Source organism: Tachypleus tridentatus, chromosome 1, assembly GCF_004210375.1.
Source record: "Tachypleus tridentatus isolate NWPU-2018 chromosome 1, ASM421037v1, whole genome shotgun sequence".
Classification (NCBI taxonomy): Eukaryota; Metazoa; Arthropoda; class Merostomata; order Xiphosura; family Limulidae; genus Tachypleus; species Tachypleus tridentatus.
Window position 1 is genome coordinate 19217136 of NC_134825.1, and position 72089 is coordinate 19289224.

At 34.3% G+C, this 72089-nt stretch overlaps 1 protein-coding gene across 1 annotated transcript; it reads right to left on the reverse strand.

Moving 5' to 3' along the window:
- Positions 1-417: 417 nt before the first annotated feature.
- LOC143244152 (allatotropins-like) lies at positions 418-36906 on the reverse strand. Its single transcript, XM_076488324.1, has 4 exons — positions 36786-36906; positions 5119-5328; positions 3874-3962; positions 418-692 (listed from the first exon to the last, which is right to left on the reverse strand). Exons 2-4 carry the CDS (start codon positions 5295-5297, stop codon positions 649-651), a joined length of 312 nt encoding a protein of 103 aa, XP_076344439.1. The 5' UTR covers positions 5298-5328; positions 36786-36906; the 3' UTR covers positions 418-648.
- Positions 36907-72089: the final 35183 nt, after the last annotated feature.

A 72089-nucleotide genomic window follows, 5' to 3' on the forward strand; every position in this document is an offset into this window, starting at 1 on the left:
TTGACCGAACATCATGAAATATTATTGGGATAACGACCTAAAATGACGTTAGCAGCGAGGTTACAAACATGATAAATTATTATAAATGTTTGTTTTACGACATAGCATACTCCTAGTTATAATGATATACTAAATAATAAACATTATTTCGTGAAGTAACTTTTAGATTTCTGATACCTACGGTTAGGTTATTTTTAACAAACGTTATTTATAATGAATGTGCCTGTGAAGTGGTGTATTCGTTCAAAACTAATTATTGTAAAAGTTATCTGATTTCTGTGTTCATTATCACATTATTGTGCAAAATCATGAAATACTCAGTGTGATTCTTAAATTAGTTATTTCAATCAGTCGCATATAAATTAATGATTGTTGTCCGATGAAAGCTACGGTAAGAGGGTAGAAAGTTCGAAAATAAAAATCTTTCAATTCCTCAGCTACTATTGACTTTATTACGAACAAAATATAACTTAGCAACGAAAAGTTATCTCTTTAATGCCATATTTGGGCATTCCTGCTGTTTAGATGTATGTACATCGATAAAAATTATTAGATAATTGAAGGAAATCACGTTATCTTGGTTGAAACACAAGAGTCAAGTGGAAAGCTGAATCTACTGTTGTAACACAAAAACTTGGCGTGACGTCATCAAACGACTTTGTACAGCTCGTCACGGGAAAGAAATCCGTCACCTAAAATAGAAAAAAAATTCTATTCGAAATTAAGTCTTAGAAATTGTTTTGCTTGAATTATAAAAAACAAAAGATGATTGATTCAAATACCAAATAGAATAGCTGTGGTTGCTTTACTTGATTATTTATTCTATTCCAAAATACTTTATAGAATATATTTTAGTTCTATGTTGTAGCTTTAAAATGACTTAGATAAAACAATCAAAATGAATATTACAATAGATATTTTTATCGGTTGTGTTAAGACAGCTTCAAAAGGTACCTTAATAAAAATTAAAACGTCGTTTGGATAAACTTAAAATTAAATTGGTTTACAATCATAATTATATGTCATTACGTATCGAATGTATCACTTTTAATACGATGAAGTATTCTAAAAGTATGTATCGAGTGACATGGTTGTCTCGTTAATTTATCTGATAAAACTCCTGTTAATTACAAACGATTTTCAACAACGAAAAATAACTAAGCAACTAAATTAAAAATTAAAACTGGTTTATTAAACTATGTAACATAATTTGTACTTTTTCTTGTTCCTGGACAGAAAGTGTTATTTCCCAATTGCTTATGCCTAAAGTTAATGGAAAAGACCTATTTTTCTCTTCAAACTTTACTTTTGTGACCTGGGAGCGTATAACGAAAACATTATGCGAGACTACATTTGGGGGCTGATACATGAAAATGATTTACATTACAGTCGCAAATCTCGAAAAACTACTCACTTTTAAACATTTTTGTATAACTTTAGTATAAATACATGTAAATCTTGATTCATATGTTGTTTTATTCAGACCTTATGTAAATGAAAATGTGCAAATTTGACAGTTTTTACATAGAAAATAGATTAATTTCTAAATTTCATTATTCAGGTCACAAAAGCAAAGTTTGAAGGGAATAATGACCATTTTCTGTACTTTTACATCATAAGCAATTAAAAAATAACAAATACTATCCAGGAGCAGCAGTTTGTTACATAGCGTTATTGGATATACAGAATATAATATTCATGTTATAACTTTGTTGTATTTGATGATCCCAGGTTAACCTCGTGAAACATTTATGGTATCTCTTCATAGATAATCATCAAAAGAAACTGTTTCGTCAGAATTGTAGACCGTGCTTGAATTACTTAAGTTCATGTGAGTAACATTTCTTAGAGTTTTGTAGAAATTTCATAAACACAACTATAACACTTATTATAACGATAGTGTTTATTCTTAAAATAATACGTTAATATGTTTGTGTTTTCAGGTGTTTTTATTCGTACAGTAAGTTTTATAAACAGGTAGGAATTTCAAATATATGTAGTGTCTATGTTACTAACTTATTAATGCGAATTATTTGTTCATAACAGCTGTTGAAGTACTGAAAATAATTATGAAACTCAGCTTATTGTTCAAGTTATCCCTCGCCGTTATGTTATATCGGTTTCGGGGAATTCTATTCCTCATCAGTAGCCCTGAACGTGAGATGTTATTTTCTAATTTCTTTCTTAACTCAATAATGGTTTAAAATGAAATGATAGGACATCACAACGATGTTTTTTTTTTTACGTTTTTAGTAAGTGATAGTTGTTATTTTCTAATTTCTTTCGTAACTAAGTATTGAAAATTATGAAACTCTCAAAGACTTACCTTTACTTTAAAAGCATTACACTTGTAGTATATAGTTACCATTACTTTAAGGCCCGGCATGGCCAAGCGTGTTAAGGCGTGCGATTCGTCATCTGAGGGTCGCGGGTTCGCATCCCCATCGCGCCAAACATGCTCGCCCTTTCATCCGTGGGGGCATTATAATTTTACGGTCAATCCCACTATTCGTTGGTAAAAGAGTAGCCCAAGAGTTGGCGGTGGGTGGTGATGACTAACAGTTACACTGTTAAATTAGGGACGGCTAGCACAGATAGCTCTTAAGTAGCTTTGTGCGAAATTCAAAAACAAACAAACAAACCTTTACTTTAAAAGCACTACAACTGCAGTACAGATAAGTTATTAATTTCAAAACTGAAATATTTATCTAAAAACTGAAAGCTTCATAGCACATCTCACAAATATTCATTTTAAATGCAAGAAAGAAACCTGTTTTTACATATTAGAGTAACCTGGAGATAAAGAATTAGAAAAATACCAAAGTAATCTCAAGCTTTTTCATGAACTGGTTCCGGTAGATCTAGATATACGTGTTTTTATCTCGATGAACTGCCTTAAGTAAATCCCAAAACACGTGCTCATTTCTTGGTGACTTGACGTAAGTAGTCCTAGAAACACGTGTTTTTTCCGGTGATCTGGCTTAAGCTGTTTAACAGTCCTTCTATCTTTAACGAAATGTTATTGTAGTGACTGTACTTTGGCCATGTAGATAACGTCTTATAATTCGTGTGAGGTCTGAATGATAACAGTTAGCTTTAAGATTGCATCAAGTATGAGTAATTTTGTTATCTACTTAGATCATATATAATAAGGAAATAAACGAAGAAGCAGGAAGTTAGACACACCACTTCACAATTCTTAACAGCTTACCTTGTTCAGCGGATTCTATTAGATTATTTGTTAAAAATAATAAAAATTTATGTCCATTGAATGTTAACGAAAGCGTGTTATTTATTCGACTATCGGTTTTACAAGTTAGTTTAACTAATGTTAAATGGTTTGTTTGTTTTTGTTTGAATTTCGTGCAAAGCTACACGAGGGCTATCTGCGCTAACCGTTCCTAATTTAGCAGTGTAAGATTAGAGGGAAGGTAGCTAGTCATCACCACCCACCACCAACTCTTGGACTACTCTTTTATCAACGAATAGTGGGATTGACCGTCACATTATAGCGCCCCCACGGCTGAAAGGGCGAGCATGTTTGCTGTGACGAGAATTCGAACCCCCGACTCTCAGATTACGAGACGAACGCCTTAACCTACTTGGCCGTGCGGGGCCATGTCCAATGGTATAACCAAGTTTAATACCACTGTTTTACTTACTAACTAATTCTCTCGTATCTCTGTTCATTTGTGAAAACATGGTTACATTACTCACACCATTAACAAACTGACTAAATAATATTTCGATACCTCAGACAAATTGTAACTTATCAACAATAAAAAAGTCCTGAGCAGGCTCACAAAACAGTGATGATGTACTCTAGCCTTTATCGAGTCTTATGCAACTGAAATAGTCTACAACAACACCTACCGTTTAAATCCACAATCTTTTCAGCCACAAGTCTAGCGAGGATGGGGTTTCTGTTCAGTTGATCAACAAACCAATCCAGAGGAATAGACCTGCAAGTTAAGGTCGATATTTATATTACACAAGCTATAATCTCCTTCCGTTTGTACTTTCTATTAATTGAAATATATTTTATGCATGCTACTTAGTAAGTTACACTTTGTCTAACTTTAACGAAGTTCTTATGCAACCTAAAATCGTTAATATTTTGGGGCATACATATTACGGTTTTGTTCACTATGTAACATTCTGCTTTACAAAGTTTGTTGCTTTGTGCTTGTAACTGCAGGCTTAGGTAGTAACATTTGACAATGTGAGGTAAATATTAATGTTCCAACTTGTTTGTATTAAGCACAAAACTAACCACTGTGCTATTAATGTTATGCCCACCACTGATATTGAACCCCAAACATTAGGGTTGTAAACTCATAAATTTACCAATGACCTGCCGGATGGCAAATGTTTTATACCTCTAAAATGGGCTAGAGTTTTATCTAAATGTTTGAACTGAATTTAAATGATAGGTAATAAAATAACAGAGGATAAACTGGGGTTTATCAGTTAGATAAGGTTTATATTTCTTATATTTAAATTTAAACATTATTCATTATTCCTTGTACTGTATTTATATAGAATATATTATTGATAAAATATAATATAAATGGATGCGATTCGTCAAAGGAAACAGTAAATTTAATCCAAATACTAAGTTTTCAAATGAACCATCTCAGATTTGCTCATGTTAAGACTAAAGTGAAACATCAGTTTAAAGATTTGATTTGTAACGCAAATTTATGTCTTCAGAAACAGAAATAACTTTCAATGCTTCAGAAATGTCAAGCAAAATCCGCTTTGTAAGGAAAAAATATAAATTGACCAAAAAAGAATCTGATATTATCTCAATACTTATGGACCCAGGTATTATTCTGTACTAAGTACGATAAAATTACAATGTTACACTTTAGAAATGCCTAACTTAGTTTAAAAGGGGTGGACGGAAAAATGAATGAGTGTAGAAATGTTTATACACTTAATAAGATGCACACTAGAACATTGTGTTTTTAAATACCAAGAATGATAAGTACAAGTACTTTGGATCTCAAAATTGTTATGGGGGGGCATCCACCCCTTTGTGGGGTGGCATCAAAGACCTATATTACACTTCTTTTTGGGGGTTTGTGACTGAACGTTTATATGGACGTTAAATACCCATCAAAGCCATTGTCCTCAGAATGCTGGAATGTCCGTTTGCCAAATCCCCTTGCAGTTGATAGAGCAGCATTGCGAAATCCTCTTTCTTGACGCGAGAGGGCGCCAGTAGGTAAAGCATCAGCAGTAACGGTCAAAAAACAAGCGATCACCACTACGTAAATCTTTAGAGAGAACATTATGCTTTCTTAGGCTTGGTTTGGCCGAAATCTGAAAAAAAAAAGAGAAAATAAACAAAAATAAATATTATTTATTAAAAGTCATTTGAGAATGAAATCTACTATGTAATCCACTGTAACTAATGTAAGTATAGTCTATACCTAAAGACATCAATAATTTTAATGCATAAGGTAATGAAACAAGAGGATATAATGGAAATCCTTATTCTAAAGGAGAAGCAGACTCAATAACACTGTATTTTCTTTCATCATGTGCAAAGAAATGTCATCGCATCGCTGCGTTTCATGTTGTCACTTCCATTCATGCTCTAATTAACAAATATGAACTTTGGCAATAGCTTTGTAACCATAGCTTCCGTTTGCAAAATAAACCTTTATAAGGTTTTCTTGTACAAAGCACACCACTCTTCTCTGGAGGCTTTGCCGTCAGTGCACGTTTCGGATTGCATAAGCACTCCATATGGTGACTTGGTCGAAACGGCTTTGTATAGAAGAGCATAAGATTAGCACTCTTTTTTTTTTTCACTCTACAGCTGCTTAAAGTGTGCAACGTTTGAACAGATATTTCTTGGAAGTAACTTGTGTTCACGTGATTTATGTTGCTTTTCCAGACATCTTGATTATGTTGCTGGTAAGAAGTGGATAGATTTTGTGAATGATCTGTGTCTTTATGGATTCTAGATTTTGTGAATGATCTGTGTCTTTATGGATTCTAGATTTTGTGAATGATCTGTGTCTTTATGGATTCTAGATTTTGTGAATGATCTGTGTCTTTATGGATTCTAGATTTTGTGAATGATCTGTGTCTTTATGGATTCTAGATTTTGTGAATGATCTGTGTCTTTATGGATTCTAGATTTTGTGAATGATCTGTGTCTTTATGGATTCTAGATTTTGTGAATGATCTGTGTCTTTATGGATTCTAGATTTTGTGAATGATCTGTGTCTTTATGGATTCTAGATTTTGTGAATGATCTGTGTCTTTATGGATTCTAGATTTTGTGAATGATCTGTGTCTTATGGATTCTAGATTTTGTGAATGATCTGTGTCTTTATGGATTCTAGATTTTGTGAATGATCTGTGTCTTTATGGATTCTAGATTTTGTGAATGATCTGTGTCTTTATGGATTCTAGATTTTGTGAATGATCTGTGTCTTTATGGATTCTAGCCTGTTTCAAGAACCCTTCTCAGCATGATTGGTGTATGATTTATTATATGCCTCTTTACAGACAGTACTGGTTCACCAAAATCCGTAATTTTTTGTTTTACAATGTCATTTTATTGCATACAACTTCTAAGTCTCAGATATGTACACATTCTTAGGACTTGTTTTATAAATATTTGTTTTAAAAACGTATATTACATATCCTTCTCAAAAGTGCTCAATTTTCGATGGTATCACGCCATATTCAAAAGACAAACCAAGTTAAAACGCGGGTTTAAGAACTTTAATTGAATACACCCTCCGTTTAGGTTTCAGGACTGAAATAAGAGCTCAGTGCAGAACCGAAAGTGTGAAGCTTATTACATTCACGAGGGAGCTGCAGTCTATCGAAGTTCTCAAACTCTGTCTAGATGTAGTTCTGATACATTCCGTTTCACCTAGACTTTATGTCGACTGTGTTTATCATTGTGACTTCCTCATTTAAATATTCAAAATTGTTTTAATATAACATGCTTAGTCTTCTGTACGTTTCTCTACTTCGTATTTTGTCCGTTTTAGAGTTAAATTAGACAATATAAAATATACACTGAAATGGAATCCTGGATTTTACCATTGTAAATCAGTGAAGTAGCAGCTGATTCATGATGGATTTTGGTAATTTGTTCAGACGCTCAGAAAGAGGAACTCACAACATAAAACGAGTTCTAATCATGAGCTTGAATACTGAGAGAGAAAAGCAAAACCAGTTCACAATCTTTGTAACAGATGAGTTCCGCTGCCATAGAAAATAACCAAACAAAGAGAGTGGAGAGACAAATATGTTTCCCAATATTTAGTTTTTGCTGTATAGTCATAATGAAAGATGAAATGTGTGATAGGCTGGGCAGAATGAGAACTTGTTTTCAAAGTAATATATGCAAATGTAACAATATTTCAACCATAATATACATAAGTATAATAACATCAGATTTTTGTTGTTGTTCTTTAATTTCGCGCAAAGCTACACAAGGGCTATCTGCGCTAGCCGTCCCTAATTTAGCAGTGCAAGACTGGAGGGAAGGCAGCTAGTCATCACCACCCGCCGCCAACTCTTGGGCTACTTTTTTCCCAACGAATAGTGGGATTTACCATCACATTATAACGTCCCCACGGCTGAAAGGGTGAGCATGTATGGTGCGACGTGGATTCTAACCACCGACCCTCAGGTTACGAATCGAACGCCTTAACACACCTGGCCATGCCGGGCCATACATTTAAATTACATCCTGTAATAGTATTAAATAGAAAAAAAAATGTTATTAAAATGTTCATTGTATAAGTAATGCTATTGAATGTGAAGAGAAAAATTAAAGGTTTTTGAGGCTGAAACAATAAAAATTGGCTATACTTTGGCTATGTAATGCTTTATAATTCATGTGAGCTCTAAATTAAAGAGAAAAGTGGATTGATGCATTCATTGTCATCAGTGTGTGTTTTCTTATAGTAAAGCCACATCGGGCTATCTGCTCAGTCCACCGAGGGGAATCGAACCACTGGTTTTAGCGTTGTGAATCCGTAGACTCATTATCATTAGTAATTTCTTTGAATGTAAAGAGAAAATTAAAGGTTCTTTAGTTAAGATACGAACAAGGTTTCATTTTAGTAAATTTTACACTAATCTTTCTATTGGTAAAATTAAAAAGATTTTCATTAGTCATTTAAAGATACTTCAATAATTCTGATAGATCAAAAACGTAAACGTAGATGTTCGTCAGTTTCACTCACAACACACTTCCACTTGTTAATATTAACAGACTTCTTGCAGACCGTGTATTCTTGCTTAACAGCAACAATAGGCCAGTGTTGTTTAGGCCATTTGGCTAGCATGTTTCCCAACGAAAAAAAGTAATTTTTAGGAAGGCATTTCACTCCACAAGGTGCTGATTTATATTTATTCGAACTTGAATCTTCATACTTAACAAATCAAGCCCCACACCTCACCTCATCCCCACCCTCCACCCCTCATTTGCTCAGCAGTAAGCTTCAGGTTTATGATTTCGATACTTGTGGTAGACGTAGCACAAATGACCTATTATAGAATTCTATGGTTAAATACAGACAAAGAGAGTCAGTTTTAATCGGAAATAAAGATCATAATACAGTCTTTCAAATCAGTTTCATTTATAGATCTACAACAATACTTTTCTTGCAACTAATCGCTAAATTTTTCTTGACATAGCCGAAGAAATTTGCTCACCGCAACTGAATACGCCCTTTGTAATTAGGCCTTTTTCACCAACCAAATAAGGTCTGACATAGCACGACAGTTAAGGCTCTCGACTTGCAATTCCCATCACCAAGTATACTTCATCCTTTCCAACTTGAATTGTTACAACGTTACGGTCAATCCCACTATTCGTCAGTAGAAGGGTAACCCAAAATTTGGCGGTTGATAGTGTTTGACTGGTTGCCCTCACTCTAATCTATCATTCATAAGTTACGGACGGTTAGCGCAGATAGCTTGCAAAATTGCGCGAGACTGAAAACTAAAGAAAATGCACAAAATATGGATTTAATTATCAACACTATTATTCAAGCTCAAAGTTTTTAATAAGACCGACTATTTAAATGTTGGTTTATTTTGTAAACATAATAATTCCAAACAAGTCGCGTGAATTTTCTGCTACTCACAATTCAATAAAGTTAAATACAATAGGCTTTACAAGACTTTTTGGACAGAGTTATAAAGCAAAATTTGGGGGGTTGCCTTTAGGTCCGGCATGGCTAGGTGGTTAAGGCACTTGACTCGTAATCCGATGGTCGGGGGTTCGAATTCCTCTTACACCAGACATGCTCACTCCTTCAGCCGTAAGGGCGTTATAATGTGACGATCAATCCCACTATTCGTTGGTAAAAGATTAAGCTAAGAGTCGCTTGTGGGTAGTGATGACTAGCTGCCTTCCCTCTAGTCTTACAGTGCTAAATTAGGGACAGCTAGCTGAGAGAGACCTCCTGTAGGTTTGCGAGAAATTCAAAACAATGTGAACCAATTAGTACTGAATACTTTCATGGACGTTGGTTTTGACTGTACTGTTCTACGTGATCGAAAGTAATACGTGTTTTAGTAACTTATCTCAGATGTCAGGCTTCTCTTAAGTTAAATTCTTGAAGCCGTTTAATGGAATTTCATTGGCCATAAAACATTTTTGGAAACGTTGGTGTCGAGTGTTCTTTATTCTATGACGTACTGATATTAAGTTGTTAACAGAACAACGAACCTATGACAGTACGTAAAGCTACCGATTAGTATTTGTGTGCAACCTTTTAAAGCGAGAAATCGGGTTTTGATATCTGTCGTGTGCAAAGAACAGATTGCCTGTTGTGTATCTTTGTGACCAAACATCGTGACGTACTATTAGGTTTACGGCCGAAAATACCATTAATGGTGAATATGCCTAACTGTTAAAAAAAGGCATTCTTTTATTTCTAATAAACAATAATGAAAGAATGTTTAATAAGCTATGCTCCTTACCAGGATGATATTTGTTTTGGGTGTAAATAGATGGCTTGTTCTGACCAGAATTTGACATTAATACAAAAAAAAAAAGCATTGAAGTATAATTAAAAGGGATTTAGTTATCAGCCTTGGAAGTTACATTAGCAAAGAAAACCTTGATATTTTATGTATACACTTAAGAATGATTTTCATTAGTCTTTATGTACCAGAACATTCATTGTTAGTCATTACGTACCAGAACGTTGATTATTAGTCATTACGTAGCAGAACATTCATTATTAGTGATTACGTACCAGAACGTTGATTATTAGTCATTATGTACCAGAACGTTGATTATTAGTCATTATGTACCAAAACGTTGATTATTAGTCATTACGTACCAGAACGTTGATTATTAGTCATTACGTACCAAAACGTTGATTATTAGTCATTACGTACCAGAACATTCATTGTTAGTTATTACGTACCAGAACGTTGATTATTAGTCATTACGTACCAAAACGTTGATTATTAGTCATTACGTACCAGAACATTCATTGTTAGTTATTACGTACCAGAACGTTGATTATTAGTCATTACGTACCAAAACGTTGATTATTAGTCATTACGTACCAGAACATTCATTGTTAGTTATTACGTACCAGAACGTTGATTATTAGTCATTACGTACCAAAACATTCATTATTAGTCATTGTGTACCAGAACGTTGATTATTAGTCATTACGTACCAGAACATTCATTATTAGTCATTATGTACCAGAACGTTAGTTATTAGTCATTATGTACCAGAACATTCATTATTAGTCATTATGTACCAGAACGTTGATTATTAGTCATTACGTACCAGAACATTCATTATTAGTCATTATGTACCAGAACATTCATTATTTGTCATTATGTACCAGAACATTCATTATTAGTCATTATGTACCAGAACGTTGATTATTAGTCATTATGTACCAGAACGTTGATTATTAGTCATTACGTACCAGAACATTCATTATTAGTCATTATGTACCAGAACATTCATTATTTGTCATTATGTACCAGAACATTCATTATTAGTCATTATGTACCAGAACGTTAGTTATTTGTCATTATGTACCAGAACATTCATTATTAGTCATTATGTACCAGAACGTTAGTTATTAGTCATTACGTACCAGAACGTTAGTTATTAGTCATTATGTACCAGAACATTCATTATTAGTCATTATGTACCAGAACGTTAATTATTAGTCATTATGTACCAGAACATTCATTATTAGTCATTATGTACCAGAACTTTGCATTCGTAAATCATTCGTTATTTTTTGTTGTTATCGACAGACTGTATTGCGACTTTATTTTCAAATAAATAGTTTACAATTAACGTGGGGAGCTGAATAGCGTTTTGAAACTTGCTGTTGTGCGGATTTTCCCAGGTTTACAACAAGTGACGTTGCATTTAATATAAGAGAAATTTTGCGATTATTTCATGTTTTATATGTATTATATGAGAATAGAAGGCCTAATAAACACTCAACGATCCTTTATGTTAAACATCTGGCGTTTTAATAATTATGAGCCAACAGTACTTTATATTTTGAATATTTTCAGTGTTTCTTCTAATACGGAGATATTAAACACATATAAAACAATATTTATTTCACTATAAAATCAAAGAGTTACCTGTAACTACTTTTCAATCCAATTTTCTTAAGTTTTTTTTTCATTTCTCGGATTGTTCAATATGTTTCCTGAGACATAATTTACGTACTAGCTTTGTGAAAACGAAACTGGAAAACCTCATAAATCATTAAACCGGATTCAAGTATCTGTTAAATAGTTTTAATTAATACAACTTCTTGACTAAGTGTAATAAAAATTAAACTTAAGTTGAGGTGTTGTGTGTAAATTACCACTTTGTTAACTCGATTAAGTTTAATTATACGATAAACATCCGGACCAAATTAGCCAAGAGAACGTTAAGATTTACACTTTGTTGTGTGATTCAGTTATACTAACGTATAAAACAGTTTTCTTTATATCTCATATCATCATCTCTTTATTCAAAATTAATGTTCATCATCTCTCTGTTTAAATACATTTATAAAATATACGTATGTATTTTGTAAGACTAGTAACTTGTCTCTGGGAAGTCCTATTGTTATATAGTATTTTCAAATGAGAAGACAGTGCATTTCTTTTTAAAACGTCACCTCTATTTGCTAATATTATTTTGAAATTTTCACTTTATTATTCTAAAACATCTAGTTATGAAAGAAACAAAATGTCATAAAAATAAAAGAACTCCGAGGAAATGAAAATTCAAGCATTGTGATGATGAGAAAATAAAAAGTTACAACTGCGTGCTAACAGTAAGAATCGTATTAAATCAGATTAATTATGTTCATGTCACTTGAAAGAGACAAAGAATTCATGTCACACACAAGCCAATTTATACTAATACTTTGTAACACGATATCAAATTTCTGAGGCAGGCCAGTGAATTGCTTCTTGCCATGTAAGAAGAGTTCTAATATTACAAAATGATACAATTAGATATGAAAGGTATTACAGGACTACGACAGCCGTTTTCCAAAACAACCTGATTATCGGTGTCGTTTTACACATTTCCATCGAATAGCACAGTGCATATTGTATTAGTTAATGGTAGAAATTATTGTTTTGTGCTTTGTAAATGCCTGTTTTAAAAATGTCACAAACAATCGGTAAAATTGCAGTGTCAATCTACCCAGTGCGCGTGCATATTTCAAAAGGCCATTAGACATTACTAGCAGCTTGTTACATTTGTGTTGCTATACATTACTGTTCTGAAAATAATCTTTATGTAACGTGATGCAGTGCTTGAAACGAAATGTATATATTTTCACATTATCATAGTTTCAATTTATTGTTTCCAGGCAAGACTATAGTATTTATCAGTGAATTACAAAAATTAAAATATTGAATGTTTTTCTATATTACAATAATTAAAATGTACAGTTTATTTTCTTAAGTTTCAGGTTTGAAGGTTTTATCCTTTTTCACAACATCAGAGAAGAAATTTTAGACACGTGTGAGTTTTATAATTCGTAACTCTAACTAGAGAATAGGTTTTTATAACTTTATCGAAGGGACTCATGTCAATACTGGGTGGACCGTATGTTGTTAGAGTTCAGTATATCCATGCAGGTGAGCTTCAGTTAAAAACACTTTCCAGGAACTTATTTCATTCCACAGTGGGTTAGTGAAGTGTAAATAAATACAGGGGTTGAGTACTTCATACATCATCCATTTTAATATACAAATCATATGATAACCACTCCGCTACAAATTCGCGGTGAAACAGATTGCATCAGAACTACATTTTGACGTTACGCAGGAAATGTGATGGAAACTCACTTCAATGGTAAGGGTATGTAACAGACTTTCCTGATCCGAAACATTAGTACATTCAAATTATAAAGATAGGCTTAGATCAGAAAGTCAGAATTTACCTAATGGAGATATCCCTTATGCTAAATGACAACATAAAACACAGAATATGGATCGACTTGGGACACTAGGACTATCCTTAAATAGGCCTGTAACAAGTCATATCCAAGCCGTTGTAAACAAAGTTTCGTGTCTTGTAACAGTTCAGAATCCATTAACAGAAAGGTATACTTATCCCAGGCAACCATGCCCAACACAATCAAGAATAGCTTTTGTCTGAAAAAAAAAACAGCACAAGTCAGATGTAAACAAATTGTGCACCACAAACAGCTGGAGAATGACAATGGTATTCATGCTATTTGATAGAAAGATATTCAAATCAAGTCACCAATTATAACGCTCATGAATTTCTGAGTGATCGCTTGTTTGAAATAGGTGCTGGAAAGTCATAGTTCTCGTACACCACATGGATAATTAAAAAATCCAGGTAGAAATTTGCTGTTTTAGACATACATTACAACGGATCATTAGTAATGGAAACTGAACTGTAGGTATATTTTGAAGAAGCAAGGTCGTTAGATTAGAGCATAATCAGACCTGAGGACACAGACCAGTGACGTGAGGAGGCTAAAACATATTTTACTATAATCAACTGGACTTTTCTAGTGTTAATTTCATGGAGAATAGGGCATACTAAAACATTTCAGATACATTAACATCACAAACATTTCAATTTTATTTTCACTTTTTTACAATGAAACGTTTTTCAAATAATGTAATATTCATTAAGCATGTTTGAGCTTCTTAGAAACTTTATCAGAAAGAATTGAAATCAAAAGTTTAAAGGTTTCTGTTAAGCACAAAGCTACACGATAGACTATCGCTGTGCCGTATCCATCACAGCGATCGAAACCCTAATTCTAGCGTTGTAAGGGGGAATTAAAATCTTGCCACAAAATAAGGAAAGTGGTGTAGGAGACTAAACAGCTAACCCCAGAGAAGTTATTATAAACATATAAACAGTTAAACAATCCTCTGATTAACTTAAGTGCGTTCAAATACAAGTCCTTGATGTACTGTAAGCCATGTTGCTATCACTACTCGGACTGAACCTGGCATTAATGATTTGAGTGTCGGACAATGAATCCAAAAGTCCAAAGGTCACGAACCCTGTCGCAAAATCGAAGTTTGCACTTTAGAGTTGGATGTGTTACAAGCTTGAGAGTTAAATACAAATATTCAATTAAATTAGCCCACCAGGTGGTGATGGGTGCTTTTGACGTGCTAACTTTCCTGCAGTATTTCAGTTCCAAATTTAAGCGAAGTTGCGAGAAAATCAAACAAAGCAATACCTGATCACCCTGCTACTAAAATAAAACAAAAGTTGTTTTTTCTTCTGTCATGTAACGTTTAATCTGTCAACTTCTTTCAAACAGCCCCCGGCGTGGCCAGGTGGGTTAAGACGTTCGACTCATAATCTGAGAATCGCAGGTTCGAATCCCCATCGCACCAAACATGGTCATCCTTTCAGCCGCGGAGGCATTAAGATGTCACGGTCAATCCCACTATTCGTTGGTAAAAGAGTATCCCAAGAGTTGGCGGGGGCATTCCCTCGTGTCTTACACTGCTAAATTAGGGACAGCTAGCGCAGATAGCCCTCGAGTAGCTTTGCGCGAAATTAAAAAAAACAACGACTATAAAACAACAGAGATTAAATTTTATCCAGTATTTCTTTCGCGAAAATAGACATAAAATAAAACTACCCTTTAACCATTTTCTATATACGGTTATCACTATAGAAACAAATCGCAGTACACAAATATTTATTGTTATTGTTACTTTTTTCTAGAAATACTTTTTTCTTTATTTGAGTATTGAAATTGACGTTATGTGTTTTCGATCATGAGCACGTCTTATCTTTATTTTGAATGTGTTTTATTTGTCAGGAGTGAAGACAAATAAAACGCATAATAGTCACAGAACGTTTTAGCAAACGAAATTTGACATCTGGTTATCCTGACATTCTTTCCACCGGTGGCATTTCTTATATGTTTGTTCAGACAAACACGAACCAGAATGCAAATAAATATTATGTTTCCGCTAATTATAAGGCTATTCCAGTGATAATCCTCCAGGCTTACAATAAAAAATTCGGGGTTCCATACCCGTAATAGTTAGAATACAGATAACCCATTTTCATAACCTAACTACTGCTAGATTTCATTTGCATTCAGTATTATTCTTCCAAAGCAAAATTCTACCAACACTAAGCCTAACATGTCTTGTAAATGGGTCGAATAATTCTTTTTTCCCATTTTATTGTATACCAAAGTTGGAAGAGTACATTTACTATACATTTCTTGCCTATTTTTAGCTCTACGTCTATCGTTTGAAAACGAATTTTCTTTTTTAAATATTACTTCTACAACCCAAAAGAAATACAAGTTTTAACATTATAAACGCATTAACTCAAAATCTATGACCGAGTAGTTAAATAAAAAATTAAACGACTTTTATCTCTAACCTCGTAACTCGAATTGTCTTCACATAATTCAGGGTAAAGCTTCCCATAGATCTTTGGGAGTTACTGTTCAAAATATCTATCAAAAAAACTATAAATTTGTTCAATAGACGCTACGTTTATTTTAGTCAGAAACACGTTCTTCTTGCTCTGCAAATAACGTTATCTCAGAACGGCTTGTACGGGTGTTAACACTTATTGATAATTGTTAATACCCATAACAGTCGTTCTGAGATACATTTTTATTTCAAGTGTGTTTCTCGTCAAGAATTACAATAAGTAATGTTATACGAATCAAGAAATTAATTCCCTTGATTTAAATAATGTATTTGTTGCTTTTGATTTATTATAAGAACTAGCGTGAAGTTTACATTGAAGTAATAAGCTTTTATTGCTGTATATATTATATATGTATATACACAGTTCGAGGTTTCTGTAAAAGAAGTTTGTTTGTTTTTTGAATTTCGCACAAAGCCACTCGAGGGCTATCTGTGTGAGCCGTCCCTAATTTTGCAGTATAAGACTAAAGGGAAGGCAGCTAGTCATCACAACCCACCGCCAACTCTTGGACTACGCTTTTATCAACGAATAGTGGGATTGACCGTAACATTATAACGCCCGGTCGCACCAAACATGCTCGCCATTTCAGTTCACGAGTTTGTTTTTAAGAACACAATTACACACTAGACTATCGGTGCTGTTTTCACTGATGTTATCGAAACCAGATTTTATGGTTATAAGTTTTGCTAAAACGTATAAAATCCAAAATACTTCAGTCTCTCGTTTTTTGTCTTATGTGTTTCCAAGTTTCAAGTGCTCCAAATATATTTTACTTTAAGAGTTATCTGTTAATTTAAACGTTTAGATTAAAAGTGTTATTTTTTTGCCACTACGACGTGAGCTTTTCCATAACATTATATCATAGTGATGATACTTATAAAGTGACATAGATTTATAGATACGATTTAAGCTGCGAAAGCTGGAGAATCTTCGGAAACCAACAAATAAGCCTTATATTGGTGATTTAAAACAAAAGTCACGTACGATTTGAAATGTTTTTATACACCACAGATTTTAAAACCGAAACGAACAAATTAAGAATAATGCGGAAAACGAACATTAGACAGGTATATGGAATACTTATTATAATTACAATATCAACATGGTTTAACTATGTTCTATTTAAGGCATGTGTAGATCATGTGAAATAGCGTTGGATTACGAAACTGGAGAGCTGGATTGGAATCCAGACATTAAAGTAAAATAATTCCCCCACATTATAAACGTTACAGTCAATCCATTAACACGAATTTGACCAGGGAAACGCTGCCTGGTCGGTAGTATAAAATTAGGAACGAGGTTACATAACCTCAGTACTTTAACATAAATACAAATGTATTCTGTTTAATGGCAGCTTTTAATCCAATAGTGTGAAATAATAATGTTTGTAGATAGACTTAAGTGTAACATAATACAATTATTTATTTTTTCCTCATATTCTTCTGTTGATGTTTCTTATTATTTGCCTCGTCGTTGGATACCAATAAATGAATGTCCAGGTTCAGACGTAAAGTTCTATATGACATAAGTTGGGGCTCTACGTGCCGTGGGAGCGTTATAATGTGACAGTCAATCCCACTCATCGTTGGTAAAAGAGTAGCCCAAGAGAGTTGGCGGTGGGTGGTGATGACTAGCTGCCTTCCCTCTGGTCTTGCACTGCTAAATTAGGGACGGCTAGCGCAGATAGCCCTCGTGTAGCTTTGCGCGAAATTCAAAACAAACAAACAAACAAACATAAGCTGGTTCTCTGAGCGCTGATTCTAAACAACTGACTCACGTAATGAAAGTGAAATAAATCTTTAAAAAGCTCCTACGTCGCTAAAACTTCAATATTTGCGTGTTCAGGATTTTTTACGATTACTCTTAATTAATAAGCTCCATTATAAGACAGACAGACAGATTGCTATTGTTCAAACAACGAAAGCTCGCGAAGCATTGGAAACCAATAAGTCTTTCTTTTGTCATTTAAAAAATCGTAAACTTTATTGTCTTTCAGATATGGATCTTTATGAAGTGATTTACCTCGAGTTCGATGAATAATACTTTTTTTATGTAAATGTCAGAGAAAACACTCAAACCACCATCGATATCTTGTTACCTTCTTTTGAAAACGTACTGAAAACAATCGGTGTTTTTAAACCATCACTTAACATAAAGTAGCAGATAACTTAATTGGATATGAAATGTGGGCTGTGATGTGCCCAAAAGATGCTTCCCCTTAAGTGAACTTTGATTTGGATAGAAAATGTGAAATTCCGAAATATCTTTTTTTTTTGTACAGAAATCAAATTGGCCATATCAGAAAAAAAATTGTATTTACTTGTGGTTTTATGAATTGTAGCCGAACAGCTTCTTATGCGACTCTTGCCTTAATTAAACGACAGATGTAGAAACCCCAAGGCTCGGGTATAGAAGCTCCTAATTTTTAGCTGCTGATCAAAGAAAGGAGGACCACGTTTTAACCAATTAGTTGGGTTGTCACCTTTACAATGCGTTCAAAACTAAAAGTATAGAATGTATTGAAGAACATACAAAGGGCTTAAACCTTGGGCCTTCTCACTCCTAGCTCTGGAAGCTAAAAGTAATACATTTCAAACCCTAACTTGTTTCTGAAACATAGTTAACTCGAGAGTCATGCCTAAAGTTTATTCAGTTACGAAAATTACATTTTCATTTGAAAACATCTCAATTGTATACTGATTTCTCTTCATTTGATTCGTTTGTAAGCTCCAAAAGATTTAAATTGACCATTGGCGGCCACATATTGGCGCTAATATAATAGTAATTTTAAATATATAATTAATCATGTGGTACCTAACCTTCCTTCAAATGTTAGTCCTGTAAATAGATATATGGTTTGTTTGAAGTTAAGCACAAAGCTACACAATGGGCTATTGTTTCTCTTCTCACCAAGGGTACCGAAACCCGGTTTCTAGAGATGTGAGAGCACGGATATAGCGCTGTGCATTGTTGCTCTTTGCCAGCTAACCCCTTCACAGCACAATCTGTACCGAAATATCTATAACGAATGAAAAGATCTAAAGAATCTAAAGAGATTCAAGTACAGTAGGCTGGTTGTGGTAATTCGACGGTAATTAAATGCGCTACTGTTATAATAACCACAACCCTGCTTAACTAAAGAAATGTTATAATAACACTTTGAATGTCAGTTTTACAAAATCACCGTTATGTAATAACGTGCGCGAGTTCTTTCCAAACACGTCGTATCAGCCAGATGTTAAAACCAGAAATCACGTTCCTTCTGGCAGTTTCCTTAATTATCTAAAAGCCATAAATAAACCATTAACAGTTTTTTAGAACGAAAATCAGTAAGTTTTCATAGATCAAGATTACGTGACTGATCACTAAAATAAAAACTAAAGGCATTGAAGAATTCATTAATAAATATCTCACTCAGAACAATGAAACTACCAAAGAAACTACTGATACTAAGTATTACCATCGTATCTGCTCGTTATGTAAACTGATGGAGACTCATATATATCAATATATTTATAAATTATGATTAATAGAAGGAATATCACCATTTTATGGTGCGTGAATTGAAACTCGCGATTGTTTAATTTAGTTCTTATTAAGATTCAGAGCCGTTTTTCATCGTAAAAATGAACTTAAAAATTGCTTGACAACGATAGCAGACGCTTAAGAAAAACACAAATGAAACTATAAGAGAAGAGAATGCAGAATGTGAATCATCAGTGAAAGACCTATTTTCTTGAAAATACATCTTAGAAATCAAACTATTCAACAGAGATATGTTTCTCTGATAGTTTGTTTGTTTGTTTAGAAGTAAGCATAAAGCTATACAATGGACTATTTGTTCACTGACCACCATAGGACCCGGCATGGCCAGGTGATTAAGGCACTCGAGTCGTAATCTGAGGGTCGCGCGATCGAATCCCCGTCACACTAAATATGTTCGCCCTTTCAGCCGTGGGAGCGTTATATGCTATAGTCAATCCCACTATTCGTTGGTAAAAGAGTATCCTAAGAGTTGGGGGCGGGTGGTGATGACTAACTGACTATCATCCAGTCTTACATTGCTAAATTAGGGACAGCTAGCACACATAACCCTCGTGTAGCTTTACGCGAAATTGAAATCAAAACAAACAATCTCTGACTAACACGAATATCGAAACCCGACTTCTGGCGATGGGAGTGCAGAGACACACCGCTGTGCCACTAAAGGGGGAACACATGTACTATAAGAATATGTTTGTTTGTTTAGAAGTAAGCATAAAGCTATACAATGGACTATTTGTTCACTGACCACCATAGGACCCGGCATGGCCAGGTGATTAAGGCACTCGAGTCGTAATCTGAGGGTCGCGCGATCGAATCCCCGTCACACTAAATATGTTCGCCCTTTCAGCCGTGGGAGCGTTATATGCTATAGTCAATCCCACTATTCGTTGGTAAAAGAGTATCCTAAGAGTTGGGGGCGGGTGGTGATGACTAACTGACTATCATCCAGTCTTACATTGCTAAATTAGGGACAGCTAGCACACATAACCCTCGTGTAGCTTTACGCGAAATTGAAATCAAAACAAACAATCTCTGACTAACACGAATATCGAAACCCGACTTCTGGCGATGGGAGTGCAGAGACACACCGCTGTGCCACTAAAGGGGGAACACATGTACTATAAGAATACGTTTTATTTAAAGATATTACGGTCCGTGATACTATATGTTTAGTAACAGTAAATTCAAATATTACTGGATATTTGCAGATAAATCCGTGTGTTCTTATTCAACCTTATAATATTTTGATCAAGATAAAATAAGCATGTTTGTGAGTGTTTTTTTTATAGCAAAGCCACGTGGGCTATCTGTTGAGTCCACCGAGAGAAAACGGATTAAAATAAGAAGTCTAGTTGTCATGTTACAAATAACGTTTTTGAAAACCGCTCAAAGTTATCGATTATTAGGCAAGAAAAGACAGTTGTGACACTGGTTATAATCAGATCTGAAACATCTAGTAGTCACCATGCGAATAATTTTCAACGAATTGCAATAACAATCACGCAATATGTGTTTAAAGTCTGGGATAAGACTTAGTTCTCGGTCTATACACTTATGCAAATAAAACTGCACGCGAGGCTCCAGTTTGTTATTATCTATCCATAAAATCTGATATAGAAATATCAGTGTTTAGCACCAAAATCGTTTAATGTCGTGTTTCTTAGAAACCGTGGGACAGATGGGGTTTCTTACGCACCGTCTAGTACGTAATCCAGTCAGTAAATGTTTTATAATATTTATTAAGTTACAGAAGAACAATACAAGGTTAACAGTTTTAGTGTCAGTCTTATGTTACTGATTTTTAACTATACATGAAACGTTATAATAAACTATTTTATCTTAACTTTCAGTGGAAATTAATACTTGTTATGGTTCGTGTGCCTTTTACAACTGACGATTATTTAATTATACTTGTAATAAAACATAGTATTTATGAATATTAAGTCGCCCCACATCAGTACATCGGTAAGTCTACGGATTTATAACGACAAAATCAGATGTTCGATTCCCCTCGGTGGGCTCAGCAGTTAGCCCGATGTGGCTTTGCTATAATAAAAACACACACAGTATTAGGTTTATTACTATTTTGAAACTGCACTTAATAAATGTCTAATTACTCGGGAAATTTGTATAAACAAGATGATTAAAAATTGTTAATTATAAAGGGGAATAGGGATCATCAAAAAAGTTAAAAACAGCTTAAATAAAAAAAAATATTTGAAATTAATATTTTCAAGCCTTAAACTAGAGGCCCTAGCAAGGAAACACAGAAGACCGTAAATAGCATCTACACTATTTTTTCATTCTACAAGTTCCTACTTTGACTCTATGTTTACTGTACTTATAAATTTTAATAGAGTCAAAAATAAGAATTTGTAGGTTGAGAAAATAATGTACACATCATTTACAGTCTTGTTTATTTACTTGTTAGAGTCTCTAGTTGTAGGCTTAAAAATTATAATTTTTTAATTCAACTTGTTTCTGTACTTTCTGATTTTCCTTATTCTCTTTTTTAAATTAATAATTTTAATAATGTTTTTTTTAATTTTTTGTGTCCATTTATGGAGAATAAATATTAATCTACTTGTGTCCATATGCATTCGGTTGAAAGATACAAGTTTTTCAACATTTTACTGCTGTATTGCCTTTTATCGGACCCCGGCATGACCAGGTGGTCAAGGCACTCGACTCGTAATCTGAGGGTCGCGGGTTCGAATCCCCGGCGCACCAAATATGCTCACCCTTTCAGTCGTGGGGCGTTATAATGTGACGATCATTCATGTTATTTGTTGGTAAAAGAGTAGCCCAAGAGTTGGCGGTGGGTGGCGATGACTAGCTGCCTTCCCTCTAGTCTTACACTGCTAAATTAGGGACGACTAGCGCAGATAGCTCTCGAGTAGCTTTGCGCGAAATTCAAAACAAAAACAAACTTTTTTTCACATCCAAACATCATTTACTGAGCTAGGTTGTTTTGTGCCTGAAGTTTCGTGTGAACACGCGCTTAACAAGTGTCGAGTACAAAAGAAGCGGCTCACAACAACATGGTATATATGTTGTATCTAAAGCAACGTAAGTCAACTTTTCAAATAGGTGTAGATATTTGGAACGTTGTACGTAGAATATCTATTTAGGTTTTGATGCAAAATAGCCAGTCGACATTTTTATACGATTGTGAAACAAAACAATGTGTTTGATGATGATTCAAACCCATGTAATCCCAATTTAAAAAACAAATAGAATAAACCACCACCCACAAGTGTCAAGAAATCTGCTACTGTAATAGGCTACAGTTATAAAACTCACTAAAATAGTTGCAAAAATTACGTGGATAAAGACGTTTGTTTGTTGTTAAACTCAAAACTATACAATAGGCTACCTGTTCTATGCCCACCTCGAGTATCGAAACCCGGTTTCTAGCGCTGTAAATCCACAGATATACCGTTATGTCAGTGGGAGGCAAAGAGACAAACAAAATAGAACAGCGAACTCGAGAAATAATGAATCCTCAACGTGCTAGTTTCTTCCGGGTGAGAAATACGATATGACTGAAGTAATTTAAAAAGAATCCTATGACGTATTTCTACCTACTACATACTATTACTACCGTCTAAGTTTCAGTAAAATATTCGTAACCGTTTCTTCTGTAGTGGCATGTAGAACTATTGGGTTGAGGAATAATTCGTGAGCGTTTTTTTAAGTTAAAAAATATATTCATAAATGAAACGCTTTTGCAAAATATTTCATGTCATTTGGTAGATAATATTTTGCTCTAATAGATGGTGTGTTTGATTTTCATATGTCTTTAATTTTTGCTTTCATTTTCAGCTCATTAAATGGAATGTCAAGTGGACAAAATCGAGCATCTTCGACACCATCTGCTTTTCGCATTTAATTTCTTGCAATTTCGTTTAAAACAATGCATACTATATACCTAGGTATTACATGAAATACAGTTTCATAATAAATGTTTTGGGTGTAATGTGTTCATGCATTGAAGTATTGTATAGTCTTGCATGTAATGCTTGAATGAAATTATTTAAAAACGCTCACGAATTATTCCTCAACCTAATATAATGGTAATGCTGGAAACACTATTATACTCGCTGTTCACTACCAGTTTTTCCTACCAGTATAAAACGAAGTATTTTCGACTTGTATAATACGGTGCTTAGATGGCTTCTACATTTCTGCAACCTTTAAAAAGCCCAGCATGGCCAAGTGTGTTAAGGCGTTCAACTCATAATCCCTCGAGTATCTTTGCGCGAAATTCAAAACAAACAATCAACCTTTAAAAGGTTTCGAAGAGCTCATGTTCGTAGTGAGTAAGAATTTAGAAAAAAATTAATAGGTGGAAATTTCGATATTTAAGAATCAAGTTAAAAATAGTTCGCAGGAGTTTGTTTAGTAGCTGTGCATAGATTTTGACTGTTATTTTACTGTAGGCGTCAGTGCTTAAATAGCTTTGAAGAGAAACTTGGCCAGTAGCGACGGAAAAACTAATAAAATTTCTCATTGTCTTTCAAGAATCAACATAAAAAATATTCCCATGACCCCTGCAGTTTTTTTAGTAGGTTTTCTTTGATTTAAAGAAAATATTAGTAGCCGTTTCTTTCCGTAGGCTTGAGAAACAAGGATAATATGAAAATTAAATATAAGAATTTTGAAGCTTGTTTAGCAGTCGGAAAATCACCTTTCTGCTGTATCAGTATTTTAGTAGCCTTAGCCATTGAGATAGAAGGTTTTGAGAACTGTTTTAAGAACAGGCCTGCTTTTAAAGATAGTTTTTGCTTCTATATTTGTTGTATTCCAACTGGTCTGATTGTTTGTTTTTAATTTCGCATAAAGGTACTCGAGGGTTATCTGTGCTAGCTATCCCTAATTTAGCACTGTAAGACTAGAGAAAAGCAGCTAGTCATCACCACCCACCGCCAACTCTTGGGCTACTCTTTTACCAACGAATAATGGGATTGACCGTAACATTATAACGCCCCCACGGCTGAAAGGGCAGGCATGTTTGGTGCAACTGGGATGCGAACCCATGACCCTCAGATTTCGAGTCGCACGCCTTAACACGCTTGGCCATGCCGGGCCCTCCTGAAACAAAAGGAACTGATTAAGATGGACAATGACAATCATTGTTATATTCGTTATCACTGTTCTTTGTATTCATTGTCTCAATACGACAACTGATGGCTTGTAATCCCCGCGATTAACACTGCAGATAGCCTATTGTGAGAGTTTGGACTTAAAATAAACAAGCATACTTTTTTCTCTTTCTCACAGAATGTTGTAGTTCTATTAAGCACACAGCAACACAATAGGCTATCGTATTGTGAAGATCGAAACCTGAAATTTAGTGTTATAATCCCTCATGTTTATTGCTGAGCTACTACGATTATTACAAACTCAAAAGTTTGTTTTGAATTTTGCTCAAAATTACGAGCGGAACATCTGTGGTAGACAGTATTTATACATAGCAGTGACAGGCTAATGTTTTACCAGAGAAATAACACTATATAACAAAATTTTTACTTTTTCTTGTTCCTGGGCAGAAAGTGTTATTTCCCAATTGCTAATGCCTAAAGTTAATGGAAAAGACCTATTTTTCTCTTAAAACTTTGCTTTTGTGATATGGGAGTGTATAACGAAAACATGATGAGAGATGTATTTGAGGGATGATACGTGAAAGTGATTTACATTATAGTCGCAAATCTCGAAAAACTACTCACTTCTAAACATTTTTGTATAACTTTAATATAAATACATGTAAATATTGATTCATATGTTGTTTTATTCAAACCTTAATTTCTAAAGTTTGAAGAGTATAATGGCCATTTTCTGTACTTTTACAACATAAACAATTAAGGAATAACACGTACTATCCAGGAACAAAATTTGTGTTACATAGTGTAATGGGATTAGCCTTCATATTATAACATTCCCATGATCATAAGGGCGAGCGTGTTCAATGAAGAGGATTCGAATTGCGACATTCAGATGGCGAGGGAAGTGTCTTCTCTTCCAGACACAAAATAAAAATTAGAAAATAGTCTTGGGCACTACTTGCCTAACCATTTGACCGATATCAAACAATTGCGAGTCTCTCCGGCTGGTCAGATTAAATTTACAGATTCACAACGCTAAAATCCGACGTTCGATTCCTCGTGATAGACAGAGCACTAATAGCCTCGTGTGAAACTTTATACTAAAGCAAACAAAAACCAAAATTAAACGACTTGAAGAGCCATGACACTTACAATGAAGATAGACCCCAGAGTTCACCTCACGTTGACAAGTCAAGAATATTACATTCATGTGTTTAAAATCAAAATTTCTGCTATAATGTTCGCAGTCTAGAAAAGACTTTCTGACGTCTAGCCTAACGCTGTAGAGTTCTTACATTCTGCGAAACAGAAGAAATGTTTCAACAAATCTCGCAGGATAATTTTATTGTGAGTGATAGTAAATGCATTAGAAAACATTTTCTTGGATACTTTTTTATACTAGTTTTACTAAGGCCAGGCTTATCAATAGGTTTTTCCAAGTTGTTTGGGCATTCAACTCGCAATCTGAGGGTTGTGTGTTCAAATTCCCGTTCCACTAACAAACGTGCTCGCCCTTTCAGCCGTGAAAGCGTTATTATGTTACTGTAAGTGCCACAATTTGTTGATAAAAGAGTAGCCCAAGCGTTAGCGAAGATTACTAGCTGCCTTCTATCTAGTGTTCCCAATACAAATCAAACAAACCATAGCAATCACTCAAACGCTTTATCAAAGAACTGCAAAGCAGATTAGTGTGCCACCTGTCTTGGTGATTCCAGGATTAGGATCATTTCGGGTTTGTAGTATTTATTTCCAGCAGAATTATATACATGGATTTAAAGGATATGGGAAACCAATCGAGGATTTCTTAAAGCTACTTGCAATTGCAATTGTCCTTGTGAGGAGTGTTATCTTGAAGAAACACGACAAGGTTACTGTATAACTCATAGAAGGAAAGCCTAATCGACTTATTGGTTTTCTTATACTTGGGAAAATAGTTTAGTTTGTTTTCTGTTACACCTAGCAGGTGTGAGGGAACTCTCATCATAAACTGATTGGGTGTTTCTGTCCAATTAGAGTATGTAAAAGTTAAGCCTAACACAATATATCTTTACATCTAATGAGTCTCTCGTAGCATCACTGTTCTCTTTGATAGGTGCATTGCTTCTTTGTTTGTTTGAAGTTATGCACAAAGCTACACAATGAGCTATCTGTATTCTGCCCAACACAGGTATCGAAACCAGCTTTTTAGTGTTTGAGCCCGCAGACATACCACTATGCCACATGGGGATATTAATAAGCGCAATAGATAAAACTTTATGATAAAACAGAGGGAAAATAGTATTGATCGAATCATCACCAAAGAAGTGAATTCTTATCTTTACCACGATCAAAAACCTTTATTTTATTTATTGTAAAGTTCAATGAAATGTTACTTGTAAAGATTATTTTCGTAACAGTAACATTCACTAATAGAACAATTACGAGTCGAGTGCCTTAACCACCAGGTCATGCCAAACTATTAATAAGAAATTAAATTATCTTTTTTGTAACAAAAAAGTTTTTTGTTTACGTAGGGAACGTTTAGATACATTACAAGTGTTTTTCAATAATCCCAGAGAAATATGGATCGTAATGTAATGTATTGCATTATAGAACTCTAGAGCACTCAGAGATCATTTTAGTTACACTGATTCGTTTAATAGTAATATTCGACTTTGAAACTGTTAACAAAACATAATAGTGTTACATACAGAAAGTACAATAATTGGATGGACAGTGATTCAGATATAATAGTGCTAATTATTCTTTCTTGAGTGTCAAAACTCTCACATTAGTTAGTTATAAAATCGTGAATATTTCATTGTAGATATTGTTAAAGATGATCGATGTTGGAGTTACAGTTGGGTTCTTGTATATTTGATTTCTGTACACTTCATATTTTAATCGTGTGTAGTTTCTCTTCTAGTGACTCTGCAGATAATTAACACGTTGGTTGACAGAAACTGGTAATAATGGAACACAAAGTTGCTGTGTAAGGTTGTTCAAAAGCTCTTTTCGTAAGTTTAAATTGATCGCATTCTAGTACAAGATGGTCAACAATGAGGACTCCACTTGAAAACGTTACTTCGCGAGATTTGGCCAATTAATCTAGCAGATTCTTTTCCTCTTCAACTCTTTCGTTGTCATTTTCATACGTTATACTTGAAAGTAGTTCGTGGTACTGTTGATGGTTTGTCACCTTTATTCTGCATTTCCACTTACAACAGTCACACGCGACACGTTTGTTAACTTTCAAATCCAGTTCTTAGTGTATTATATTTTATTTATATTATTTCATATTTGTATTCATTACTTTTTTCCAGTTTTCGAGCTTTGATTTTTTTTCTCGTCACCCACAAAACTTCCTTTATCTGTCGGTAAAACGTTCTTTCATAGTTAATTGACGAGAGTACATAGTCATATTGATTCAAGCGCTAACTATTTGATCTAGCGTAACAAGCCTGGAGGTTATGGGGTTGCCAGTTACATTCAGTGCGTACACTACCCTCACCACTTTTTCCCAAATTTAAATCTACATTGTATTTACTACAGAATATATGAAAGAACTGTTAATTACACATTTATTATCCTAGATCCAGAAACCAAAATTTTACTATAAAATTGTACTTATGTGTCAAACATTACTAATCGCATACGTGAAAAAAAGGAACTATTTCATAATTAACTGAAAAAAAAACAAGACTGTTTATAAGTTACTTACTATTCTCTCAGAATACAGTTGTTTGCGGCCCGGCATGGCCAAGCGCGTAAGGCGTGCGACTCGTAATCCGAGGGTCTCGGGTTCGTGCCCGCGTCGCGCTAAACATGCTCGCCCTCCCAGCCGTGGGGGCGTATAATGTGATGGTCAATCCCACTATTCGTTGGTAAAAGAGTAGCCCAAGAGTTGGCGGTGGGTGGTGATGACTAGCTGCCTTCCCTCTAGTCTTACACTGCAAAATTAGGGACGGCTAGCACAGATAGCCCTCGAGTAGCTTTGTGCGAAATTCCAAAACAAACAAACAGTTGTTTGTTTTATAATGGAGTTTATTAGACTAGAAGCTAGGGAGTTTTATATAGGCTCAAACCATCGGGAAACTTGCTTGTGTTAGATTTTAATAAAGTTCATAAAACAATGAAAATTGCGTTTATCAGGTTTTAATTAGGCTCGATCAGCAATGAAGCCTGTGTTTGTGAAATTCTAACTAAGTTTAAATAATAGTGAAGCTTGCGTTTGCTAGCTTTTAAGTAGGTCTAAGCCGCAGTGAAAGTTAGGTTTGTTAGGTTTTAATTAGGTTGAAACAACAATGAAACCTGTGTTTGTGAAATTTTAATTAGGCTTAAATGATCTTGAAGCTTGCGTTTTATAGCTTTTGACAAGGTAACCATATTACACTATAGTAAATTGAAACAGAACTGTATCAGTCACTTTACTAGTAGTATGTTCACACAATCTGTTCTGTTGATTTGTAGACAACTAGACGGAACTTGCCACATGGTAAATAAAAATGTACGTTTCTACGTCTCTCTGTAACTCATAATGCTTTAAAGTATTAAATTTAAACATTTCAATATGTTTTTAGCTGTGTATAATACTAACTAGATTTAATATATATATATAGCACTACATTTCTTAAAGGCCCGGCATGGCCAGGGGGGTTAAGATGTTCGACTCGTAATCTGAGGGTCGCGGATTCGAATCTCCGTCGCACTAAACATGCTCGCCCTTTCAGCCTTGGGGACGTTAAAATGTGACGGTCAATCCCATTATTCGTTGGTAAAAGAGTAGCCCAAGAGTTAGCAGTGGGTGATGATGACTAGTTGCCTTCCCTCTAGTCTTACACTGCTAAATTAGGGACGGCTAGCGCAGATAGCCCTTGTGTAGCTTTGCGCGAACTTTCAAAAACAAAACAAAAAGCATTTTCTTAGAATATAATAACGACAAAAGTCAAATGTAATATGAATGATATGTGAAACTTCGTTTATGATAATTATGCTTCGTGTTTAATAATGTCGCTCAGTAGGCCCATTATTATCAGGCGTTTGTTGGGTTAAGGGCCAAAAACATGGTTAATAGCGATGGTACCTTGCTGATAACGCTGAGCAGAATGGGCAAGGAAGATTTTTTATAATTTTCTTCTATTCATAATTAAGAGTAGTTATTATTAAGTTTGGCTATTGTGTTATACTTTTTGCAGCTTTTCTGTTAGAACTTGTTACATAATTCATAAAATAACTAAAATCTAACACTTGAAATATTCACCAAAACACTGCCACCTCAGAATACAGTTTAAAGTTAGTAAGTCTCAGTAAATAGTGTATATTACTCAGTGATCATTTTTAGTGTAATAAAAATTCTTGTAAAACTACCTTTGATTTGTTGTTATTTCAATAGCTAAATCTAATAGATTTTTTTTGTTATCTACCCTTTGTGGGTTCGGTGATTTCTAATTCTGGTACGTTTCTTGATGTATAACTGTTCTAGGTTCAGTGATGTCTAATTTTAGTAAGTTTCCTGCTATGTAACTCTTGTAGTTTCAGTGATGTCTAATTCTGGTAAGTTTTTTGCGACGTAACTCGTTTGAGCTCTTTAATTACCTAACTTAGGCTTCTTGACTTACGAAACTTGTCTGAGATCTAGCGCTACCTGACTTTTGTAGGTTCTTGTGTTATTTGATTCTTTCCAGTTCTTGTGTTAACAACTCTTGTTTTATAATAGTTATGTATTCTTCCGCTAACTAGCTTTGTCGTTTCTTACATTATCTAGCTATTGTCGAGTCTTGCGTTATCTGGTCTTTAATTTATCTAGTTCTGAATGTAGCATCATTGTATTTAGCTTTGCGCGAAATTCAAAACAAACCAAACCATCTCATCACATCACCTTCTACATGAAATTTCATGAAATTTAGAAGTCTAGCTTACTTCCAATTATACAAAAACGTAAAACTACAACATAACCTTGCACTGCAATACAGAAGTCCTATATATTTGGTTTTATATAGAAGCTTAAAGAATACGATATGACTGCATTAAAATACACAGAATTTTGATCTACATGTAGCAAATATCAGGGAAACGCAATAACTAACTGTAAAAAATAAATATATTTAAATATCCGACTTGATGCTACAGAACCTTGTTTTTTCACATCGACGGTATTTTTGTACTAATAAATAAAATAAATGTATAATTTTTTATAGTTTTTAGTTCTTACAAAATCATGAAAGAGGGCAGTACAGATAAGTAAATTTTGAAGCAAATCAAACGTTGAAAAACGCAAGTTGCAAATTTCCAACCGCATATTTGAGCAAATCTCATTTGTCTGTACTAGAATGAGAAAAAAGCTGAACAGCGCCCCCATAAGTCTGGAAAACATATTTCTTGTTATTTCTAAAAACGATCACGTCTATCAATTCTCTGTATTAGCTATATTTTTAACCAGAATAGTATACGTGGTTGAACAACCCAATTGGAAAACAAAAATATTAGATCAAAAACAAAACATATGAGACTCTGAATATTTCTCCCTAAATCAAAAGACATGCCCTAAAGGAGTCAATGACTTACTCAGAGTAAGATTTGCAAGAAATACGTTGCATATTACATATGGAAAACAGGTTTAAACCCGAGAAAATTGAGTTTGAAAACGTGCAAGGCGATGCAATCCATTACTATAGTAATCTGCGACCCAAACAAACATTAACATTCATGGTTTACGAAGGACTAAATTCTTTTATCAAACCCTCAAGTGGCACAGTGGTATGTCTGTAGAGTTATACCTCTAGAAACCGAGTTTCAGTGCCCGTGGTGGACAGAACATAGATAGCCCTTTGTGCCTAATAGTAATAACAAACAAATAACTAGCTTTAATCAAAGATGTTACCCAGTAACCATTGGACAAGTCTCGATGTATGTTTTAGTTTGAATTATTTTTCAAAGTATAATTTTTAATATCCAGTTTTCTTGCCTGTCGTTTTCCTTTCAATGCCAAGATCTGGAAAAACTGATCTGGAAAAACTCTGGAAAATATTCTTATCAGAGGTTTAATGTCAATACAGACGACACACATAAATGTAATTGAAACTACACCTGTTCTGTTGTACGTTCGTTTTAGAATCAAATTGCACAGCAGGTTACCTGAGCTCTTTCCATAACAGGGAATCGAGCCTTGGGTTTTAACATAGTAGGAATAGTTTTATGGTTATTTTAAGCAGAGTATTCTGTACGCTTAAGAGTCCAGATCGTTCTCGAATGAACGAGAAAACTTTATACAATCCACAACATAATTCAAAATAATTTAGTAAAAAATAAAGATAGGGTAATTGTTACTTTGTTTTCAGTTCATTCTTTTACCCTAAATATTGAAGAAACAACGCTTTTGTAAAATATACAAATTAGTTTCAGCATTTCCTTCATTACATGGACATGTGCGATTTTTCGCCCGGTAAAAACTTTGATAATATACTGATACACGTACAGCTCCACCTGGAATATGTCATTATTTCTTAACACACTTATTACTCATAGTTTCGATTCACGCGGGTTCTGAGCAGATACTATCTTATAATTCAGATATAGAATGTTTGTGGCATTAATTATCTGTGTTTGTTTTCGTTTGTTTTGAATTTCGCGCAAAGCTACACGAGGGCTATCTGCGCTAGCCCTCCCTAATTTTGCAGTGTAAGACTAGAGAGAAAGCAGCTAGTCATCACCACCCACCGCCAACTCTTGAGCTACTCTTTTACCAACGAATAGTGGGATTGACAGTAACAGCATAACGCTCCCACGGCTGAAAGGGCGAGCATGTTTGGTGTGACGGGAATAATTATCTGTGCTTCACGTTTATAACTGTATTTTTTGCAACCTAAAGAATGGATAAAACGATAATTTCAAAAGTCATTATTATATAATATTACTTTTCTCCCAAAAACAACCTGTGAATATACTTGATAATTTGTTTTACTTATTTTGAAATATATCAGTTCCTGCTTAGGTGTTTATGTCAAATATAAATGAAAACACGTTACTAAATATTTTTTAGTATGGTTGGTTCTTATACATTTGGAAATTAGATATGTGAGAAGACTTACCCGAGGGATTGAAGGTTTTTGTCTTATCTCACAGCTATTCAAACTTTAATTAATAAATAAATTTATTTTTTTTCTACCAATGAAGTAGATTTCCCAGAGTTCCAGGTGATGTATTTAAAATGCTCTCTAACAGCGACAAAAGTTAGGAACATCTTAGCAGATGTACGAAATTTTCATGTTGATCACGATAGGGTCTTATTACTTACTTAGTGTATGTCTGGTGTTAGGTAGAAATCATTTTCTTTGTTTATATATTTACTTCAGTACATGAAAGATGGAACACATTTCAGTTTGAGAGCGGATCACCTTATTTCCAATATTAAACCTGACCACTGAAATGAAAACCAACACATTGATGTTTCCATGACAGTTACATACAAGGCTATATTTTCCATTTAAAGGGGGTCCGACATAGAGATTTGGTTAGGGCGCTCGACTCGCAATTTGAGGGTCAAGGGTTACAATCCCCTTACACACCAAACAAGTTCGCTCTTTCAGCTATGGGGCCATTATAATGTGACGGTGAATGTCACTATTCGTTGGTAAAAAAATGTGTGTGTTTTTTTATAGCAAAGTTTCATCGGGCCATTTGCTGAGCCCACCGAGGGGAATCGAACACCCTGATTTTAGCATTGTAAATCCGTAGACTTATCGCTGTACTAGCGCGAGGCACTCGCGCGTGGAAGGTAATTCAAGCGTTGACAGTGGATGATGATGAATAACTGCCTTCCCTCTAGTCTTACACTGCTAAATTAGGAACGGTTAGCACAGATAGCCCTCGTGTAGCTTTGCATGAAATTCGAAACAAACCAATAAATCGCTATCGAGCCAAAATTAGTACATAATTAGTACAGAATCCCTAGCGCCACCCCTTCCGGTTCCTTCACGTGTACAATATCGTTGGTTTTGGAAAACCAAAATAACCCGAAAAGATTGATACTTCTTTCAAAAGTGGCATAACCATGGATTGCTAACTGGATAAAATAATAATGATAACACATTAAGATCATATCTCTCAAGATATCTCTCTTGTGGTTTATAAATAACCTGAGTAAAAAAAAAATGAAAGAATTTGTTTTGAATTTCGCACAAAGCTACTCGAGGGTTATCTGTGCTAGCCGTCCCTAATTTAGCAGTGTAAGACTAGAGGGAAGGCAGCTAGTCATCACCACCCACCGCCAACTCTTGGGCTACTCTTTTACCAACGAATAGTGGGATTGACCGTCACATTATAACGCCCCCACGGCTGAAAGGGTGAGCATGTTTGGTGCGACCGGGATTTGAACTCGCGACTCTCGGGTTACGAGTTGAACGCCTTAACACACTTGGCCATGTCGGACCCCCCAAATGAAAGAAATCTACAAAAATTACACTTCACCAACTTAAGTTAATTCGTACTATAACTGTTTTTACGTAACTTGGTGACATAAATGTGTCTCAACCAATTATGTCTGTGGTATTCCAACCGACCTGAAAAGCGATAATACTGAGAGAAAAAAATAACAAAAAAACTAGCCGACTGTATATATAGCAGATATAGCGTGATTGAATTGTTATATTGTCCTATAGTTTCATTCATAAATTCTTAGAAATGTTTAATATCCATTAGAAAATCGATGCATTGCCGCTAAAATATGTATCTCTTGGAACCACAGGCACAGATCCAATAATATTATTAAATAAGAAACAACTTATTCAACAACCACTATTCGTTTCTACTTGACCCTTACCTATATACAGAGGAAATTATTCGCCAAAACAAATCAACCAGCAATATATTATTTCAAGACGTATCGAACCGTACTTTTCTCAGTCTTACCTTGTGGCCCGGCATGGCCAGGTAGTTAGACCGATCGACTCGCAAGCTATGGGTCACGAGTTAGAATCCCCGTCACACCACTCATGTTCACCCTGACAGCCGTAGGGGTATTATATTTCGCCCTGACAGCCGTAGGGGTATTATATGTGATATTCGTTAGTAAAATAGTAGCCCATGAGTTGTTAGCTGCTTTCTCTCTAGTCTTGTCCCCCGCTAGTACAGCGGTAAGTCTACGGGTTTTCATCGCTAAAATCAGGGGTTCGATTCCCCTTGGTGGGCTCAGCAGATAGCCCGATGTGGCTTTGCTGTAAAAAAACACACTCTCTAGTCTTATACTGCTCATATTATGGACGGCTAGGGCGAAATTAAAAAAAAAAAACAAAATAAGCCTACCCTTGTGACCCGTGTCTTTAGTATCGGTAACCTTTAGAAAGTGATTATACACGTGTTTGAATAAAAAGAAATAGAAGTGAAGCATTGAAAACCTTCATCATGTAAATGAAAACCAAAATTTGGTACGGGTCAGAAACACCAAATTTCTAATCACTCTAATCTAAGATCTGTATAGAAATGTCACCAAATTATTTCCAGTTATATTAATGGTATTGAAGTTTTATGGAATATAAGTTGCAAAATTTCATGTTATCCCCCTCGCGAGAAAAACTCCAGTGGCACAGCGGTATGTCTGCGGACAGCGGGTTTCAATACCCGTGATGGGCAAAACACAGATAGCTCATTGTATAACTTTGTACTTAAGTTCAAACAGACAATCTCCCCCAAAAAAAAACAACAACAACAACACAGTTTTGTCACTGTTGTTGTTAACTTTATTACTGGTTTTACATTTTTAAATTAATTTACTTTGAGATCCTACTCAACTAAAAAGAGTTTGTCATTAAACCCAAAGTTAAACAATAGGCTATCTGTGCTCTGCTTACCGTCGGCATCATAACCCAATTTTTTTTTATTATAAACCCCCATACCGCTGAACCACAGGGAATGACACTAACAGAGATAAGTGATATTAGAACACCTTAATAGAGTTTATAATAAAGGTTTAGTCACATATACTCAGGACATTTTTATAAATTTTCTTTAGGTGTTCTGTATGTAGTTGTGATATTCTGGTTCACTGGATTCAGAAATTTCTAAAATATGTTCAAGTCTACTGTCTTTTCATTAAAAAGAATAGAATAACTTACTATAGAATAATATACTTTTCAAGAAGAATTAAAAGATCTACGATCTCACTAATATAGATTAATATATTATTTTGGTTACAAACAAATAACCTTTAGAATAAACAAGAATCGAGATAATAAGTATAGTATAAATACAGTAACTAGGCCTAAATAAGTATAGTATAAATACACTAACTAGGCCTAAATAAGTATAGTATAAATACACTAACTAGGCCTAAATAAGTATAGTATAAATACACTAACTAGGCCTGATTCACAGCTTCTTTCTTAGAAGTCGGGTTTAGATAAAACACTTCACTTAATTATTTACCTCTATCAAAGCAAAACGATGAGAAATAATATATAATATGTATGAATCGAAAGACCTCACCTGCAAACGTTCAGCTGGGTGACCCATATACTGACAAAAACATTAATAGCATTCAAGCTTAAAATAATAAGAATCGAGATTGAACTCTGACCTATAATAAAAAATGTTACAAAAAGAGGTTTTGGGAGGTCCTTTAAGCTATGAACTTACTCATGTATTAACATTGAAGGAAAATACTTGTTTAGTTCCTTGACTGATTTAGAGGCAGGTGTTTATCAGTATGCTTTAATAAGTTCTCTCTTGTGGCTCAGCTGTAAATGTGGAGGCTTATAGCGCTAAAATCATGTTTCGATACCTGCAGCAGGCAGAGAACCGGTAGTCCATATTGTTTTTACCTTTTCGCTTAGCAACAAACAATTTTTTTAGTAAAGTGGTAAACGTTTGATAAATTCATTTAAATAAAATATACGAAACAATACAATACAAGCATTATACAGTAAATCCACGATATATTAAGGTAGACATTAGAAACATCCAACCTGAAAATACATAAATTAGTAAGTGAAAACTATGGTACACTTCATACCCTGTTTGTGTAAGTGTAAAAATATCTTAACTTAAACACGAATACTAATTGATCGATTTAACGTATTACAACACAGAAGTTAGTTATAGTTTATCAGAAAATCGAGTATATTACAGGAAACTTGTTATAAGTGTTTTAACAGAGAATTTTTTTATTTACATATAACACTTTTAAATTAATTTCTACTTACTCAAGTACAAATTTTGGCTTGTGCTTTCAGATCTGTAAACAGTCAGTTAACAGTTTCTTTTAAACTGATGACAGTTCTTTACTTAGCAGTTCTCTCTTCCTCCTATGCCACACGTGCTTCTTGCTATCAAATTTATAAGCACAATTTCCACGAGAGGGCGTCAACGTTTATTCAGCCAATAGCAGTGTAAACTCTAGTCACTTTAGTTTCTCGAGGCATCGCCCTATTGGTAACTGTAGAAACTTGAGAGAGAACCACGACTTTCTTAGACGCCCATTTACGTAAACAGTCTGATAAAGTTTCTTTATTTTAATATAGAATAAGCTATTGTTGGGTAAATGTATTTGGTTTTCTGCTGTGTCCATCGAGGGAAATCGAATCCCTAATTTTAGCATTGTGAATCTGTAGGACAACTACTGTCCCTGTGGGAAACTGTGAATTAGGTTGAGTTTAGTTATTAGGCAACAACTAAAGTGATAATATAATTTTATGTCCTTCCAACAAAATCACTTCGTATTTATGACCTGTATTTATCGATTTATACACGACTTTAGTCCTTTATGTATTTTATTATGCCTGAATTGTATATCACATTATGTTTGACAGAATGATCTTTACTAATGCGCAAAGTACTGTTAAAACCTAATATAGCAAGTTATATAATACACTTTATTCATATTTTGTAGATATATATACAATGAAACTTATTAAAATTATGTAAGCTTCCAAACAGGAATACAAGCTGATACGTAAACCAGAATTACATGAGAACTCAGTGATAACCATACGTTTTCGATAAAATTAATTCTGAAACTTTACTCTTATTGCGAGACGTGGCTTAGTGAAACTGACGATTAAATTTTCGCGTTAGGTTGATGCAGAAACATGTTCCAAACTTTGAAATCTTGAATCAACTATGGTCAAATCTGACCATATCGTACATCGAATACTTTAAACTATAACAAAAAATCTTCATAACAAGGATCAAACATATCAACATTCTGTTCACATTTATTTTGTAATCTTATTAACTGAAGGTACTACAATAGGACTACCTTCTCTCTGACAATCATACTAACTTAACGTAAAAAAATAAGACTATCTTCTCTCTAACAATCGTGCTAACTGAAGGTACAACAATAAGATTATCTTCTCTCTAACAGTTGTACTACCTTAACATACAACAATAAGACTATCTTCTCTCTATCAATTGTACTACCTTAACATACAACAATAAGACTATCTTCTCTCTAACAATTGTACTAATTTACATACGACAATAAGAGTATCTTCTCTCTAACAATTGTACTAATTTACATACGACAATAAGAGTATCTTCTCTCTAACAATTGTACTAACTTAACATACAACAATAAGACTATCTCTCAATCACCAAACATTTTAAGCGTCCAGTTCATGGACTTTCATATCTTTATAGTTTTCATTAAGACAACAAGGACTAGTATAACCAGCTAAGATCTGTCGTTTTGAGTAATATCAATTCCCATTAGCCCACCTACAGCTAACATAGTCAACAGAGAACTGTAGTTTCGAACATTATCAGTTCTCATTAGTCTACCTAGGACTAACAGAGTCAGCTGACAACTACAGTTTAATGGAACTTTACGTAGAAGTTAAGAAACACCGAGTAATAAAATCTGGTTTAATAACAAGATTATTTTAGTATAAGCGTGTCCACTGTTATTGCTGAAAGGAACTCCTTTCTTCACAGTATTCGAACGTTGTAATTACACTCATCTCGCTGAAAAAAGAACCAAAGAGAGTTTGCCAGCATTTATTGCCGAAGATATTCACAATGAAAAACTTACCCACCAATTTATTGTATAATTCACCATTACAATTACAATCAAAGATGAGATGATACAAGTCTTAACCCTAATCAACAATTTATTACGAACAATCTTCAGAATAGTTCCCTTTCCCAAAACGCACTAGTTTTTGGTTTAGTTTCTTTTTTAATTTCGCGCAAAGCTACATGAGGGTTATTTGTGCTAGCCGACCCTAATTTAACAGTGTAAGACTAGAGAGAAGGCAGCTAGTCGCCACCACCCACCGCCGACTCTTAGGCTATTCTTTTACCAACGAATAGTAGGATTGACCGTCACATCATAACACCCCTACGACTGAAAGGGTGGACATGTTTGGTGCGACGGGGATTAGAACCCGCGACCCTCAGATTACGAGTCGAATCCCTTAACCACCTGGCCATGCTGGGCCTGCACTAGTTATACATATAAGTATAATTATATTCGGTTGTAAATTTATATTCTAGTACTGCACTTGCAGGAAGAATGGTAGTTGAGGTGTATAAATACATATGCAGTAATAAAATACGCTTTAACGTTGTGAGTTAAAAAACTAGTCTTACCCTTTATCTCGTACCTAGTTTTACATCAGAATAATAAAATACTCACGCTTTAACGTTGTGAGTTAAAAAACTAGTCTTACCCTCTATCTCGTACCTAGTTTTACATCAGAATAATAAAATACTCACGCTTTAACGTTGTGAGTTAAAAAACTAGTCTTACCCTCTATCTCATACCTAGTTTTACACCAGAATAATAAAATACTCACGCTTTAACGTTGTGAGTTAAAAAACTAGGGTCTTACCCTCTATCTCATACCTAGTTTTACACCAGAATAATAAAATACTCACGCTTTAACGTTGTGAGTTAAAAAACTAGGGTGTTACCCTCTATCTCATACCTAGTTTTACACCAGAATAATAAAATACTCACGCTTTAACGTTGTGAGTTAAAAAACTAGGGTGTTACCCTCTATCTCATACCTAGTTTTACACCAGAGTAATAAAATACTCACGCTTTAACGTTGTGAGTTAAAAAACTAGAGTCTTACCCTCTATCTCATACCTAGTTTTACACCAGAATAATAAAATACTCACGCTTTAACGTTGTGAGTTAAAAAACTAGAGTGTTACCCTCTATCTCGTACCTAGTTTTACACCAGAATAATAAAATACTCACGCTTTAACGTTGTGAGTTAAAAACTAGGGTGTTACCCTCTATCTCGTACCTAGTTTTACACCAGAATAATAAAATACTCACGCTTTAACGTTGTGAGTTAAAAAACTAGGGTGTTACCCTCTATCTCGTACCTAGTTTTACACCAGAATAATAAAATACTCACGCTTTAACGTTGTGAGTTAAAAAACTAGGGTGTTACCCTCTATCTCGTACCTAGTTTTACACCAGAATAATAAAATACTCACGCTTTAACGTTGTGAGTTAAAAAACTAGAGTCTTACCCTATATCTCGTACCTAGTTTTACACCAGAATAATAAAATACTCACGCTTTAACGTTGTGAGTTAAAAAACTAGAATCTTACCCTCTATCTCGTACCTAGTTTTACACCAGAATGGCCCGGCATGGCCTAGCGCGTAAGGCGTGCGACTCGTAATCCGAGGGTCGCGGGTTCGCGCCCGCGTCGCGCTAAACATGCTCGCCCTTCCAGCCGTGGGGGTGTATAATGTGACGGTCAATCCCACTATTCGTTGGTAAAGAGTAGCCCAAGAGTTGGCGGTGGGTGGTGATGACTAGCTGCCTTCCCTCTAGTCTTACACTGCTAAATTAGGGACGGCTAGCACAGATAGCCCTCGAGTAGCTTTGTGCGAAATTCCCAAACAAACAAACAATACACCAGAATAATAAAATACTCACGCTTTAACGTTGTGAGTTAAAAAACTAGAGTGTTACCCTCTATCTCGTACCTAGTTTTACACCAGAATAATAAAATACTCACGCTTTAACGTTGTGAGTTAAAAAACTAGAGTCTTACCCTCTATCTCATACCTAGTTTTACACCAGAATAATAAAATACTCACGCTTTAACGTTGTGAGTTAAAAAACTAGGGTCTTACCCTCTATCTCATACCTAGTTTTACACCAGAATAATAAAATACTCACGCTTTAACGTTGTGAGTTAAAAACTAGGGTGTTACCCTCTATCTCATACCTAGTTTTACACCAGAATAATAAAATACTCACGCTTTAACGTTGTGAGTTAAAAAACTAGAGTCTTACCCTATATCTCGTACCTAGTTTTACACCAGAATAATAAAATACTCACGCTTTAACGTTGTGAGTTAAAAAACTAGAGTCTTACCCTATATCTCGTACCTAGTTTTACACCAGAATAATAAAATACTCACGCTTTAACGTTGTGAGTTAAAAAACTAGAGTCTTACCCTCTATCTCATACCTAGTTTTACACCAGAATAATAAAATACTCACGCTTTAACGTTGTGAGTTAAAAAACTAGAGTCTTACCCTCTATCTCGTACCTAGTTTTACACCAGAATAATAAAATACTCACGCTTTAACGTTGTGAGTTAAAAAACTAGAATCTTACCCTCTATCTCGTACCTAGTTTTACACCAGAATAATAAAATACTCACGCTTTAACGTTGTGAGTTAAAAAACTAGGGTGTTACCCTTTATCTCGTACCTAGTTTTACACCAGAATAATAAAATACTCACGCTTTAACGTTGTGAGTTAAAAAACTAGGGTCTTACCCTCTATCTCATACCTAGTTTTACACCAGAATAATAAAATACTCACGCTTTAACGTTGTGAGTTAAAAAACTAGGGTCTTACCCTCTATCTCATACCTAGTTTTACATCAGAATTATTAATGAATAACTGAGAAAACGGGTTACCTCCAAACCATTTGAGTGATAACGCGCAGTTATTTATGCGAAAATATTATACTTTTTTTTTTTAACATTTGTTTATTTTCTATTTATCGAGTACCTTGTGAAAACTTGAATTTTTTATCAATATTCTATTTTTACTATTTTATGGTACTGGTTTATATAGAACACTTACAGTTGATGTGGGTCTGTTTTTATGTTCTAATATATGTACACACACACACATAAAATGTATAATTTATATGAGCATCATATTACGTATAGCATAAAAAACATATCTTTTCTTGTCCTAACATTTTTGAAAAACTGTTTCGTATAGAATTTACTTTTATAAAATTCTTTTTATACGAGAGAAGAAATATGTAAATATTTGGGAATACACCTTTGTCTGTCATTTTAACTTGTTACCTATCCAGGTTACTCCGTGATATTACTATTACGTGATGTTGTTATTGTCTTTTAATTTTGTTGTGTCTCAGATGTCCACGTCCGAGGTTTGACATCGTTGATTATGGTAACTCTGAACGAAAAAAATTATTAGGTTAAGTTGAATGACATGAAGCTTACAAACTGTAATTAAATATGAATATTTTTTTTCTGGAAGGGAAATTCTATCACAGCTTCTGAGACACAAATAAAGCCATAAAATCAAATACAGGTACCTTGAAAGTGTTTTCGGAACACGAATGAATGAGTCATTACTTGAGTAGAAAGGCTGGTGAAAGCTATTGTTTAGCTTAGTTAATAGAGATCAGCGGTAAAAAAGGCGGTCAGTTTCTTGTTTGGTTACAACAGAAGTATTTATTATGAACCACGATAGTAGCTCATAATAGGAATCGCACAAAACAATTCAAAACATTTGTGATTCTTGTTTGTTTGTTTTTTTTATAGCAAAGCCACATGGGGTTGTCTGCTGAGTCCACCTCGGGGAACTGTGACTCTTCCTTACATCATTATTATTATTCTATAACCAGCCTACAACAAAACAACTTGGTATATTGGACCCAAGCTTTTCGTAGAATACTAAATAAAATACTGTAAAGGTCATAGTGGTGTTGAAAGGTCGACTTGTTTTTTTATCATATTTTACATAAGCTACAAAACATCATAACTCAAGTGTAATTCATGTTATCTTTACCTTTAAAGTTAGTTTTTTTAATATCTATGTTGTTTGAAATATCTTAAATGCAGTGTGTGTGTGTGTTGTCTTATAACAAAGCCACATCGGGCTATCTGCTGAGCCCACGAGAGAAATCGAACCCCTGATTTTAGCGTTGTAAATCCGGAGACATACTGCTGTACTAGCGGGGGGGGGGGTAAATACAGAGTGAAAGAGGAATTACCATTCAATAATAAATGAGTATTATATGACAGCAACACATAGATATTCAATGCTTTGTACACTATACAATATGTGGGTTTAGGGAGCCAACCACTATATTATCGATGAAATGAAGGAGAAAAAATCAAAACAATAATATAATTTTATTACAAAATTCGCAGACTAATTACTTGAAAAACAGGAAGATTTAGTTAAAGTGATATTTCAGACGTATGTGTTTTATTTGAAAAGATTGCTTTTCTACTGGTAAAATTTTATACGTGCTTAATGGTGGTTGAATATTTCCCTGTTGCTACACATTATCTAAATGGTGGTTTGAATATTTCCCTGTTGCTACACATTATCTAAATGGTGGTTGAATATTTCCCTGTTGCTACACATTATCTAAATGGTGGTTTGAATATTTCCCTGTTGCTACACATTATCTAAATGGTGGTTGAATATTTCCCTGTTGCTACACATTATCTAAATGGTGGTTGAATATTTCCCTGTTGCTACACATTATCTAAATGGTGGTTGAATATTTCCCTGTTGCTACACATTATCTAAATGGTGGTTGAATATTTCCCTATTGCTACACATTATCTAAATGGTGGTTGAATATTTCCCTGTTGCTACACATTATCTAAATGGTGGTTGAATATTTCCCTGTTGCTACACATTATCTAAATGGTGGTTGAATATTTCCCTGTTGCTACACATTATCTAAATGGTGGTTGAATATTTCCCTGTTGCTACACATTATCTAAATGGGGGTTTGAATATTTCCCTGTTGCTACACATTATCTATAAATATACATAAAGAATTCCATTGCACAGTAACTATAAATGCTCACTATGTTCTTATACAAATATCCATGACAACCTCGAGCTGCAACTTAATATTTTACATCTTAGCTAGTGCGATCAAATAGTCAATAGCTATAGTAAATCATCATGAACCGTAACAGCTAAGTACTAGCTACGTTTATTATTATTACAATTTATACAGGCAGCCACCATATCAAATAATCCTTTGCCCATAGAAAAGTGCGAATTAAAAAAAAACCTGTGAATAGGGATCTTAAAAAGTAAGCAAACAAAATTGAAAAAAACCGCAGAAGTTTCTTCCTCAAATTACAAATTCCTATTTTAGCTCCATACCGTTATCTAGATGTACATTTGGTGAAGTCAAAACAGGGATTTTGCAGTTATCCAGTTGGTGGATTGAGAATTTTTAGAGAAATATATCGTTTAATGATTTTTAAGAAGAGTTGTTTGTTTGTTTGCAATTAAGAACACTATTTATGCTCTGCCAACCATTGTTTCTAGCGTTGTAAGTCCACAGATATACAGCTGTGCCACTGGAGTGGGGGGCAGTTTTATGACACAAAGTAACAAAAGTGGAATGAATTGAAAAATTAAGTGTTTGTCATCTACTTTTAAAACCAAAGATTGTTTTACTTTGAGACAAGTTTTTCGGTTGATCGGTTATACGTTTACGGACTTACAACACTAAAAGATAGGGGTTTGATTCCTTGCGGTGAACAAAAAGATTACGCTAAAACAAAACTTAGAAACTGAAATAAAAAATATTTTTTTTTATAAACCAAGAAAACAAAACCAATGAGTAATTAATTAATTAAACTTGCTATCTCTTTTTTTTCATATTTTTAACAGGATCAACACTGTGAATGTTTGTCGATGAAAAAACGAGAGGCCAAATCTGTACTTGGATTTATTATGTCACTGAGTTAAACTGGCTTCAAGGAATTTTACTCTAATCAGTCGCCGAAGAATGCAAACAGTCTTCTAATAGTGTTAACATCACTTATTCCTAAATCTTCTATATTAATTAATGCTATCGTTTTGAAGATACAAATGTAGATATTGTATCCAAGTTCGTTATTGTTTTTAAAACAACAAATTTTGAATGAAACGTTTATTCAAATGGAAACACGTTTAAGTGTCAAATAATTTTGAAAACTTTACTTAAAATTATTTTTTTTATTCTATTGATTTGTATGTTATTGAATTAAACACAAGGGGCTATCTGTGCTTTTGCCACAACAGGTATCGAAACCTGGTTTTTTGTTAGCGGTGTGAGTTCGCAAACATACTGGTGAACCACTGGGGGACTCCATTAATTTATAATACATCTTATATTAAACGGGACTAACGAAATTGTTATTCTCTTGTTCACAAACGTGTAGGTGGCGCATGTGGTTGCACAGTTGAATAAACATTCTGTTTATTCTATCACTCGAATACCCAAGTAAAAATCCTAAGTTATCTTAAAGAAATACTTCTATTATGAACATATTTAGAAGAGTTTTCTATTCATCGTGGCTTTAACCTGTAAAGGTTAAACTAAAGAAGTAGAAATATCATTTTATGAGATATTTATAAAGAAACTTGAAACAAGTTACTGACCTACCTTAAAAAAGGCAAGTTGATGACCTGAATGAAACTGTTATCAACTGAGGAAATGAGACCCTTGATCGAAATGACTGGAAACGCAAAAGTATCATCAAACAACTTGCGATGTTGTAAAGACTTGATGGATAGTTCTCCCGTTGATTAATTTCGTATAAACGATAAAATACCTTGTCCATAGAATTTGATTTTTCAACCTGCGCAGTAACTTATGCGCAGGTGAGTTGAACGGTCAGATCAGACATCTCTAGAGTTCGGGAAAAGAGGTTTCTAATTTTGAACTAAAGAATAGAGGAAGGTAACCAGCCAACAGCACCCGCATCCACAAGGGCGTTTAAAACTGTCACTTTTATAACGCATCCCCAGCTGAAAGTGCAAAGTATGGTTAGCAGTATTACGTTTCTCAACCTAAGAACTTTGATTCACAATTCGGCGCAAGGTCGCGCTCAACCTGTACTGGTCATATTGGTTAAGGAGCCAATATTAAACGCAAAAATGCTACAAAGTCTGATGTTATAAAGTTAAACTGGAAATATGACTTTTTCACTGCAAGATTTATAACTGAAATGTAGCCTGTATTCTTTTTTCTTGGTCAACGTTTCCACTTGTTTGTCTGTAGTTAACCACAAACCTATACAATGGGCTATCTGTATCAAACTCCAGTTTCTAGCGTTACATACCAGTAAACTTTCCACTGTAGCTATTCAACAGAATCCTTCACCGACTCTTTGACCGGTCTTCCCTGTTCGAATAATTCAGTTTGGCTTAACCCTTACAGAGCACCCACAGCCACAAAATGAGGAATGTGTCTTTCGAACTATGATTTCTCATAATTTGTAATTTTGAAACGATGGACACTGGGCCACTCTGGCCTACTAGAAATTACAAAATGGCAAAAAGAATATCTTTCTTTACCTAAGATGATAAAGTCAATTTGTATGTACTTCTAAAAGTGACATCAGTTTGTGCATAATTTTAAAAGTGATAAAAATTGGTTTAAGCACACTTCTGAAAGTGATAAAACTAGTTTGTGCATACTTTTAAAAGTGATAAAAATTGGTGTAAGCATACTTCTAAAAATGATAAAACTAGTTTGAGCACACTTCTGAAAGTGTATGGAAAAGCGAGAACAATAACATGTTTACTAGTATAAATAAAAGTTGTCATGTATTATTCAGAGAAGTGTCAGTCAAAGACCTTTTTAAAGACACAAACACATAAAGTTTCAGATATTAATATAATTTTTTTACATTCTACAAGGGCAATTTATTTGAATTAATTGAACCTTTAAAGAACGCTAAATAATGATTAATAATAATACAGAAGAAGACGTTTAATTTTGTTGTTGTTATACACCAACATTCCGTTCGGTACAAACATGAACCTTAACCTAAAATTATTTCATTGTGTATTATGTGTTAATACGTAAGCAACGACATGGTAGGCCCGGCATGACCAGAAGGTTAAGGAACTCTCGACTCGTAATCTGAGAGTCGCAGATTCGAATCCCCGTCGCACCAAACATGCTCGCCCTTTCAACCGTGGGGCGTTATAATGTGACGGTCAATCCCACTATTCGTTGGTAAAAGAATAGCCCAAGAGTTGGCGGTGGGTGATGACGACTAGTTGTGTTCCCTCTAGTCTTACACTGTTAAATTAGGGACGGTTAACGCAGATAGCCCTCGTGTTGTTTTGCGCGAAATTAAAATAAAAAAACAACAAACGACATGGTTGGTATTGAAAATAAAATAACTATGGAAGCGTCAATAATGAAACAATAGCATTTTTACAAAGTTCGGCTTTTTTGTTGTCCACTGGAAGTACACCAGTAAGTTTAAATATTTATAGCACTAAAAACCAGGTTTACACACTCGTGGCAGGCACATCATAACTAGCTTATTACGTAGCTATGTTTAACTACCAACAGTCAAACTTCTTTCCCATATCGTGTTGCCAATAATATGTCTTCAAAACCTATTATTATGTTTTTTCCTTATGCGACAAAACTAACGAACATTAACTGGGTTGAATTCAAGAATGACTCAAACTGTCACCACAGATATAGAAAACAATGTTAAGCTCATAGTTACTATGGTAAAACATCCGAAAAAAATGTAACACTGGGCACTTACCCGTGTATAATATTATTGACAATCTGATAGGCGCGTCTCTAGGTAATTAGATCAATAGAATATCAAATGTAACTTAATAACAAACATCAGTTAAACCGCTTGTTTTCGTTGAAGGATACGTCTTATGTGTAGCAAGAAATAAATGAACTTTCATTCTCATTCTTTCTTTCTTTTTCCATTGTACAGTTACGACAAAAAGTGTTCGTACCCCTGCGTCGTGAGTTGTGTTTTCCTCATAACTTAAAAAGTATCACGATTAGGATAATGAAAGTAAAGTATATTATAAATATTATACTAACACACATCTACATAAATTTTTATGTAAATTGAACGACAAATAAACTGTTTATAAACAAATAACCGAACATTCGTGCGTCTACTTTAATGGTCAGTTGTGTAGCCTTTCAGGTGCATTGCTTGGCGCAGTCTCTCCTCATAGCCCTCCATGATCGTTTGACAGTACTCGACTGGTATTTTCTTCCATTCTTCTTTGCAGAAGGCCTCCAACTCTTGCAAGTTTTTCGGATGACGCTGATGAACCCTGTAGATGTGTGATAGTGTAATATTTATAATATATTACACGTCTATTAGACTAGTCGTAATACTTTTTATATTATGAGCAGAAAAAACTACTCAGGACGCAAAGGTACGAACACTTTCTGTCGTAACTGCATATCATAATCTCTTTTATAAACCTCTTATCAAAATATTTGTTTAGACAAAATGGAAAAAGTAGAGCAGATAAAAGACACCGGAAATAAAAAGTTGGAAGAAATCTTAAACGAAAACAACTCACTTTTAATTTATTCGTATATTTTAAAGGAAGAAAACACATTGTGTTGTTCTTTATAATTAAACACAAAGCTACACAATGGGCTATCTTTGCTGTACCCCCCACGGGTATCGAAACGCGGTTTTCAGCATTGTAAGACCGCAGACATACTGCTGAGTCACTGAGTCTAGCTACTTTAATCTATGAATTTTCCTGCTTTTCAATGGGTCTATTATCAGCTATGTTTATTTTACAATAAGATGTAATTTAAGATATGTAAATCTTTAATTTATTCTTACAAGATAGGACAAAAGTTTATACTTATATCATGAACAAAGAGGGACAGCTTTACAAAATCCGTTTGTTTCTATATTGTTGTTTTTATCCTACTTGATTTGCAAAGTAAATACACACGACTTTAAAACTTTATTAATTTTAGTTACCGTCTGTGAAGTTAAGCACAACTTAAAGTCTCAAGTTGTCTTCACTTAGCAGTTTTCTGCAAGCTTTGGATAGGAAGAAAACATTTAATATGAAAACAGGAAGTGTCGTGTTTTTAAAATGTAAGGAAACTGACAGTCTTTAGTTTGAAATAAAGTTTCCTTGTTTGTTTTTGAATTTCGCGCAAAGCTAAACGAGGGCTAACTGCGCTAACCGTCCCTAATTTAATAGTGTAAGACTAGAAAGAAGGCAGTTAGTCATAACCACCCACCACCAATTTTCTGGCTACTCTTTTACCAACGAATAGTGGGATTGACAGTCACATTATAACGCTCCCACAGCTCAAAGGGCGAGCGTGTGAGGTGCGACCGGGATTCGAGCCCGCGACATCAGATTACGAGTCGAGTGCCTTAACCACCTGGTCAAGCCTGGCCTTGAAAGGAAAGTGATAATTATGTAAATCTGCTTTTTCTATTTACATTTGTTGTTGATTTTTTACGAATTTTTGCCAAAAATCTGTTCATCCCCTACCAGCGCACGATAAATTTTAGAAGTAAAAATCCTAAAATCCCAGGTTTGATTTCCGAAACGGACAAAGTAGGGGTAGCCCATCGTTCAATTTGCTGGCAAAACAAACAATACCATATTATTAATATTTTTCATAAATAGCAGAAGTTCATAAGAATAAACAAATAAAAACAAATGATTTATAAATTTAAACACAATATAAATACCGTCTTATTTATCGTATCATAATTAGGTCACTGTTAACATTATTTAGTAGTCAACTTAAGTAAAAGAGGTTCTTACAATGTTCCAAACTTAATTTTTAGAACTCAAATCTGCGTTTTATCAATGAACATATAAAAACAACAAAAGAGAACCTGAATTGAATTGAAATATTATGGCATTTTAAAGTGGCACTAATCACTGGATTACCTTAACTAAGGTATATACTTTGAAGGTACTAAAAGCTTGTCTTGATGTTTCCTTGGAGATAATCTGATTGATTTAAAATGTTTGAAACTTTAATTAATCCATTTAACATTTTACTAATTAAAAACAGTACTAACTAACAGAGTTATTGTTACAGATCAAAGGTCTGGTTGGAAGAGTTATAATTGGATATAAGTTAATATGATATTTGCTGTTAATGTTAATGTGTCTCAGGTTGCAAAGCCTTACCTTTGTCTTGTAAAACATGTAATAATTACATTTTAAAACGTGGAAGAAAGTTCAGACTTTGCTTTAATCAGTTTGTTTAATGTTATTACACCCATCATGTATAGTTATAACTTATACTTAAATTATACAAACGACTTCTGTATTAATTAAAACTGTGTAAAATTATAACATAGTGTTCACCAGGATTACATGTTTAATAAAGTTGTTAAAAACTGAAGAACGTGTTTGTTTGAGGTTAACCACAAAGCTAAACAATGTGCTATCTGTGCTCCACCCGCCAGGGACTTATAGTGTTGTAAGGCCACAGATGCACCGCTGTGCCATTGGAGACAAAAGTTTGTTTATAATTAAACATAAAGCTACACGATTAGCTATCTGTGCTCTGCCCACTACAGATATAAACATACAGCTGTGCACTGGAGAGAGAGAGGCAAGGACGATAGGAAATGTTATACGATTTTCACAATAAGATAGATAGATAAAACAGAGATACAACTGTGTAAAGGATTCATATCTCAGTGCCATGTAAATTATTGAAAGTTAAATAGAAATAGTTTCGCAATTGTTTAAAATATATTACATAAATCTCTCAAAGCGAGTAACGTGCTTACATACAATGTGTTATTAATTAATAATTTATTCCTACCCTAAGTGAAAATATTAATGAAAGTTAACACGATACATATATATCAAGTAATAGTTTTTCTATGTGCATATAAGGAGAGAATTAACCACCTTGTGGCTATTTTCAGAAATTCCTTCATCTGATAGATGAACGTCCTGCAGTTACATGAGCTTGTTTTTTTTTTTAAATAAACTTCACATGCAACAAAAAATAATTATTAAAATCGTCCAACTTAGTAACTGTTGAACGTATAGCCAGCGTGTTTGTGTAATATAAGTATAGTCTTATAACATAAGTTATATTAACTTTTACTGCAGTTGATTCAAGAAACAAGTGATATGCTTTTTTTTTTTTTTAATTTAGTATGAGATTAAATAGCGATATTTATTTGAAGCAAAATAATTTAAATACGATAGATTCGTCGTTCTTTTTACGGCCGTAACATACGTAAATTAATAGGTAGAATTACACACCAAGTTTTTTCTCGTAGAATTACACACCAAAGTTTTTCTATGTTGAAACACTATCGACCTTCGGGCAACAATGAACACAGTTCGCTTGTCTGTGGTTTGTTTGTTTTGAATTTCGGGCAAAGCTACACGAGGATTATCTGCGCTAGTAGTCCCTAATTTAGCAGTGTAAGACTAGAGGGAAGGCAACTAGTCATCACCACCTACCGCCAACTCTTGGGCTACTCTTTTACCAACGAATAGTGGGATTGACCGCCACATTATAGCGACTGAAATGGCGAGCATGTTTGGTGCAACCGGGATTCGAACCCCCGACCCTCATATTACGAGTCGAGCGTCTTAATCACCTGACCATGCCGGGCCAATTGAAATTAGCAAATTTTCTGTTAAATAAGAGAGAATTATCAGGAAATTATCATTTCCAAATATTATAATATGCTTTCTTTAAATTAATAAAATTAAACACAGAGTCATAAAGTTGCTTTCTTCAAACTTATATGGCCAGCCACGGCCAAGCGTGTTAAGGCGTTCGACTTGTAATCCGAGGGTCGCGGATTCGAATCCCGTCGCACCAAACATACTCGCCCTTTCAGTCGTGGGGGCGTTATAATGTGTCCGTTGATTTCACTATTCGTTGGTAAAAAAGAGTAGTCCAAGAGTTGGCGGTGGGTGGTGATAACTAGCTGCCTTCCCTCTAGTCTTACAATGCTAAATTAGGAACGGCTAGTGCAGATAGCCCTCGAGTAGCTTTGCGCAAAATTCAAAACAAAGAATCAAACTTATAAAATTTCATGTAAAATAGTAATACTAATGTATTGTTGCTTCTACATATTTTATTACAGTTTATCAACATTGTCTCGAATAATACCCTAAAATTAACTAAATTGCTATGTTTTTGAAATGAAACATAATATTTTTGTACGAAGAAAATCACCAAAAACATACTTAATCTAAAAATTATATTTGTATGATGAATGTAAATCACGCGGCAGTTTTATAGTCTATTTCGCTAATAAATTACACACATTATAAATGATGTAGACGTCCAGTAGATAGTGTATTGGAAACGTGATACTAGAACTGCTGCTTTCAAACATCACGTGTTAGAGTGAATTCTATCTATTTCTCTGTTTGGAAATGCATCCATCAAAACATTTGACTAAAAACCTGTTTTTCTTAGAAGCAAAGTGATTGTTCACTTAAATCTTATGGATTTAATAAATCATATGACCTAGAAACTTGGAAATCATATGTCAGATTAGCTGGTACATCTGCAGTTGTGAGATGGATTATTATTTGTATGTGCTTTTTTGGAGTGACTGCCATGTTGATTTGGGCATGTGGCTTTATCTTTAGTGAAACATCTTTGTTTGTTTGTTTGTTTTGGAATTTCGCACAAAGCTACTCGAGGGCTATCTGTGCTAGCCGTCCCTAATTTAGCAGTGTAAGACTAGAGGGAAGGCAGCTAGTCATCACCACCCACCGCCAACTCTTGGGCTACTCTTTTACCAACGAATAGTGGGATTGATCGTCACATTATACACCCCCACGGCTGGGAGGGCGAGCATGTTTAGCGCGACGCGGGCGCGAACCCGCGACCCTCGGATTACGAGTCGCACGCCTTACGCGCTTGGCCATGCCAGGCCTAGTGAAACATAATTTACTGTAAATAGTCCGCAAAGATGTTGCTTAAAATCATACTAGACTGGCCATGTGTTCAAATGGGTTTCTCGCGATTGTTTATGGGTACCGTTTGAAACAAATATATTATCTGTTGTGTATTGTTTTTGTAATTGGTTAAACTTAAGATTTTACTTTAACTGTTGTACAGTGTAAGTTGGTTAAGCATATAAAAATTTAAAATGTACTCATAATCAACATAAAGCAGCTGTTAAAAACGAATAATAATAATAAATTGGTTTTAGCTGAACGTATACTTAACGGTATTCTTTCCCACAGTGTTAATCGATCCAATGTCAGTTTATTTAAATATTCGAAGAATGAATACGAACTAAATATAATAGAGTCATCAAAAGTACTTAAGAACTTGAAGTCAATGTTAAGTAGGTATTCGAGTCCTGGGCTTATATTAATTTCTTCTGGAAATCTACATTAAGAGCAAAATGAATAACTATCTGCACCGCTTACGCTAATTGATTGGTTGTGCTTAAAAGTTTTAAAGATATCTGAACAGTATCATAAGGTTCCTTACTTCTTTATCCAATCTATAATGATATTTCTGCGACCCATTGAAACGAATAAATGTTACCAGGTGAGGCCTTAAGCCTTTAATAAAGGTTATTAAAGTATTGTGTAAATTTCAGTGTTTTCTTATTGAGTTCTTCATGAGATATTTCGCTTCAGAATTACGATGTTATTTCCTTAACCTAATATTGTACAAATAGCTCACCTAATCATTTTACCATTTCAGATTTAATTTATAACCGATAGAAATTCCTTGGGGAAGTGTTCACAAAATTCTTTGTGCCAAAAAGGAAATGTTACATCACCAACAATGTTAGAATAAATTGCTTCTTCTTTGTTGCGGTCACTAAGTAGACACACAGTTCGTCCAATTTGTCTGATACTAGATTCTGTTAAAACAACTTTGGACAGCTTGTTTTCAACTATGTGGATTACGAAAAGCTTTCAGTACAGACCTTTATTCGCTTTTGTATACCTAAACCTACATATCTTGTTTCGGTACAAACTGTATATCTTACTATAGTTACAATGCATCATCACATTCTTGGGTTACTTCCCACAATAAGCCGTTTAACTTATTACCATGGGCCATTATCATCGTCTTTTATCCTTAGGCAATATAATATTCTTGTGTAATATACTTTACAGAAATTAACTTACACCAGTCATTTAGGGTGATTTAAGACATATTCAAGTACTTCAGAAAACAAACATTTTTCACTTTTTAACTTGAATAATAACAAGCATTGTTTAATTTTCGCGGTTTCTTCGTGAATGTTGCACAAAGCTACAAGTATCTGCGTTAGCCATCCCTAATTTAGCAGTGTAAAACTACAGGGAAAGCAGCTAGTTATTGCTATTCACCGCCAACTCTTGGGGTACTCTTTTACCAACGAATAGTGTGTCTGATCGTCACCTATAACGCCCCCACAACTGTTTTTTTGTTTTAAGAGCAAATGTACACAATGAGCTGTTTGTGTTCTGCTCACCAATTGTATCGAAACCCGGTTTTTAACATTCTAAGCCTAAAGACTTGCCGCTGAGACACTGTGGGAATTTTCACGGAACAACCATTTTTCAATGTATAATCTAAACCATAACGTACACCTGTTCAATTTTCATGGAGCAACCATTTGTTCAATGTATAATCCAAACCATAACGTACACCTGTTTAATTTTCACAGTAGTGTTAGTGACGTTATGTATTTCAAGGAACACAGTAGTGTTAGTGACGTTATGTATTTCAAGGAACACAGTAGTGTTAGTGACGTTATGTATTTCAAGGAACACAGTAGTGTTAGTGACGTTATGTATTTCAAGGAACACAGTAGTGTTAGTGTACAGTGTATTTAATGAAGCATTCTTCAATCTAGTTCACTACGTTTAATTAATTTCAAGTTATCGAGTCGTGACTGTTGCATAGTTGATGGAAGTAACCAGAAATGGTGTGTGTATTGCGTCATCAAACTCATGATTAGAACTTGCAGACATGTGTGAAAAAACACCAGAAATCGTTCGCAAATAAATAGCTCTTAAGCCTCAAGCCACAGCTAATCAACAGCATAGTGAAATGGAGCTCAAACAATAAGTCAGAAGAGTGAACAATTCACGAGCCTCAGTGTTTGTGCGGAAGAAAAGTGCAGACCCAATTCATCAGGGAATTTGAAACAACCTCTGCTAACGAGTGTACGTGGCCGACTTACACTTCATTGTGATCTGTGGTACAGGTTATCAACCACGAAAACATTGCTATATATATATTTATAAAAGGTGGAAGGTAAAAGAAAATATTATTTTGTTTATATTTATAATATTTTTATCTGATATTATGTACGATCAAGAACTACTACTTTAACAATTCCTGGTTCATTACTTCTTTCCACACAAGTTTCAATATAAAATTCTATATAAGAATTTCATTGTTATAAATCGTTTAGCAGCATCGACTGTTCAATAATTATTATATGAATTACCGTCTCAGCTGTATGTAGCAAGGTAAGTTTTCATTTCAGTTGCTTTTAGAAGTCTATAGAGTTTGTTCTCTTTTATAACGTATCCTGTCTCAGTTGTTTTCTTGGAGTTACTTGATCTATACTGTGAATTTTCTTAAGAGTTGTTGTCATGTAAGATATGATCTAGGGGTTTTTGTTCTTAACCGTTTCCGTATTGTTTGTTGTCATTAAATTGTGGACTGAGGTGTTTTTTTTGTTCTTAGGTGTTTTCGTGTCAGTTGTATTATTTTTTTATATAATTTGTCTGTTAAGTTGTTTTGTTTGTTTTAGATTTTTTCTTCTCAGTTGTGTTATCGGTTGTTGTCATGTAAGTTATGATCTAAGTTAGTTTTAGTCTTAGTTGATTTCTGGAAGGTATGTAATCGGTTTTTATTTTGCGGTATTTATTGATTCTACAAAATAGCGCGTTAATAAATGTTTCAATATATGTTTGAGTGAAAATTAAGTGAAATAAATAAATAATAATAATTACTAAATAGACAAATAGATAGAACATTTTGTAATAGATTATATGGGAAGTGCAAGAAAACTATTAAATTTAATAATTTTAAAAATGGTGTGTGTTTTCATGTGTTATCTGCTCAGCCCACCGAGGGAATCGAACCCTGATTTTAGCGTTGTAAATCCGGGACATACCGCTCTGCTCAGCCCACCGAGGGGAATCGAACCCCTGATTTTAGCGTTGTAAATCCGGAGACATACCGCTGGACTAGCGGGGGCTTCAAAAATGGTCTATGAGTTTTATCAGTGTTACATCAAGCGCACTATCGTAGCCATTGTAATGCATAAACATCAATTTTTTGCATTTGTTTTATTAACTGCTTAAAACGTTGATAAAAAGGTTTTCTGAACACAAGTAATATTAAGTACTTTTTCAATTACGTGTGTTATGAAATTCTAACAATTTTTAATGCTAAATAATCCATTAATGTTATTTTTATATCTTTGAAAAATAAAAGCTTTTTTATATTTCAAAAGAATTATCGATACCTAAACATATCGTTAAGGGTGCTTAAAGCGCAATTTAAAATTCATCGACCCATCGTAATTGAACGATTAATTGAAAGGTTTTTGTGAGGAGGACTTTAGTATTGAAAGCGTAATAATATCTGCTCGTTCTGCCTGGATAACTGTTTAGTATTATGGTTAAATAAAAATAATACTGTGTTCTGCTCTAAATACACATTCATACTTTAATTTGTTGGTGTTTTAATGAAAGCACATGGGAAGGAAAACTTCATTTCAGCTCCTACAGGATGCAGCATGAACCTAATTCTTTTGAAAAGATAAAATGAGACGAGAGATCAAAGGCGATATAAGTTGGGTTTCTTTTCTTTTCAGTAAAAGTATTACTTGCTTATATAACCAGTTTTTGTTGAAGGAAGAGCGTGACCTAAGGTCGTGTAAAACTTCAATTTTTCATGCTTAAGGTTGCCAGTTTTCTTTAAGAACATGCTGGGATTTTGTCACTCTAATGGTGAGATTAATACAAATTATCCATTACAGACGCTTCGACAGAAAGTTATTTACCATCTTACCGTGAGGATGAAGACTTTCACTTCTAGTTTCTTCCAAGTCGAAAAACAAATCATGGCGTTTGGCGATTTTTTTATTTGTTTTCACACGAATTTTGATAGTAAATAAAAATTACAATAATAAATTATCTGGCAAGAACAACTTCCATACATAAATGGATGTATACATGTATATGGAGAGAAAATGTTAGAGTTTATTCAAACACGTATTCATATTTTAGAGTCATGGGCATCTTGCTTGAGGACTTTAGTATTTTGATGGGTTTTGTGCTGTCACAGACAAGGGTTGATTGCATTGAATAGAATAGAAAGAGAAAACACTGAGTTATAACGTTACTGTGACTGTTTGTTCACATAAGTCAATTTTTATAAGAAATTTGTCTATATATCTGTAATCTTTTAATAATAGAAAGAACATAAAACTCTAGTTGTGGTCCTGCAAACAAGGATTTCGAACACCAAACAAGATTTAGAATAAGCGGAGGCGTTATTTTCGAGCAGATATATGTTTATATAATTTCTTTTTCTGGCCCGGCATGGCCAGGTAGTTAAGGCGCTTGGCTCGTAATCTGAGGGTCGCGGGTTCAAATCCCCGTCACACCAAACACGCTCACCCTTTCAGCCGTAGGAATATTATAATATGACGGTAAATTCCACTATTCGTTCGTAAAAGCGTAGCTCAAGAGTGGGCTGTGGGTGGTGATTATTAGCTGCTTTCCCTCTAGTCTTACACTACTAAATTAGGGACGGCTAGCTAAGATAGCCTTCGTGTAGCTTTGCACGAAATTCAAAAACAAACAAATAAGCTGTTTAATTATTTTGTATTTAATTCAAGTGTGAAGCAAGGTTGTACAGCCAATCACCCAAACATTCACTGTCGTATATTTTATAATCTGTAAGACGACAAAATGTTCCAAAGACATTTGCTAGTATTTGAAAAATATATAACTGGTTCTCAGGTTTCACACTGTGAGATGGATACGATTTTTAGAAACTAAAAGCACATATTTTTTTAAAAATGCTGCAATCTTACAAAATAACTAAAAGGCAGAATTTTAAGTGATAAGATAATTTCCATCGAACATAATATGCAGAAACGAGTTTAGCTTGACCCATATTTCATGTGCCGACGCATTAATAACGAAGTGAAGTCACATGGTGAGTCAAATTCAGCAGAGGAAGTGTAAGTTTGTATTTACGACAAAGCTACTAAATTTATATGCCGTCATTCCTAATTTTAAGATATTTACCAGAGAAACGGTAGCTAGTCAGCAGTATCACACTCATTCACAGCTTAGGAGTGATGAGAATATTATGATTTTACATTGATTCAAACCCGGATCACCATCTTCAAATATCAGATCTCTACCACGTGCACACGAAATATGCTTCTGATGTGAGAAACACTATTTTTATACGGCCCGGCATGGCTAAGCGCGTTAAGGCGTGCGACTCGTAATCTGAGGGTCGCGGGTTGGAATCCCAGTCACACCAAACATGCTCGCCCTTTGAGCCGTGTGGGCGTTATAATATGACGGTCAATCCCACTGTTCGTTGGTAAAAGAGTAGCCCAAGAGTTGGCGGTGGGTGGTGATGACTGGCTGCCTTCCCTCTAGTCTTACACTGCTAAATTAGCGACGGCTATCACAGATAGCCCTCGAGTTGCTTTGTGCGAAATTAAAAACACAAACAAACAAACAAACAACTATTTTTATATTTGGTTTTGTGCTGAGAGGCTTTAAATTTATATTTACCCAATTATGTTTTTAATTAAAAATGCTGTTTTTTATAAGTTTAATAATCTGAATTATTAACAAACACACGATTAATTTATTCAAATATTTGAGCTGTGTAATCATTTAATTAATTAACTAATGACATTTTATTTTTAAATAGCTAAGACTATTGGGGATTTAAAACAATGTGTCAATACATTTCAATAAATAGAGATGTTGAAAATATCATCATGACAAACACATGTGTGTACAGTTAATGACCAGTTGCATAATGTGTAATAAAGATGTGTTATTTCTTAACCGGTTTATGCCTTGCAATAGAAGTAAGACACCACTACACCGATAATACCTTAATGTAAGTTACATGAAACATTCACAATCTAGTTGCACTAAGTTCGAACATTAAATCCATAGTTGAACGTCTTCCTATGAAGGTCGTAAACACGGCTTCTATTTTAGAATAGCACGACATAATTCTTTTACGTATGTCACACCTTTGTAGGAAAAATATATATATTTGTGTTGCAGCTGTATGTTATACCATTATTGCAAAAATATGCTTGTGTTGTGGTTGTATGTTACAATTTTGTGTGAAAAATATACTTACGTGGCGACTGTATGTTATATCATTGTGTGAAAAATATAATTATGTTGAGGCTGTATGTTATAATTTTGTAGCAAAAAATATGTACTTCACTTCCTGTTTGTTGAAGTTTAGCGCAACTCTATTCGTGGGCTTTACGCTATAATTGTTCCTAAGTTTGAAGCAATAGACTAGAGGTGATGTAGCTAGTAAACACCACCCACCACCAACTCTTGGACTACTCTTTGATCAACAAGTAGTGAAAATCACTTTATAATGCCTTCATGACTGATAGGTGGAACATATTCAGCGATTCGTTTCGATTCTTCAAACTTGCAAGTGGAACGTCACATCCATCAGGCTGTTTTCGAACGAACTGTCCTTCAGCTGCACGGATTCTCTTCGTAAAAATGTAATTCAGTTGCATTTCACCTTCGTAGGAAAAATAAAACGTGGTTGTTTTGCAACTATGCGTAACACGACTGCAAGGAAAATACAGTTGTTTTTCAGGTTTATTACACACTCAGATTTTTATCCGAAGAGGGACAGAAAAAAGTCGCTGAAATAGGGAAAAACTCCGTCTTTTTACAGACTTTCGATTTGCTCATCAAGAATTTTCTTTTGTTTCTTGGTTAAACAAAACGTTCCAGCCGTGTACAGGCGCTGTCTTATTTTGGGATTCCTTTTCGAAAAAGGGGGATAATAAACACCCTTCAATAGGGCAATCTCCATTCGTTATGGACAATGGGGTTTGTTTCACCCGAACGTTGTTAACTCGATTATCGCAATCTGTTTGTTTGTTTGTTTTTTAATTTCGCACAAAGCTACTGAGGGCTATCTGTGCTAGCCGTCCCTAATTTAGCAGTGTAAGACTAGAGGGAAGGCAGCTAGTCATCACCATCCACCACCAACTCTTGGGCTACTCTTTTACCAACGAATAGTGGGATTGACCGTCACATTATAACGCCCCCGGCTGAAAGGGCGAGCATCTTTGGCGCGACCAGCATGCGAACCCGCGACCCCAATCTGTTTGTAGGATAAATGAAAACTGGTAAACAGTGTAGATTGTTTTAGGGTTTTGCTTGAGAAATAGAAAACGTGGGGGATGAAACACCATCTTCAAATATCTAGATTTTTAATAAATATTCGGCTTTGACTTAAGTCATTAGTAATTTAATAACAAAAGGAAAAAAAGCATTTTGTTTTTTTAAAGGGAACCTTCAGCTAGTAAATATACAGGGTGGCCCGTAAGTCCCTACCCATCCATATATTGTGTCTAAACAACGTGATAATACCAATGATGAGTTGAAGGCAGCTGTTACAGCGGCATTTGGAACAATAACCCCTGCTATGTTGAGGAAAATGTCTCACAGAACATGGCGTCGCATAATATTATGCAGCGAGAATGAGGGACAGCACACAGATACACTAGATACATAAGATATATGGATGGGTAGGGACTTGCTGGCCACCCTGTACGTAGAATTTGTTAAATGCTCTACTAGTTGAAACAAATTTAAATTTTTATAATTTTATTTTTATTTATAGAAACCTCGAAAGGGCTCGACATGGCTTGATGATCAAGGCGCTCAACACGCACTGAAAACATCGCTGGTTTAAAACCCTTTTCAGCCGTGTCTCACAGCGTGCCAAATCACCACCAGTGAACAGTTGTGAACGCATAATAAAATTACATCTACGATTTTAATGTCAGATATATATCATAATAACCAATCTAAATAAATCTTCAAAATAGTTGGATGTTTTTGCAATATATCAACCACTCATCTAATTTCTTTTTTAGCTCAGACAAGATTATTTTAATATTTTCTCTAAGTAAAAGCAATTGCTTTTCTATGACGAAAGAGATTTTTATGTGTTTTGAATTCCGCGCAAAACTATACAAAGACTATCTACGCTAGTCGTCACTAACTTAGCAGTGAAAATGTGTGTGTTTTTTTATAGCAAAGCCACCTCGGGCTAGTGTTTGGTTCACCGAGGGGAATCTAACCCCTGATTTTAGCGTTGTAAATCCGTAGACTTATCGCTGTACCAGCGGAAGTACAGCAGTGAAAGACCAGAGAAAAAGCAACCAGCCATCACAAAACCGTCAACCCTTGAGCTACTCTTTCACCAGCAAACAATGGATTGGCTTGACCGTCACATTACAATGCTCCCACAGTTAAAACCTCCAGTTTATTTGGTAAAACATGATTCGAACTGGCGACCCTCAGATCGTGAGTTAAGCCCTAACCACCTAGCCATGGAAAACCATTTCTGGGTAAGTGCTCTTTCTAATATATGAAAATATATTTTTACAAAAAATATATATTTGTCTGTAACTAAATAAGTAATATATATATACTTGTAATTTTATAATATCATTGACCAAACTACAGAATCCCTTTTACTTAATTTGACGGTAAAGAGTATTCCAAAAGTTGGTGGTAGGTGGCGCTGACTAACTGTATTTCTTCTAGTCTGTCACTTTAACTTGTTCAGTGCCGTAGACGAGATAACTCGTCCAAGCAGATCGGTAACATAGTGCCACGGACGAGTTGATTTGTTCTCAATAATACCTAACTTCAACGCTAGATGTCAGTACCATACATGCATTTGACCTACTTACAAATTGTATCACTTTCGATCCATAATGGCGTCACGAAAAATGTACAAAGTGAAGAAGCATTAGAGTTGTATTGTAGCAGCTGAAATACTTGGCAGTCAACAGGTTAAAACTGAAGATGGCCAACATAGATGACTCTCCGGTAACTTAACCCAAAACTGAAAACACAAACAAATAAACCAATCTGTTTTGTTTTTTTTATTTTCATTCATATCTGTTTGAGTCAGATTAAGATTCTGCTGTCAGACTTGCAACAATAAGACAATAATAATGATCAAACGACACAATGTATTACAAAAATTCCTGTCACAACGTATAATTACTAAAGTCACTCCACGAATTATTCTTAGCAAACTTGGTGGCATAGATTATTATTGCTGAGATCCATAGCTGGCCTAAAAGTTATCCAAAACACAACTTAGCGTTACTAAAACCCCTATTATAACTGGTTGTTGTTGTATTAAGCAATTCAGCAATCCAGTTTTGTTTTAAACTGTAACCCTTGAAATTCCCGATTGAATACCATTATCATATAGGTACACTGTGATCCTTTCAATAAGAGTGAATGTAAACTAATGTAGAAACCACTTCCCGTAATTGAAGACCCTAAAAGAAATTTATCGTTCATCTATGCGACAACTTGTGCTGTTCTTGGCACTCCTTGAAGTAAAATATTGACAACAGGAATTAACTAGGGGAGTAGACACGTTAACTTTGTTTTGTTTGTAGTTAAGCTCAAAGCTACACAATGTACTATATGTGCTCCGACTGCAAGAAGCATCGAAACATAATGAAAATCTATGGTAAAACGTATTATTCTGTTCGAACTATGCTGGTTACCATCAGCTTTCACATTTTGTTAAATCAACATGAAATGAAAAATTCATCTGATGATTTCTGAATTGATCAAAATGATCTCATGTGAACTTAAGTGTTATTTTTGTAATTATCTGGTTGAAAATTTGCAACAAACTAATTAACAAAATGAAAAATCCATCTGATGATTTCTGAATTGATCAAAATGATCTCATGTGAACTTAAGTGTTATTTTTGTAATTATCTGGTTGAAAATTTGCAACAAACTAATTAACAAAATGAAAAATCCATCTGATGATTTCTGAATTGATCAAAATGATCTCATGTGAACTTAAGTGTTATTGACCTAACATTATAACATCTCCACGGCTGAAAGGACGAGTATGTTTGGTGCGACGAGAATTCTTTTACCAAAAAATAGTGGAATTGGCGTCCCATTATAACGCCCCCACGGCTGAAAGGGCGAACATGTTTGAATATGGATGTATTACTCTCCAAGTCATACTGTAATAAACATAATCTTAATTGTTTGAAGCGAATGTTTTTGGTTGTTTGTTTTGTTTTTTGCACTTGCTTCAATCAATTAATATTATGTTTATCACAATATGATTTACATGCTTAAACTGATGTTACGAAAAAGAATATGTTGTACTTGAAGAATAACAGTTAGTAACATGTCTTGAATCATTGGATGCAAATTATTTTAAAAGCTAATAGCACTATATCTTATAAAATTTAAACAGAGGTCTGAAATTACATATTTTTGTATTTTAAGTAATACTAATTATAAAAATATACATACTCGTTATAACTGTTACCATATACATGATTCCATCCTATGAGTATATATTTGGAAATTCTTATAAGATTAACACAGGAGTTACAGCTAAAATTACTATCAAAGCAAACATCTGAGCATTTTGACCACTTTCAATAATATCACATCTTGTTACAAATGCCCATCAGTTACTTAGAGGTATACCTGCGGACTTACAACGCTAAAAACCTGATTTCGATACCCGTTGTTGGCAGAGTACAGAAAGCCCATTGTGTAGCTTTGTGATTAACTTCAAATAGCAAGACTTAGCTGTAAATCTTAAGACTTATAATTCTAAAACCCCAGTTTCGAGACCTGAGGTGGGCTGAACACACATAGCCCAATCTGTAGCTTCGTACTTAACTTCAAACAAACAAATAATAAATCTCAACCGTAAGACTTAGGAATTATAACTTTAAAATCCTGGTTTATAGAACGGTAGTGGGCACAACATAGGTAGCCCATTATCTGGGTTTGTGAGTGAAAATAAAGAAACAAAAACCATTACAATTATATTCCTCGTAATCATTTTAAATAAATTAAAAGCACAATACGTATTATATTAAATTAGGCTCATCTTCATGAGTCTTTGTGATTGATCTCTGAAGAATAATACAATCAGTAAACTTATTTATACAGTAATGTAAATATTATTTACATAAACGACCCCAATGGCTTAACGACGCGTATTCGAACTTCCAACGCTAGAAACCGGGTTTCGACACCCGTTGTGGGGAGAACACAGACAGTCCATTGTGTAGTTTTTTGTTCAATTACATACATACATAAGTAATAAGTAGGTATAAAGACTGGAATCTAGCGGGCACTGATAAAAATAAATTAGGTAATTATTACAAAAGTAGATAATTTCCCCTGATATCATTGTGGCTAAACATTTCGAGTAACGTGTCAAAGCGTACACTATTAACTTTTCGATATACTCGACCATGTTGTTCCGGCACAAACGTTTCATAAATATTTTATTTACTTAACCATACACTAAAATAATTTGTTTTGATGTTATTTAACTTCTCAGATAAATCTGACTTTTTTTTCTTATTATTAAGACATGCAATTTGTAATATGAAACCTTCCAGGTTTCACCATAAAAACTACTTAGAACAAATAGGACACTCGTTCCTTTAAGAATGTCTATAAACAAGGAAGTCGACAACAAATTGCTTTCAATACATAAAAAAACTACAACAGAAAATTCATTTTATTCTCATATTTCTGATATTTGTCCTTCAAACAAGGAAATAGAATAATTCCAAATGTAGTTATTAGCTGTAATGATGAATTTTGAAATTCCATTTAATGTTGATGATAAGAAATAGATTTAAAAAAAAATGTCATTAATTGTCTAAAATCTGTTTGACAAACTTCTTGCAAAGCTGATGTAGGGCTATTTGATTTTGCCGTTACTAATTTGGAAGTGACATACTAAGTAGGTAACAGTTAGACTTTTGTTTTTTAACGAAACATTACCATCATCAATTGAACACTGTGACAACAACCAAAACCAAGTCAAATCAGAAACCTCCGTAAGTATAGACAACAAAACATGACAACCAAAACCAAGTCAAATCAGAAACCTCCGTAAGTATAGACAACAAAACATAGCAACCAAAACCAAGTCAAATCAGAAACCTCCGTAAGTATAGACAACAAAACATAACAACCAAAACCAAGTCAAATCAGATACCTCCGTAAGTATATACAACAAAACATAACAACCAAAACCAAGTCAAATCAGATACCTCCGTAAGTATAGACAACAAAACATAACAACCAAAACCAAGTCAAATCAGAAACCTCCTTAAGTATAGACAACAAAACATAACAACCAAAACCAAGTCAAATCAGAAACCTCCGTAAGTATAGACAACAAAACATAACAACCAAAACCAAGTCAAATCAGATACCTCCGTGAGTATAGACAACAAAACATAACAACCAAAACCAAGTCAAAACAAAACATAACAACCAAAACCAAGTCAAATCAGAAACCTCCGTAAGTATAGACAACAAAACATCCGTAAGTATAGACAACAAAACATAACAACCAAATCCAAGTCAAATCAGACACCTCCGTAAATATGAATAACAAAACATTACCGTAACCAATGAAACCTATTACAACAAACATGTTTCTAACAGGTACGTTCTGAGGGAATAGCGCTCAATGAAACTGGTAAGTCTGTAATTTAAAAAGCGGTTCGCGCTTAGTGGATATCTACGCAAAACTTTACTCTCGTTTTAAAAACTGTTTTGATCTTTTAACCCTTCTACCTAATTGTCAGAATTCCTTCATTTTGTAGTAATATACAAAGTTTAATGTGTTATTTAAAGCCATCTGGTGGGTTATAAAGAAAATTCATAAGACATATTCTTATACCTAACAACATTTAAAGATTCCGTGTCTCTACCTTCATGAGGGCTTATTGTACACGGAATTATAGATACCAGCTGACATAGCATAAGTTTTATTATCCAATATAAGCTTATATCTTTTATTAAAGTAATGGATGTAATAAAAAACCAAAGCGTTACCTTTAGCCAAAGAAATGTTTGGCCTCCATTGTTCTTTGGTAATGTAAGGACTTGAGATGAATGCATAAGTAAAAATCTCCCACAAACAAACTCCTTTTGAAGACGTAAAATCTCTAAATGATATTATTCCTTTTCATCGATCAAATTGGGACTTTTTTGATATAAAAGTGAAACTTATAACTAGTTACTATATATAGGGTTGTGTGTGTGTGTAGTGAATAGTTGATGGTATTAGCAAGCTTACGATTGCTATTCTAACTGTCGATTTTTTGTGGTTTGTTCGTATGTTTTTTTGAATTTCGCGCAAAGTTACAAGAGGGCGATTTGTGCCAGGCGTCCTTAATTTAGTAAACTAGAGGGAAGGTAGCTAGTCATCATAACCCCCCTACCATCTCTTGGGCTACACTTTTGCCAAAGAATAGTGGGATTGACCTAACATAATAACACCTTCACGGCTGAAAGGACGAGTATGTTTGGTGCGACGAGAATTCAAAACCGCGACCCTCAGATTACGAGTCGAGCGTCTTAACCACCTGGCCATGCCTTGCCTTTTTTGTGGTAAAAGTAAAAATGATTTAGTTAGATACATATGATAGGCAAAGCTAATTGGTAATGGTTTACGTATTGCGAGAGTAATAAACACTTCTGCAGTCAAATACCACGTGAATGGTAAGTTACACCTCTGGTACTCAGACTCGTCGATCTTCAGAAATCAAATCTTTGTGGATCGATGTACGAAACAAAAATATAAGAAAGAAAAAGTTCATTTTCCACACAAATATTGTCGTATAGATCCAGGGTTTAATTGTAATCCAGGAAAGAATATACAAATGGTAACAAATATATTGATTTTTAAAGAATATACAAATGGTAACAGATATATTGTTTTTTTAATAATATACCAATGGTAACAGATATATTGTTTTTTTAATAATATACCAATGGTAACAGATATATTATTATTTTTTTAAATAATATATCAATGGTAACAGATATATTGTCTTCTTTTTGAGTTCAGATTTCATTTGGATTAAGCTTTATTTTTATATTTTTGTTACACTTTTGTTTTAAAGATTTGTGGAAAGTTATATCGTTTGTCAAATAATATATTTCAATAAACACTAGTATAATTTTTAATAGCTTACTTTTTTCTTTTTCTCAGTTCTTGTCATTTGATATTAAAAACAAAGCTACACAAAGAGCTAGCTGTCTGATTTCTAACAACATAAATCTGCACAGATACTGTTATGCCACTGAGGAGAGTTCTTTTTTTCAACCTGTTCAGTTCACGTCAATTTTGTATGATAAGTTAATCGAAAGAAAGATGCAATAAAATATGTATAAATAACTTTATGTGACACTGAAACAATTGGTTAAGGGTTAACACAAGCCAACTGCTATTTAATGATACAGCAGAAAACATCGGATTATTGATTTTTAAGTTTCACTCACTCCTAAACACAAAGGAACCACGTGAACATGAGCAGTAAATCTAAAAGTTAGACAATAAAACTAGGATCGCTTGACGTATTTAGAGAATAAATTATGTAAAACGAAATACGTTATAAATTATCACGCAATCGATTGTTTGTTTGAAGTTAAGGACTAAACTACACAATGGACCCATATGTGCTCTGCCCAGCATAGGCATCGAAACCCGATTTCCTGCGTTGTAAGTCCCCAAACATACCGCTGTGTCGACGGAGGGATTGTCGAGCACCTCCTGGATCAGAGTTTTGTCAATCAAATAAAGGTTGAACATGTCTAATGGTTAGATTGCCCACAGCAAAGTTGTGTATAGCTACTGGTTAATATACTCACAAAAACGTTGTGCATGGTTAGTGGTTATTATACTCACAACAAGGTTGGACATTGCTCGTGGTTAATATACTCACAAAAATGGCTAGTGGTTATTATACTCACAACAAGGGTGGACATTGCTCGTGGTTAATATACGTTGTGCATGGCTAGTGGTTATTATACTCACAACAAGGTTGGACATTGCTCGTGGTTAATATACTCACAAAAACGTTGTGATGGTTAGTGGTTATTATACTCACAACAAGGTTGGACATTGCTCGTGGTTAATATACTCACAAAAACGTTGTGCATGGCTAGTGGTTATTATACTCACAACAAGGTTGGACATTGCTCGTGGTTAATATACTCACAAAAACGTTGTGCATGGCTAGTGGTTATTATACTCACAACAAGGTTGGGCATTGCTCGTGGTTGATACACCTACAACAATGTTGGGCATGGTTAATGGTCAGTATTTCCAAAACAAGGTTGGACATAGGTACAGGTTAATATACCAGCAACCCGTTAACGGGAAAGCATTCTTTATACTTTAAGACAATGTGCTGGTTATAAGAGTGAATGTCAAACACCACTAGTTTATAAGACAAGAGAAGGGATTTAGTTGTTAGCGGAAATGATTTGATGCAATCAAAGTTATCCAAACCAACTGTTGTACCTGTTTTTTTGTTGTTGTTGTTTAAGTCAATTAAATGTTTTGTTTCAGATCTTTCTCATCAGAAAAAAAAACATTTATTAAAAAAAAAAGAGAACATAGTTAATCCTTCGGAATTTAAAATTTATTATTGCTGAGTTGATCTGTTTCTGTTCTTTGAAGTGAATGAAACTGTAGAGCTACTGCATGCGGAAAGTAAAAACAATGAAATTCATTAAGAACTTTGAAAATCTAGTGATTCAAATACAAAAGAAATGACTAATATATTTATTACATCTTTTACACAATCTCGAAGAGTTGAAAATTCACGAAACATAAAATATTTCCTTTATGATCCTACAAAATATAAGATATTTACTGTATGATCCAACAAAACTTAAGACATTTGCTGTATAATCCTACAAAATATAAGACATTTGCTGTATGATCCTACGAAATATAATACATTTGCTGTATAATCCTACGAAATATAAGACATTTACTGTGTGATCCTACAAAACATAAGACATTTGCTGTATGATCCTACGAAACATAAGACATTTGCTGTAGGATCCCAGAAAGCATAAATCATTTGCTGTATGATCCTACGAAACATAAGACATTTGCTGTAGGATCCTACGAAACATGAGACATTTGCTGTATGATCCTACGAAACATAAGACATTTACTGCGTGATCCTACAAAACATAAGACATTTACTGCGTGATCCTACGAAACATGAGACATTTGCTGCATGATCCTACGAAACATAAGACATTTGCTGTATGATCCTAGCAACAAAAATATCGAAGTGAATAATAAATTGTGAGTTTCGTAATTTTCATTTATTGAAGTAAAGTAATAACTGAAAACTAAACGAGGACAGAAAAAGACAAAGGACGAAACATTAATAATTATACTAAAACAAGAAAGATTCTGTTAATACATTGATTATCCAACACTGTTCACTTTCAAAATTATCATTTTGTTGTTGTTCGGAATTTAAAGCATTGACTATAAATGTTTCATGGAAAAGTAAACAAGTAACAACATATTGTACAAGAATTCATTTCTTTAGCTGAATACAATGTTTTTGTTATAATTTACCCTGAAACAAACGTGTCAAAAATGTGACATTTCCAGCCGATCCCCAGTGGCACAGCATTATGTTTACGGACACCCCTGGCAGGCAGAGCACAGATAGCCTATTATATAACTTTGTACTTAATTTCAAACAAACATTTCAAACCTTAACGTGTGTAATTTAATTTTGATGGTTTTAAAAACATGAGAAACTTATAATTACGTTTTTCTTATTTTTTCTCTTGCAATTGCATAGGAACGTTAGCATGTTGAATAAATTACTATTGAAATGAATTTATATAGTGTGTAATTCTATAAATAGGAAAGCTTTTTTTTGGTTTTTTGGAATTTCGCACAAAGCTACTCGAGGGCTATCTGTGCTAGCCGTCCCTAATTTAGCAGTGTAAGACTAGAGGGAAGGCAGCTAGTCATCACCACCCACCGCCAACTCTTGGGCTACTCTTTCACCAACGAATAGTGGGATTGACCGTCACATTATAACGCCCCCACGGCTGGGAGGGCGAGCATGTTTGGCGCGACTCGGGCGCGAACCCTCGACCTTCGGATTAGGAGTCGCACGCCTTACGCGCTTGGCCATGCCAGGCCCAAATAGGAAAGCAATGGATTTACCTTTTTAAGAGTTTCATTGCGAATCTATCAAAATAACTTATATTCCCATATGTTTTTGTCATAAATGTCAGATTACTTCCATTTTGACTGCAGGATAGAGAAGGATAAACGATAACTTTCATTGGAGAAAAAGGACTTATCATTACATATATATTTTTAAGTTAATAAAAATAAACTGTCGATAGCTAACATGATTCTTACTAGAACTGTACGTGAGGGTTTAATTATATCTTTATTGATGTAATTTTTAAGTGCATCAATAAAAACTGGAGTTCACAAAATTATATTTTTTTTACAATAAGCAGCACCACTTTTAAATATACCACAGTTTATATCAATGAAAGTTGTTAAAATTATGAGCTGTGCATGCTAAACCATTTGATACAATGAGTTGTGGATCACAAAAGAACACAATTTAAAGAACATTACACTCTAACGACGTAGTAGTTAACAAAACCAAAACTACAATTTGGACACTCTAACCACGTAGTAGTTAACAAAACCAAAACCACAATTTGGACACTCTAACCACGTAGAAGTTAACAAAACCAAAACCACAATTTGGACACTCTAACCACGAAGTAGTTAACCAAACCAAAACCACAATTTGGACACTCTAACGACGTAGTAGTTAACAAAACCAAAACCACAATTTGGACACTCTAACGACGTAGTAGTTAACAAAACCAAAACCACAATTTGGACACTCTAACCACGTAGTAGTTAACAAAACCAAAACTACAATTTGGACACTCTAACCACGTAGTACTTAACAAAACCAAAACCACAATTTGGACACTTTAACCACGTAGTAGTTAACAAAACCAAAACCACAATTTGGACACTCTAACCACGTAGTACTTAACAAAACCAAAACCACAATTTGGACACTTTAACCACGTAGTAGTTAACAAAACCAAAACCACAATTTGGACACTCTAACCACGTAGTAGTTAACAAAACCAAAACCACAATTTGGACACTCTAACCACGTAGAGTGTTGTTTTGTTGATGGAGGTATGAATACTACAATTAGTAATTAGTAGCACAGATCTACATCCTTAGGCGGCGTTTCTGTCGGTTGTTAAAACTAGTCAAGCTTCATATTTCATAAATGGTTTTTGTATCGATTTTAATAATTCAAAGGTTCTTACTTTGTATAATTAGCCTATAAAATATTCACTAGTACAGTATGTCAACACCAAGTCCGGACTTTATCGATATTTTTACATGTAAAAAATTAAACCAGACATTTTGATCTTAGTAATTCTAACCACATCATCGAATTATACCTATCTCTTGTTCATCTCAGACATTCAAATGTTTTTAGACTAAACTCTAATAGCTGAACAGAACTGTAAAAAAGTTCACCACAGCAAATAGAAGGTTTACAAATACGAAAAGTTGGTCATATTAAGTAGAACTTATTTATTATAAAAAAAAAGTTTTTCACGGTGTGACAACAAGCTTATGGAAACTGTAAAACGTTGTTCACATTGATAAGAACATGGTTAAATCTAGGAAACACGTGCATTAAAAGTAAAGTGTGACACTTGGAATCAAATTCTTATTTAATGTCCTCTTCTAAACTTGAATTTGTTTCTACATTTTTTCTTTTTATTCACAATTACACTTGAACAACGTGTAAGAAGAGATTCAACCAGAGATATCATTTGTTATATAACTTGTGATAATAATAGCTCGTGAAATATGGCTGACGTGTTGTGAGTGGCTGATGTTATATTAACAATGGTTTTAAGTACAACTAGTTTCATTATAGCTGGTACTTCACCAAAATAAAACTAGAACTCACTGTATCTGTTTTAGAAATCTGTTTATCATCTTTCTTAATGAGACACCTGATTTTTCGTGCTTTAAATAAATCTCATAGTTGTTAAGAATCATTTTGTTTTTTTACGATTAAAATTGAATACTTGAGAGTATGACAGATGAGTTCTAAAAATATAAATATATATATATTTAATTATTTATTTCAAATGTCAAAATCAACTTGGTCATTTTAGTTTCTTGTTAAATATAGAAATTTGGTATTTATTTTGATACGCTAACACAAAATATTTTTTGAATTAATAAATATATTTTATAGTAATTTTAGGCATTAAGATGTTGAAAGTTATCTTCCAAAACCTTTAAGAAAAATCTATGAACAATGAATAAACC

Bases quoted from the DNA above. Each gene is read 5' to 3' on its own strand.
- LOC143244152 (XM_076488324.1), bottom strand. From the start codon at position 5,297: ATGTTCTCTCTAAAGATTTACGTAGTGGTGATCGCTTGTTTTTTGACC. The intron at 3,963-5,118 runs GTATTTAACGTC...CTTAACTTGCAG, and splicing joins GAGGACAATGGCTTTGATGG to GTCTATTCCTCTGGATTGGT. The intron at 693-3,873 runs GTAGGTGTTGTT...TTTCTATTTTAG, and splicing joins AAAGATTGTGGATTTAAACG to GTGACGGATTTCTTTCCCGT.